This window comes from Lonchura striata, chromosome 3 (genome assembly GCF_050655825.1).
Source record: "Lonchura striata isolate lonStrDom1 chromosome 3, ASM5065582v1, whole genome shotgun sequence".
Taxonomy (NCBI): domain Eukaryota; kingdom Metazoa; phylum Chordata; class Aves; order Passeriformes; family Estrildidae; genus Lonchura; species Lonchura striata.
The window spans coordinates 37,547,513-37,619,601 of NC_140705.1; the positions used below are offsets into that span (position 1 = coordinate 37,547,513).

The window sequence follows — 72,089 nt, forward strand, 5'->3', positions numbered from 1 at the left end:
TTTATCTTCCATTTGTCTTTTGTTGTTATTTGCAAATTTACTTCCATCAAAAGTTACAAATTGTTCATTTCTTCTTCTTTTTTGTTTCTCCCTTTTTCTTTCACTGGTGGCATACATACAGCTGTTCAATCCCTCTGAGTCATTTTGAAACCTGTGAGAGACTGCTGCAAGCAATATCTTCCCTGATCATAACAATTTGATGTAAAGTCATTTCCTGTGCAGATCTAAAGAGAAAAGTAAATTGGAATTTTATTTCAGCTGGGAAGAAAGCAGCAGTGCCAAATACCTGAAGTCATTGAAGACCTGATTTCAAAGATGATCTTAGGATTTAGGACCCAGGACACCTGTCTCAGTTAGGATGCTACTGGTAATTGTCTACCAGATGTGGTTGCATCCTTTTGAGCTGGTAGAAAGGTAGCAGAGCATTAGGAAAGGCTAAAATTGCAGAATTAGCTTTGAAATGGTAAAAACAATGCTAAAGACTATTTCTATTGGAAAGAAAGTTTATGCCCTCAGCTCAGAGATATTTTAATATAACAATGATAATTTTTAATCAATTTTGGAAGTAGGCTTATGCTCTTCATTAATTCATGTACTATTTTCTATTTAATCCCATGGTATAAAGTTTAGCAATTTTTTTAAAAAGTTCCATAAAAGTAACCCTTTTTCAGCAAATAGGTAATTCAAATATATTAATCTGTTTCTGTTACGCTGTATTTTGATAGTACATACAGCACCCACCTACCCCCTAAATTATTGTTTCTTCCATGTTGGGCAATATATTGAGTACATTCAAATGTAATAAACAGAAAAATCTTGTTCTACATGGCACACTGTAAAAAATGAAAACATAAATGTACAACAACCAGAACACTAAACAGTAAAACTGAAGTACTGTGTTAGAAGTATGTTGTACTGAATTATGTTGTTGGAATGAAGACATTCAGATATTCAGAATGAATTTCAACTGCATTGTGACATTTGGCATGTTTTTTAAATCCTCTTAAACACTGGGAAATACAGATAAAAATGTGCTAAGAGTTTCTGGTACAGATAGAAAGCCTCAGCTCCAGCCCTAACATCAAAACTCAGGAAACCTGCCCAAATTTGAATTGTCTGCTTATTGGGAAATAATTTAGGCAGCAATTTGGGAAAAAATGAAGTAAAAGATGTCAGCTAGAGATCACAACCATGCATGAATCAAATGCATCAAACCACTAAAAATAAAAGAAGAAAAAAACCCTAAAACCCTGGCCTTCCATCTTGGTGGAGGTATAGCAGTTATATCTGTAAAGAGTATTGAAAAACTTGACTTTTTTACTTAATAAAAGGAAGTCACACCAGGAAACAAAATGTGTAGCCACTTATGCTGATAGGTAGGGCAGAAAATTTGACCAAAGCGAAAAGAAAAAAAAAAAAGTAAGAAATTGAGTAGCTTAGCAAAAGAGAAGGTTGAGGAACTTTTGTAATAATCCTCAAATACCTCCCAGGAAGATGCAGAAAAGGAGTATGCTGCTCACCACGACTAATGTGAATAAGTTGAGGAAGGGGTTTGAATCAAAGGATCATTTATGTTGGAAAAGACCTTTAAGATCTTTGAGTTCAACTGTTAAGTTGCCATGTCCACCACTAAATCATGTCCCTAAGTGCCATACCTACAGTCTTCTAAATACTTCCAGGGGATGGTGACTCAACCATTTCCCTGAGCATTCTGTTCTAAATCCTGACCACCATTCCTATGAAGAAATTTTTTCTTCTTTTGAGTTGGAACATAGAAAAGACGGATTCAATATTAAGGGGAAAATAATGCATGCTATATCTATCTTTCCATTAATGAAATTTGTTAGGAACATGGTTAAGCAAACAGCTTCCAGGAAAGATGTAACTGTATTTAATTCTGATTTGGGTAGGATCAGATGACTTCCAGAGTATATTTATGTATACTTCTTTAAATTTTCTTGAAAAACAATATTCTCTCAACAATGAGGCATATAAAAAGCTTATATCCAACAATAACAGTTTTGGACTGCATAACTGTATATAGGTAGTCACTGAATAACTTTTGATTATCTAGTAACACTTCAAAAACCTGATTGCCATATTTTGCTGCCTACAGACCTGCAAAATATGGCAGTGTTGAAAAACTCCTATAACTTGAGGTTTTCCCTGTTTCGAAATATGCTTTTGTACAATCCTTAGTCTAATACTAATTAGATTTTAGGAACCCTTTCATTTATAGTACCAAGACACCTAAGTTTAACTTCCAAAATTATTTATCATTCCGCATAAATAGATAAACTACCTTAAAAAATCAAATATTAACCACTTTGTGAATAAATGTCCTTCACAGAAAGACTAATAAATGTGGTTCCACATGCTCAACATCACTACAAACACAACTTGTTCATTTATGTCTGTTGTGCCTTTTATGTGTTCAAATCTCAGGCATTAATATGAATTCTAGGGCTTATGTATTTTTAACTGCTCTGAAGATGGAGGGAAGAAAGGCAAAATGGGAAAAAAGACAATTCAATTTTTCATCAGTGTTTTTCAATATAAGATATATCAAAAGGGTTTTGTAGCAGGAGGAAGTTTTATTACTATGAATGGTTTTTCACTCTTTTCACTTCTTTCACTGTTTGTAAATCACATACAAACATTGCTATTTTAACAAATTTTTTTCATTGGTTGAAAGTGTTGAATAAATGTTATGTATACTCAAGCCCAAAAGCAGATAATGAGCTGCTATGGATACAGCTCCAAACAATCAATACATGCAATTTTGAATAGCACCTGTTTGATAGGCTGTTAAAAGCATGTGACATCAATCTATCCCCTATATGAATAATTCCCTCTTTTACTTTACAGTTTCCAGTTTTCACTATTACCACTTTCAATCTGTTGAAGTTACTGCAAAATCTGCTGCTTTGGCAGCCATTCCAGTCAGCAAGATTGTTCAATGTTCAGTGCTCCCAGGAAAAAAATAAAAGGGGTTATGTGCAGAAATCAAGAACTGTATCTAAAATAGGAAATAACTGTGAATATATGTATGAGTATATAACAGTGAGTAACTCTGGGAGAGTCATTTGGGTTTAGGCACCAAACTGGCATTCTTGAGTTGCTTCTCCACATGTGACAACATTGAATGTCCTAAAACAAGTCATCTCTTCTCTCTACTACTTTCTCTCTCAGTGATCCTGACTGCCCTTGTAAAGTGTTTTTTATATTTATACTAAATCAAGACTACATGCTATTTTAAGTATTATGACTATATAAATAAAAGTGGCTGACCTGGTCACTTATCTGCACATCTCCATATTAGAGCTACTAGAATGTTTTATCAACAGAAGACCTGTAGACAGTGTTCTGTATTTTGTGTGAAGATCCTACAATCCTAAATATCTGATTAAGCAGTCAGAGTAAATGAAAAAATCTCAATCAAGTGAATTTTTAAAGGACAGGCCAATTAAACCACAGTTTTTTTCTAACAGAATACCATATATTCAAATGAAAGAAAGAACAAACCAGGACATTTTGGTTCTTACAAAATATAGAGAAGATGTGGGTTTTTTTGGAAATTAAAGCAACAAAGAAGGAGAAGAAAGATCTGTGGTTAGCATTATTCACATGTTAAAGAAGTACAAATTAAACATCTAACAGATCAAACTTGCATAGTTTTTTTAAAGTAGATCTTTAAAGTAGTATTCAGACTATTTCCCTCTTTCAGAATTTGCAGGTATGTAAGTCAGGTTGAAAATATTTAGAGACCTTTGAACTATTCTATTCTACCTCATGTCTTTGAAGATTTCAAAAAAGCCATTTTAAGGAAAAGAAAAACACAATAATGCTATCAACAGACACACAAAGGAAGCACAAGAAGTAAAAGTCTATATTAAAGAAAAGTTGATGGACAGACATAGTAGAAGTTGGGACATAAAGATACGTGAATATTTCTACTTTTTCCAAATGCTTTAAAATACTTTTAAATAGCAGTGCTCAAGTCTTTGAGAATCATTCTTGTTATTATCATCTATTTGTATTAATTACAGGAGATGCATGCTGAGCTGACTAGGTTTGAGTACTTTCTGGTTCAGTCTAAAATTCCAATTGTTTAATTCCAAGTAATGCTCAATATAATTTCTTTACCTAGTATTCTCCTCTTGTCCTGTGTGTGGCATACTGCAAAATCCTATTAGTCTGTATTTAGGCAATCTGCAAAATATCTCCTCTCTCCTCTCCTCTCCTCTCCTCTCCTCTCCTCTCCTCTCCTCTCCTCTCCTCTCCTCTCCTCTCCTCTCCTCTCCTCTCCTCTCCTCTCCTCTCCTCTCCTCTCCTCTCCTCTCCTCTCCTCTCCTCTCCTCTCCTCTCCTCTCCTCTCCTCTCCTCTCCTCTCCTCTCCTCTCCTCTCCTCTCCTCTCCTCTCCTCTCCTCTCCTCTCCTCTCCTCTCCTCTCCTCTCCTCTCCTCTCCTCTCCTCTCCTCTCCTCTCCTCTCCTCTCCTCTCCTCTCCTCTCCTCTCCTCTCCTCTCCTCTCCTCTCCTCTCCTCTCCTCTCCTCTCCTCTCCTCTCCTCTCCTCTCCTCTCCTCTCCTCTCCTCTCCTCTCCTCTCCTCTCCTCTCCTCTCCTCTCCTCTCCTCTCCTCTCCTCTCCTCTCCTCTCCTCTCCTCTCCTCTCCTCTCCTCTCCTCTCCTCTCCTCTCCTCTCCTCTCCTCTCCTCTCCTCTCCTCTCCTCTCCTCTCCTCTCCTCTCCTCTCCTCTCCTCTCCTCTCCTCTCCTCTCCTCTCCTCTCCTCTCCTCTCCTCTCCTCTCCTCTCCTCTCCTCTCCTCTCCTCTCCTCTCCTCTCCTCTCCTCTCCTCTCCTCTCCTCTCCTCTCCTCTCCTCTCCTCTCCTCTCCTCTCCTCTCCTCTCCTCTCCTCTCCTCTCCTCTCCTCTCCTCTCCTCTCCTCTCCTCTCCTCTCCTCTCCTCTCCTCTCCTCTCCTCTCCTCTCCTCTCCTCTCCTCTCCTCTCCTCTCCTCTCCTCTCCTCTCCTCTCCTCTCCTCTCCTCTCCTCTCCTCTCCTCTCCTCTTTTCCTATTCATTCACATTCATGCAATAAGGCTCTCCCTGCAGAATTCCCTACAAGGAATCTATGTTTCATTTTGTTTTATCACCTACAAATACACTAACTACTCTCTTAATAGGTATTTATAGAGGAGGGGGAAAGAAATCTTTCCTGGAGTGACTTCATAATGAATACTGATAATAAAAAAGATTTCAATTAACTATTAGTAGAAAATAAAATTAAAAAAACCCTCAAAGATATAGTGTGCATTGCATGTTCCTTAGAAAGCATAGTATGAAATAGTTCTGATAAGAGATACTCCAAATTCAGTGGTGGTTACAGATCCAGCCGGGGCACAAAATGACAACACAAAGTATTTTTTGCTGTGAATTTTCTCTGGGCTTATGTGATCTGATAGAATTTAAAAGATTTTTTTCATATGACATCTCTCTTTACTATACAACAGGTTTTCCTCTGAAAGCTATAAAACACTAAATTAAGCTGAGCATAATGAACCATTTTCCAATTAGTTGCAGCTTGTCACACTTATCTATTGGACTATATGATCAACAGAGTCAACACCTGAAGCAAACTTCAAATTTTAAGCATTTTATATTTTAGTAGTTCTGTTATTTTCTCTTCTTCTTGTCTCTATGGAAGTTTTGGACTGTGCATGACTAGTACACACATCTGCTGCAGAACTTTGCTTGGTGTCTCAGGAAGAATATTACATGACACTGACACATTAAGTCAGAGACAGTCACTTTAAATTATTTGCTTCAGCTGTACAAGCAGAACGTAGGCGAGAAATATTTTCAGCATCATTAAAAGTATGAAAATTTATTAGAAAAATATGAATACCAAATTTTTCACCAGAATACTGAACATCTGTGGTTGAATTTTTTAAATTTATAAGTCCACTAAGATAACCCACATAGCTTTTCTTAATGCTTTTCTCCATTGTGTCTTGATAAAGGTTGTCATTTTTGGCAGCCTTAATGCATTTTATTTGTAGGTGTTAGTAATTAATTAGACTTTAATCAGAACAATGTTCTGTTTCATAAAACTCTTCAACTGTAGGTATTCTGGAGTAAGAGGTATAGGATAAGAATTAGTGAAGGATTGTATATTTGCACTGATTTTTTGCACATCTTTTGCTTTTAAAAACACTTGAAAACAGAAATAAATGCTTATTCAGAAAAGAAGGGAGCAGAATGGGACAAGGAACAGAGGTGAGAAAAGTTTAGATTGAATGCTTAATACATTTAAATTTAAAAAAATAATTATAAAACCAGCATGATAGTTCATACCAAGAAGGAAAAAAAAAAAAAAAAGAGCCCTTCATTTCAAAGCTATCTTGTCAGAAGATAGAGAGGAGTACAAGATTTGTTATTTTTCTCAATAATAATAATGATTTCCAGTAGAACTGTGGTCTGTGGTTCCTGTTAATACTAATATTGAGACTGCTTAATTTTCTTACTTGCACTTTTCTACAATTCAGTCTGTAGCCTGCATTTGACTCTGTTGGTCAGAAAATTTGTGCTCATGCTTCTGATCCCTCATCTACATCCCTCTCTCCTCCACTGACCCCCATCTTCCTCTAGTGTCTCTTTTTTCTTTCCTCAAACATTTTTCACCTTGATGTCGTACTTTCCACTGCTGTTTTCCTCTTGAAACTACAGTTATATTTTAAGCCTCTGCTCTCAGAAAAACAAACTCACTCAACAACCACAGATTTTCCTTGCATTTGTTTTATTTTCTGATTGTTACCCTTTTCAAAATTACAGAATGTTTTTTTTTCCGTTTTACCACTACAGCTTATTCAAAAAAGTACAGTGGTTGAGCTTTTTCATTTATTTTTTAAACCAACTGTAGAGCAATATGAGAAATTCATTATTTTAATACTGCTCAATTTACTTTTCTCCCAGAAAAAAAAAAAAAGTGGTTTAAAATATTCTTACACTTAAATAAAAATATTTTAAAATATGAGCTTTTAATTTAAGTAATTTAAGTTGAGTTTAAATTACTTCTCTACCTGAAAAATCTTTTATTGATGGGAAATGGATACATTAGAGGAATACTTAAGCTCTAAATGCCATTATAAAAGCTTCATAATTCTGGATTAGAATCTTGCTCAGTGACATTAAGCAACCAACTGATTTAAATGTGTGAAGAAGACTGTACATCATAGAGTTGGTATGTAAGAAAAAAAACAGACCAAAAGCAAACCCATCTCATCAGAAACTTCTGTACAGCATAAGGATTTCCAGGACTTTCATTTTAATTTAATGAACTTCAGCAACAATTAAGTTTTGCAGGGAAAATGCTCTCTTTGCTTGCTTCAGTCTTCTGTCAGCTATACACTTGATTGTAACCATCAGCAGAAAGTGTGCTTGGGAGTGGCAGTGGCCCTCTTTTAAAGAAATATGAAACAGGTTGGAAAAACACTAATAAAACTTGGGAGCAAAATAGTCTATGATGTCAACACAGCCTTCAAATCCATGAACTGTATTTATTAAAAAAATAAATATACACTTATGTCACGCTCTTGTCATTAACATTTAATGTGCAAAGAGTGGGTGAACATTCTATATTTAATTAAAACACAAAATTATTACTTCCATCTGCACATGCAGACCTGAGAAGTGGCTTAAGGTACACAAAAAATTTACATCTGGTATTCAAATATAGGTGTGGGGGGACATTTTAACCATATCAGGTGTCACACCATTCCTCCAGAGTAGAACAAATATGATACGTTATTTATTAATATTTGAAAATATTTCCAATATTTGAAGTTTCTTGGGCACTTGTATAGTTTAAATCATGTAAGTGAATCACAGCTTCCCAGGGTTAGGAGATCTCTTAAGTTATTTTCATTTCTTATTTTTATTTTATTTTTTGGTTCCTCTGGAAACCCACACAGAATGTTCTTTTTCTCAGTGTGGCTTTTTCAGTAATTCGTTTGTTCTACATTTAGTGCCAAGGAGCACAGACCACGTTAAATCCGTACAGCAGCTTGCAATCTCCTGAACCATATGCTATTTTACAGCAGGTCACCTGTGGAAATGCTTTTTTCAATCAAATCCTCCTCTTGGCTTGTCACTCTGCTGGTTCACACTGGGGCTAATCCTGGTGCTGTCACTCTGCAGCCACCAAAGCCACCATCTGCTCTTTGCCCTACTCAGGCCTTTGATCAAACAGTAAATCAATGCTTCAGGATAGGGAAGGATTTCCTGGGTGCTGGCCATACGGCAACATATTTGGTCATTGCATGGAGCCCTGGGTAGCACTGTGATCTCTGGTAAGTAACCTACCTTCCCATTATCTTCACTTGGACTTACAAAGATTTCTCAGTGCAGAAATCAAACATTCTCATCTGCCTCAGAAGTGGCAAAGCTACTTGTGCATGGCTTTGAAATAAGATTATCAAGTGGATATCATGTGCTTCAGAGCAGCAAAGGCTAACTTCCTGCGGGGACAAGGGAAAGACCATACTGGCATTCCACAGTCCTACCTGAAATCTGTTTGCTGACAAGGAGCTCTGGTGGCCCAGAAAGATTTTGTTTTCTTGGCTACATGTGATCAGACCTGAACCAGAATGATAAGGCTGGGTAGCTGCAAGAGGAAATCCAAAATGCCAAAGGGGATCATGATTTTTCTGACAGAGGAAGGAATCTGTAATAACACTACAATAGTACAGGCCAGTAAACTTTAGCAGATCTTGTTTTTTTTGCTGGGGAGGCCACTGCTGAGCAAAGATGGGATGCAATGTATCACTTGTCTCTCTGTGTGCATGGGGTTGAAGTGCTGAACGGTAAAATTCTTGCTAAACCCTGCAAAACTGCATCTGACATTCCTTGAGATAGGACAGAGGCTAACTCAGTCGCTGAGTAAGCATAACTGGTGGGCCTTAAAATATCTGTAGACTATAAGAGAATTGCTGAACTAACAAGCTGCTGAGCCAGCATAATGAATAGAACATAGCAAAAATAATGCAGTAGCTTTGTGGTTAAGACAGCTGTAAACGAAAGAAAAGAGAAGCTGTCTATCAGCTCATTTCAAAGAACTGGCTCCTCAGTCTCTTGTATTTGGACTAAAATGGATTCAGCAAAACAGCAGAAGGATAGTCTGGACAGCTGAGAATGTGTGTGGCCTGTGGGTCACAGCATTATAAGAAGATAAAAGAGATTCAGAAATTCATCAGTGTGAGTTCATCAGAAGAGAATCAACATTGCAGATGCCATGGGCTGAGAAAGGTGAGCATTTTATTTAAATTAACTTGAAATACTGGTCAGGATATGCTTGTGACTCCCAAGTGGCAGCAGCAAGCATCTTGCAGACCTTTAAGATATGAGAACTTAGAAATCTGGGCAGAAATGTGCCTCATAGCAAGAATGTTATGCTGCTAATGTCTTTGCTAGGGAGTTTATCATAAACATCCACTGCTTTTTATATAGTTTTATTAGTTATCTTTTGGGATAGATGCAAAGATAGATAGATAGATGATAGATGATAGATAGATAGATAGATAGATAGATAGATAGATAGATAGATAGATAGATGATAGACACATCCATCCATCCATACATACATCCATACATCCATACATACATCCATCCATCCATTGCCATATAATGTATTATCACTCATCATTCTGTTGCTGTACTTGCCTGTAGTCATTGTCTGGGTTTTGTTGCTGTATTGCTTACTTGTAGGTATATTTGCTGTGCTTTCATTTAGTAGAACTTTTATATGCTACCAGTCAGTGTAAGGTGTTAAAATTATCACCTTCTGAATGTTGTTGATCCCTGTGGTTGTACTTCTACCTACTAAATAATTTGTATTAGTTTTCAAATATTTACAGTTATATCTTCAGAAAATTAGAAAAAGAGCTGGATACTGATAGGTAATCATTAATATTGCTAACCTGTTAGCCTGGTTTCTTACAGATTTAATCCAGGAGAACTGGCAAAACTACTAAATTACCATAATAGCTAGCATGTCTGGGAATGCTTTAAAGGGTAACATGTTGGAAGCTGTTCCAAGATGGCTAGTTGGATGTCACCAATATATTTTGGAGAGAGGAGAATTTGTTTGGAAAGACACACACTGCACTATGTCTGCTGGCTTTGGGAATGAAGCACAGAAGCCATTTTATCTCATATAACACTTACCCACAGCCTGATGTTTTTCCTACTCTTGTCCATAAAATTTTGAATAGAGTTCTACAGCTTGTAGTGGGGCTTCCCCTTTTTTATCTGAACAGTTTTGCAAAATGAAACTTTCTGAAAAGTTCAAATGAATAAAGCAGTGCTTACAGCATTTGAATTTATGCATAAATGTTTGTTAAAATTCTACAAAACTTAGCAGAGCATGATAGCTTTTTACAAGGTTGTGGATGATCTTATAAAATAAATGAACTTTAAATCCCATTCAGAATGTACCAATAGCCATAAACAGAATATTTTGTCTTTTTTGTTTTATAATTAACTTATACAACAATTTAATATGAGATTTTATATTGTCCTTTACAGAGAACACATCTTCACACTCTTTAGAACATTTTTTCATTTATTTCTCATTCTTCATTTTAATAAAAACCAGAAAAACGTATGTAAAATATAGCACATTGAGATCTCCTTTCAAGCACAAACAGATCGTTTACTCTTGAATTAGTGGAAAAATGCCCTATGTCAGCATATTTGATTTCAAGTTTATATGAATTTGAGTCATTAAGCTGAAGTCTAGACTCAAAATGACTCTTTTTTCCTGTCATCTGGTTTTAATTGGACCATAAATTTATGTCTTCACAGAATGACTCTGATATTTTACTAGTATTTTAGCAAAAAAATATATGTAGAGAGAAAAATACATTAATTTCTTCTTTCACTTCTTATATCCTTTTCTCAAAGACTTAAAGAACTGTTTAACATGTTAATGACTATTCCTTTCCTCTTCTGTTTCCCAGACTAATTTCCAAAATGAGGGGAGGAAGTTCCCCTTATCTCTTTACAAACTTATTTGTTGCCTTGTGGGATAAGTCACCAAAATGGGAAACATGAAAAAATATTCAGCAAGGTAATGCCTCCAGAGCTTCTGTGGATGCTCACTTCAACCAACAAAGGCTTGGAAACATATTGGGAGGTCAAATATGTTAGTCTTTTAAAATCTGTGCCTACATTCAAATAGACCATAGTGAAAATGCAGAGAGCTGCAGCATTCCCCCTCTCAAGCAGCAGTGTTCCAGGTCAGCAGCCACGCTGACAGCAGCTGTTCCTGCTGTGCCTGAGCCCTCCTCGCTTTCCTTAAGGAGGGCAGGGTTCCTGTCTGTGCTTAGTCAGTGCTCAGATATCTGTATTCAGCCAGGCAGCTATTCCTCTGTTCCTCACCCCCGTCACAACAACACTCAACATACAGCCAAGACACTCTGATTTTATGGTGCCTGTTATGGCAGAATATGCTAAACAGGGAAAAATACAGTGCTGCTACTGAAAGCATTCATAATTCCTACCAGAGAAATAAGCATATATCATGATCTATCTAAATAACAGTAAAAAAAAAAAATTTAGCTCTAGCTAAATTATAAACAATAATAATAAAGAATAAGTGTAAGATATCTTTTTTTTTTGTCACCTCTTTTTGTTTTGTTTTTTTTTTTTCTCTCTCCGAAATGAAGATCAGGACACATTTTCAACATGAAACCTGCAATCATAAGCACTTGGTACTTCATTGCTACTTAACGAAAAGTAAGATTCCAAGTAATAATAACAACAAAAAAGAAACTCCTAGAGTTGAGGGTTCAAAATAAAGCAATTACTAAAAACAGACATCAAGGAAAGAATACTGTCAAATGTTGCTGTTTGTTTTGTCAAAATTAAGGTGAATTTTCTACAGTACTCACACAAACTAAACTCTATACTCCAGGACAGTACATATTGTCATTCTTAATTTTTCACCAAAAATTAATTGCCCAAATAAATAGGGAAACAAATACTGTTAAAATGTGGTTGCAGAATTTATTCTATATCTGTTATTTTATTCCTTTCTATTTATTTAAAAATTTATTCTGAAATTACCCCTGCTTTCAATTGTCTTTTTAAGGCTCAGGGAAAACCTGTGTCACTGCCAACTTCTGCTGCACCTGATGTTTTAGTTTTTGCAGCTCTCTCCAAAAACCTTGAGACATGAGCTTGTTCATGAGGCAAGCTTTTGCTACTAACCTAATGCAAAATAGCCAGTGGTGCTATTTAGTCGGCATAAGATTGCTTCTTTAACCACTGCACATGTTTAAAATTTGTGATGATGTTAACTGGAGTTTGATGTATATATTAACAGGAGGCTGGAGGCCTCACTGGATTCCTTTCTGCTATATTCAAAATCACCATAGGTGTTATTTATACCACTTCTGTTCTTAGTGCATTTGCCAAGAAAGAAAAGTCAGTCCAACACAGTTGTCATCTAAAAATAAACACCAATGAGATCTTCTTCCTGTGGGCTGTAAGGTCATTCTGTAACTCAGCATGGTTCATTGATCTATTCTACCCCCTGTGCCTTTCCAGATTTATTGGAAATCTGTTCAAAGAAGAATATATCTTACTGCTTGCTACTCTAGGAACTGCTGCTAAATGCTGAGTAAAAGATTCTTTTCTATTCTCTTTATTCCTTGCCCTTAGAGACAGAACCGAGGAAAATCATCCCAAGTCTCTCAGACATCAGCTGAAAACAGATGAGCTGGGAATACAGGTTGAATACCCTTTGCAGTTCTTCCTTTGGACAAGTTCACTAAGTTCAGGAAACACCTTGGGAACAATTCATGTCAGTGTGTGTCTGTATTGCTTCTGTCATTAGCATGAAGAGCCTCAAAGTAATCTAAGTTAATGATCTGATTACTAATAAAGAGCAGCACTGGGTACAGGTCAGATGTGTGCTTTGTATTTCCCTTCCTTTCAATATTTCACAGTATTAAACAGTACTGTGAAGAGAAATATCTCGCTACTAGCAAGAGATATATCTATATACCTACATACTTCCCATCAACCTAATCACATAATGCATTTCATGCAGTTCAAGCATTCATGTAAAACATATGTAACTCATTAGAAATAAATGGAGTTTCATCCACATTCACTCAGGTTATGTCCCCTCTTCACTGCAAATCCTGAAGCAAATGGGAAAATGTGAACACATGTGCTGGAGGTTTTACTAGGAGCTCAGCAGCTGGTATATAATCACTGAGGTTTGATTAATTTGTTGTTCTTTATTCTTTTTCTTACTTTAAAATAAAGGTTCTTAGCAAGATTAATGTATATGCACTCAAGCCAGCAGTATGAGAGTAATGTGAATTAATAAAATAGTTTATGAACAGTAGGATCCTGGGGTCTGTGGAGCTCTACTGAAACAAATGGCTCACCTTTGGGGTACCCCTAGAAAATGGTGTGCAAAAAGAGAGAGAGGCTTAGTGCATCAAGAAAAAGAAAGATGAAGCCCTTGAATTCCTTTGATTCCTGCTACAGAGGCACATCTGACAAAACAAATTTGTGTCAGGCTTTTTGCAAAGTGTTATCTTCTGCTTTCCCCTACTGCTGGGCCAGGCAGCTGCATGCCCCTTCCCCATCTGTGCCTCATTCGTCTCTTCCCTCTCTTCTATAATTTTCTTTATATTGAACAGTTGCCAGTTTTTGGCCTGATATTTTTGCTTTCAAGCATATAACGGTGGAATAGAAAGGTAATGTTTTGAGTCCTAATAATTTAATAATCTTACTCACCCAGTAAATTTGACAGGATACTCTCTTTAAACCATTATCTGATGTGTATATTATTAACAGTATTTTTTTTTCTCTACCTCATCTTTCTTCTTCATCCCAAAGGTGAAGTGGTACTGAAGAAGCAAAAGAGTTTAGAAAATGAATATTTCTCTTTGACTAGATATTCAAACAGCTCCATATCTATCAATCCCTCTCATTCTGCACACAACTCTGCCTTCATTAGTCCTTTAGCTTCCACCCAGCAGATTCCTTTGTTCTCTTCCCTCAAAAGAACATGCAGTGCATATTGTGAACCTTAACTAAATGAACACAGTGGCATTTGCAAAGTGGTTTTAAGGCTGGGGTGAAAGGTGGTGTTTCAGCCCAACAGAATGGCATGCAAGAAACTCAGCAGTCATACCTGAACACTGCTACTTGGCAGATGTTCTCTGTGAACTTAAAAAAAATTAAGGTCTTTTGCCTGCTATCACTGCTGCATAAGCAAATGACCAGTAGTAACAGCTGCATTATCAATAACAAAAGCTTACAAAAGAGAGAGAGGGATTCACCAGAGAGCCCGGCCTGATCCCAGCTGTGACACCTGACCACTCCCTCTGAAACTGGCACTAGCCAAGCCCTCCCTCTGGCTCAGAACTGGAACCACCCCACTGCTCCCTCTGCTATGCTTACTCCAAGGGAAGGTACCTGGTGCCTTTTAATAGTCCTACAAGTCCAATGGGGAATGGAGACTGACAGTGGAATACCATGGCCTGAAGGAAGCCACACCATCACTGAGTGCTGCTGTGCCAGACACGCAGGAACTTTAGTATGGAGTCCAAGGCAGCAAAGTGTCAATGTTAATGCGTTTTTCTCCATTCCTTTAGCAGCAGAATGCAGGCCACAGTTCATGTTCACCTAGAGGGGCATCCAGTACACCTGGAACCAACTGCCCCAGTGGTGGAATTACAGCCCTAGTATTTGCCAGACACTGATCTGAACTGCACTGGGAAATGGAGAGGCTCCATAACACATAACATAAAACAATATATTGGTGATGTCTTCATGTGGGACAACAGAGCAGAGGAATTTTTTTAGAAACGGGAAAAGATATCACAAATCCTCCTGTCGGCCAGTTTTGCCATACAGCAAAGTAAGGTCAAAGGAAATTTAATTTATAGGAGTAAAATGGCAAGATGGACGTCATCAGATTCCAATGGATGTGGTCAAAAAAATAGCAGCTATTTCCTCACCAATTAGCAAGAAGAAAACACAGGGTTTTTGTCTCTATCAAATGACATGGAAGAAGAATGATTTCAAGTGGGATCCTGGACAATAAGTTTTTGAAAAAATTAAAGAGATTGCTCATTCAATAGCCCTTGGGCTAGTAAAGAAAGGATAATACATGCAAAATGTATTCTACACTACATCCAGTGGATAATGGTCCTTCCTGGAGTCTCTAGCAAAAAGTTCATGGGGAGACTCGAGAACAACCCCTGGGCTCATCTGAATAGAGATTTCAAGGATGGTACAGCTGACTTACAGTACTCAAACTCCACCCAACCCTCAGCTGAATAATGTGGTTTAGGAATTGTACTCCCCAGTTCAGTGCCCCCACTAAGACTCTCCAAACCACACAGCACTCTCTTTTGCTTCCCCACTTTCCCCTTTGCTGCTGTGGTGTGATGGACAGGGAGGCAGAAAGGGCAAAGATCAAGGGTTGAGATAAAAATAATTTATTTGAAACAGCAAAGAATAAGAAAACAAACAGTAACAATACAAATGACAGAGGTTACAAGAAAATAAATTATTCACACCAAAAAAATCCCAATAACAGACAGTACCAGACAATTTCCTCCACCATGTTTACTCAACTGGAAGAGAGGTCCTTTTACCCACCCCTGGAAAAGATGTGAAGAGATAGAGAACAATCTCTCTGTCCTAGGGATGCCCCATCCCACCTACTGCATAAAATTAACCTTGTCCTGGCCAGACCCGGGACACTGGGAGCTACAGCCACTTCTGAAGTTATTCATCAATTCACAAATGCAAGAAGAAAATAAACCAATATTATTGTTTTTCCCAAAGGTGCATTATCACCTTATTTTATTTATTTTTAAATAAAAATTAAACCCACATTTCTCAGGATTATATTCTTTCATTTAAAAATCATGTGTGAAAAGAAAAAGGCCACCTGCAGAAGACGCTGAGAGTCTGTAACAGTTTTGCAGTTAATGCTTTTATCCAGACATGACTGAACTTCATGCCCTCCCCAAGCTCTTCCCATCTGCTCAGCGAAACATAGGCTAAGAAAACATGTCACCGCTGTAAATTGATCTTGAACTTTCCTGCCTCACATTTATGTCTTCTAAAAAATCCTTAAAGCTGTAACTAGAGCAGTGATACACTCAGGTAAGAAACAACATTGAGTTAAGCAGCCAAAATCTGGACATTTTCTCTTTATTGTGAAACTGGCGTCATTTCACTGAAGATAAAGGTGTAGGTTCTGATTTATTTGTCCAAGACCATTTCTAATTTATGACCTTAGTAGATTGGCTCAGGTTCTCTTTCAGTTTAAATAAATAAGTAACATATAATATCCTCCAAACCAATGCAATTGGGGAAGGTCTAAGTGCTACATCACTTCTGAGTACAGAAAATACAAGTTTATTGTGCATGAGGGATATTTTCTTTTATCAAGATTGCTGAAAATATAAAGGGAACTATATACCCACACAAAAATTACCTCCAGAAGCACATTTAAATAAGACTTACAGAAGACAGTTAGAGGGGAAGAGCAAGAACAGAAAGTGTCTGCTCTGATTTACTCTAAATCCCTCCCTGGGTGATTTTGATGACTCAAGACCTGAGAAGCTTAGAAAAATATATATGACAGAGTCAGATGCTGTTAACTCTATGGATACAAACAATACATATTCTATCCTTCACTACTAAAGAAAATTATGGTATCTTGATCTCTGAAAGAGTAACAACAGCATCATAGGAATATTTTACTTCATAAGCACGTGCATTTATGAATCAAAGGGAGAAAAGAAAATGCCCCAAGTCTCTTTTTTTAATAGACTTTGTATTTATGAATAACAATATTTACAAACATGCCTCAGTCCATATGGTACTGGAAATATTTAATTATCAGGAAAATGACTGAAATATTTTAACACAGCAAAAGTTTCCACAGTACAATTTGTTATTCTACAAAAAGCAGTAAGTCTTTAGCTGCTGTAATTGCCTTGGTGTACTTGAATATCTCCATACAGATTTAAAAATAAAAAAAAGACACAGTCCTATTTCTCTATTCTGTTCTCATTTCATACTTAAACCTGTCAATTTCTAGACACAAATATACATCTTAAAGTCCATTTATGTGATAAATATAAAAATTGGACAAAATTCTGCCAATGCTTAACTGTGATTGAATCCACCTGATCCAAATCCCTTTGATAAATTTGACAAATCATTCTCATAAGCATTCTGTTTTGAAGCTATTTGGACTTGGTTCATTTTCTTTGCTTGTTCTGAGTAAGGTGAAGCTTTTAGTAAAACCAAAAAGTCTTTTTCCACAGATGAAGACAGTCTATTTTAAATACCACAAAGACAAAAATTTAAATTAAATGTTTAGATTAAAAAATAATTTAAAATCTGTGGTAGTGTTCTTCACCTAATATCTGTTATTCAGAAGACCTTTGTTTTGCTGTCTTATCTTGCCTTGGTACTGGCTGTCTAGTGATGATTTTGGAAATGTTACTTTGGGCTATCTGATCAGTAGTAAATTAAACTGCCCAGGATAATTTTCTGCCAAGGAAGCCAACTAGAATAAAACATATCTTACTATTTAATTATTTTAACTGCCAAAAAATGCAAGACCTCTTGACTAATGGATCAAAGCCTATGCTGTCTCCTGAACTGTGAGTGAGATAGGTTTGAAATCAGTCTGTCCTTTGTTATAGAAGATTGAGTTTTGCTATTATGTTGGAGCCCCATTTAGTTCATCTGTTTAGGTGTAGCTTTTACCTCTTTCTTCTACAGTTTCCCCATCTGCAAGGAGAGGAACATGATGCCTGCTTCTCCTAACCCACACTTTGAAATGTCTAAAGGAAAGCATTAGCTATGTCCCTTAATAAAGAAAATGAACTGTTAGAAGATACAGTACAGACTTCTCCACTTGTAATCACTGTAAATCTCCCAGTCTGACATCCACAGAAACCCCTTTGTGTCATTGCTTACTCTAAAATGAAAATATGCTGAGGGAACTGTAGCATTGACTTTCTATAATGTCTTTTAAATGTGTACTAAAGATTTTTTTCAGAGATAAAATCCCAAGAAATATAAGGTCAGAGTGCTGGAAGTTTTCTCATAGTTTTAAATATTATTTGTATTATTAAAATTGAAGTTACCTAATATATTGAATATAGAATCTTCAATTCAGCAATATTTTCTCACCACTGGCTTGTAAGGTGACCTGTTTAAGTTAAGAAAGCTTAACAGGAATTATAGAAGGCAATCATTTAGCAATCAGTGTCATGGTGATGCAGGCCTATATATTTAGTTTAAAGCTTCAATGTGCAATCTCTACTGTCTATAAAAGACAGCTACTAGCACTGTGTCTGGTTTGCCTTCTAAGAAGTGGCATTTCAGTGCATATTTGTGTTCTAGTGAACTGGAAAACAGATTTTTCTTAGAGAAATGGAAAATTTTCCTATGCAAAATAATGTCTGAGGTATTTTTCATAAATTTTAGGAGTCAAAGTTGAGAAGTAATGAGTGCCTTGGCTTGAGCGAATAATATGATATTATGTGGAAGCTGAGAATTGCTTTGATTCTCTGGTAATTTCATGATGTTCAAATAATTTCCTTTAACAAAGAAAGTATAACTTTTATTTTTAATTATTTCTATCATTCCTTTCACCCAGAATCTTTGGCCTGTAATTATAAAACAAACCAAGCAAAAAATCCCAGTGTCTGTTTATTTTCTCTGAGTGTTTATAGTGTAAGGTCCTGATCTTACATGTGTGAATAATTTTAAGTAGATGAGCAGAATTAAAATGTTTGCAGAAGTATTTATAGGAAATAAGGCTTAAATCCAGTTGGTGCTCACTGCTTGTGCTCTTTCCTGATACAGGACTTGCCTTTGTTGCTTCAGATTTCTTAGTTCTTGAGAAACCGTTTTCAAGTTAGAGCATGTCTTTAGTGTTGGTGGATAGAAAGTGAAAGTTTTGAACTTAGAAAAGACAAGAGACCTGACATGTCAAGGACATTTTATACCTTTATTGGTAGAGAAGGCAGGTAAAAGTCAGGCAAAACAGCTTTCCCTTCAATATCTACACAGACACCACAAAGAACAGGACTAAATGGGTAGGTACCAAGGAACAAAATTCCACGGAAATAAATTTTATAAAGTATTTAAGATAAAGATTTTGGTTTCCTAATCTTCTAGAAATACTATGAAAACAGACATCTTAGGGAGTCTTGATCTGAGATGTATATGGTAGAAGAGGAAAGTCATTGTCAACCACAGTGGACTTTCACTTAAGTCAACAGCTCCCTGCACTTTTCCTTTCCTGGCACCCCAGTCTGCAGAAGACAGGGGAAAAGAAATAGCCCTGAGATAGGGCACACTAGGGGTGATATCCCTAAGAGCAGCTCTGTGAGATACCTTGTCTACTTCCTTAGGAAGGGCAGAAGGGCAGAGGGAAGACCATGGAGCACAGTGTGGGAGAAGGGAGAAAGCGGTAACAAATTGCCTGCCTGCAAGGATGATAGATGCCCATTGAGCCTTTTGTCCGTCTTTTAATTTCCTAGGTACAAGATGCATGTGGTGATGTGCTAATCTTTAATATCTCTGGACCTTTCTTCCCATGCAAGCAGCTGGCACTCAGATATCTGCACTGCAAACTTAGTGCATGAGATGATTCTCTCACCTTGCCCCCCAAACTGGATCAGCTCTCTCTGATGGATGAAGCCCAGTGTGTGCACATTCAAGGATGCCTGCAAAATTTCCCTCCCCCAGAAAGCCAGGGCTACTCTGAGGAGCTTGGGTCATGGGCACTTATTCAGATATTCCCACAGAAGGAAGTAAACATATGAGTAATAACAAATGGCCATGTTAAGAGCATGGTTCTGGCCAGCATGTGTGTGAGAAATACGGTACCAAAAGTTAAGTTGCCTTGAACTGTGCCAGGAAACAAGAATTCAGAGTGAAAAGTCATATTTTCAAATTCAGACACTGCCAGGTTATTTCTGACACTACCATCTTCAGTCAGCTTCTTCAAAGACATCCAGAGGCCACATGTGGCTCAAAAGAAGCCTCCTCCCCCAAAAAAAGGCTGACAATCTCACCCATTTTTCCTGATATTTAAATTTCCATCTTGCTTAAATTGGAAACAGACTTGAACACCAAGTGTAGTGTGGGCAGGGCTAGCTGGAGTCTGAAGAGCAGCATCAGCATCCTGCAACAAGCTGCGTGATTCTGCACTGGGTCTGGTTTGGATGGAGCTAACTTTTATCATAGCAGCCTGTATGATGCTGTGTTTTTAGGTTTGTAACTAGCACAGTGGTGATAATACATCAGTGTTTTGGCTGCTGCTGAGCAATGTATGCACAGCATCAAGGCCTTCTCTTTAACTCATTCTGCCCTCTGCAGAGGGTAGGCTGGGTCTGGGCAAGAATCTGGGTGGAAGCACAGCTGCTACAGCTGACCTTAACTGGCCAAAATAGTAATTTATACCATGTAGTGTCATGCTTATCAATAAAACAATGCTTGCAGACCTGTCTGAACATTGGTCTGCTTATGGGAGTGGTGAGTGATTGCCTCTGCAGCTCTTGCATGGCTTTTTTTCCCCTCTTTCCTTAATTTATTAAAATTTCCCATAATCCCACAAGTTTCTTTCTTTTGCTCTTATTTTCTCCCTGGTGACAGGGAGACGGATTGAGCAAGTGGCTGTGTTGGTGCTTAGATACTGGCCAGGATCAAACAACCACAAGTCCCATGATATTTGGTTACAGTTACAGCTTTTCTGGCCTCGTCTGTCATAGTTTTTTTTCTGCTTTCACTGTGCCATACCTCCAGTCTTGTATGGCATGCCAAAGCTCTGACTCAGAGATGGGGAAAAAAGAAAGAAAAATTAATCCTCCAGGATCACTGGGAGAATGCAGCATAGTCTCAAGAATATTTTGTCAGATAAACATCTGTTTGGATTTTCTCCATCTTGTTGTTTATATGTCCTTACACACTGACTGGGAGTATCATTTCTGGGCACTGAAGGTCAGTGGGGGATCTGTAGTCTTATGTGATATCTGCTGGTAAGGCAAAAGAGGACTGCTTTACACTACTGCAGCACATAACTTCCATTTCAATGAAATAATTTGGATCAGTGTCCTTTCTCAGACACTGCATGCAATTTTTACTCTCTGGTTCATTCCACTTGTTTGTACTCCACCATCACTGAGTGCTGCTCAGCACAACACCTGCTAGGCTACTAAAAGCCTGGAGTCAGCAGCTGTCAGTTTACGCTGTCAAGTTTTCCTTTTAGTCCTTCCAACTGGTGCTGTGGAAGCAAATACTGCAGTCTCACTCCCCTTGCTTGCCAGGCAGCTGCAGCCCTTCCTAGATTCCAGAGGATGAATCCATTACTAATATTTATCAGTCCTCAGCTATCTGATCTTCCTGTTACTGATACTAATAGAATATGGCTCAGAGATGGTAGTCCCCACAGCACCATCACACTGTTGGTTTAGCTTCAAGGAAATGTGATGCTGCATCACACTAACACAGCTGGACACTGCTTAAGCCCTGTGACACTCATCAGAGAGTGCAAGATTGAGGATTGAGCTTTCCCTTTTTTTTTTTTTTTTTTTTAATGTGTTAACCTCCAATAAACTGTTTCCACAGAAATTCCTTTCCTCTATCTGGAAAACAATATAATCCCACAAAAAATATTCATATAACTATCACAGCATTTTTTAGCTTAGGTTTTACTGTACATTACTGGAGCTACTGACTGGCAGCAGTCTAATGGCACAGAACTGAATCAGAAAATAAACAGCTTTCACTGCAGCTTTTCACCTGATTTTGAAGAGTAGAATTGCCAATGGATGGTCATGGGTGGGTCCAAAGAGGTGGAAATGAGAGAGATAATTACATACAACTTACTCCCACTCCAGACCTGCAGATTTCTGTGGCATATGTGGCTATGGTTCTGAGCTGAAATCAGAAATACTTTTGATGCTGAGGAAAAGAACATAGTTAAATGTATATTGAAACGCAGTTAAGTACCATTATTTAAGTACCATTTATTTAAGTACCATTATTTAAGTACCATTATTTAAAAGTTACTAATTATTGTAGTAAAAGGAAAAGTGGACAGAGTGGTGGTTTATTTCCCTTATTTCTTTTTAGTCCTTAACAATTTACTTTCTCCATTTGAAGAAATTCTTTGTCACTCCAAATGTTAAATCAATGTCACAGGTGCATGGTTCTCTGTTTTCCCTGTAAGAGTGAATATTGCTTTACAAGCAGATGCTATATTTTAGTAGAAAGGTATTTTGCACTGAATTTTAATATAATAGAAATGGACATATTGTTGCGTGCTTTCAACTGTAATAAAACAGATTCATTACAGTATGAGAAGGATTTTGAGTTTGAAAATATGTTTTTTTCAGAATATTTAATAGAAAAAAACATATAATTTCTCTTTATAAATTTATAGAAAAGGGATGCAATTACCATGAGAATGCACATCCATTAACAGGATGAGAAAATGAAAGATTGTGATGAATATGTGATTTTCACATCTCAGAGATAAATTCTATCAACCAGAAATGAAAGCCATTTTCCACTTTAAAAAATGAATACAAGGTTACGTGAACTGTATGGTAGGCCATTGCATTCAAGGAGTTCTCTGCCTAGCAATACCTCATTAAGTAATTGGAGTAATTAATGCTCTTCTTGCTTGCAACTAAATCTGATACAAACACAAGATACTAAGATGTAGATGAAGTAAATTAACTAGGATAGATACTGAGTAAAGGGACTGGGGGTTTTTAGCACAAAAAACAGAGATGGAACTCAAGGAAGGCTGATTTCTGTTCCTGAGGTGTCTGCAGAGGGTGCGTGTATTCTTAGTCAGACCATAAGGAAGCATTTCTAAGTGAAGATGTGCACTTATTTAGCTGTCTCTGTGACTCTTATCTAAAGATGATGTGGCAATGTGTAACTCAGGCTAGTCAAACTTAAACAACCAAATGTTTTCAAAGGCAGTCCTCAGTGCGGTTACAGAGGGAAGGTGGAAATCCCATGCTTACTAGATTACTTCTAAATTACTTTATTGATGCCTACCTTTTATTTCTTGAGTTACTTTAATTTTGTGTATGGATCTATTATCCAGAGTAAAGTTAGTGAGATATACTATGGCCTCTTCAATCATGATATAAAATGGAAACCATGGAAATCCTTGATAACATATTTTATGGATGCCAAATATTTGCATGGATTCAGAGAGTAATGAAATACATTCACAGAAGACAAATCCATCAGAAGCTATCAAGGAGAAAGATTAGACCCTGAGTTTAGAATTCCCTGCACCCTGCTACAGTCTGGGCCTGCATTACTAAGAATTAGTGCATGAATTTATTCTTCCTCTGCTCAACATTGTTATGAAATGGGTAGATGGATGTGGATGCAGTCTAATATGACCATTTTGATGATTTTAAGAACTGAATGACTTCCCATCATGCCAAAATAACTATGTATATTTTTGAATAGCAGTGAGAAAAGTATCAGATTAAGAATATAGTAACTAAACCAATGGTTTTCTCAGACTTGTTTCTGTTTTCACATAAATCAGGAGGCTGTGGCTTGCTGCTTCCTATTGGTATACCTTTCAAAGAAACTGTGATAACCTAATGGTCATATCAGTCTCATCATATAGCATATAATGCAAGAAATGGATGAACTCTCCCATAAAAAGTGCACCTATTATAGAATACTTCCTTTACTATTCTGAAATAAGATATGGAAATTATTGTTCTGATTGCTTACTCTTTCTAGAAATAACTGTAACATATTCTGCCAAATTGTAATTATCATGGGTGTGGTATAAAACCTACAATAAATAGACACAGAAATAGATTTCCCATTTTAGAAAGTCCTAGTTATATAGCTAGGCCTGGAGACCTAGTTGCAATTCAAATGGCAAATAGATTAAGGGTTTTTAAAATGTTATACTAAAAATCATCTCTCTGTGCAATTTTTCCTTTTCTCAAGATAGTTTTTCCCTTTTGATTTCAAACCCCAAACTTTTATGACTTACTTAATATTTACACAAATATTCCACACTTACAACCAGCATAGCAAAGACTGAAGAAGTGGCTGTCCAAAGCTTTATTCAATACTGAAAGTTATTTCAATGAAAATAGAGTACAAAATTCATTCCCACACTTCACAACTAGGTCTTTCAGAGATTGCAGCTTTTGAACAAAAGTATTATAAAACACAGAAGGAACCCCTTGAGTTTTGATACTTGAGGAAATTGTCTCTCATATAAGAGAAATTCTCATCTGAGCCAAAGGATTGAAATCGTCCCTCACATTTCTCTGTAAGTTTATAACTGTTTATAACATTCAATTTAAGTAACACATAAAGCCAAATGCATATGAGATTCACTGCATGTTGCTGAACCTCATTGTCTGGCAGAGATGAGGCTGCCACAGGGCCGTGGTCCCAGGTGCAGCCAGCAGCCAGACCAAGCCAAGTATGTGTCCTTGATAAGCATACACTCACATGGGTACTCTTCCACAATACATATGTACATACATGGCTGGCCACACAAATTAGCAAACACAGAAGCACTCACACAACTTTAGGTAGCACAGACAGCTGTTTCAACCTCCAACAGCTCAGGATGAAGGTTTGTTAGTGGGCAATTTATCCACATAGCATAGATCCCTCCTTTAGATAATCAGCCTACACATTACCCAGGCCCTGGATTCTCTGGTTTCATAAACACAAGATGCTGGTGAGTCTGACACCTACAATTTGCAGTCTCCCCAATTGCTGGCTAGTCACCTGTAACCTCTCAGAGCACACAGGTCTCTACAGCTGCCCCAAGAATCTGTTGCATTCAGCAGCCAGTCGAGGTGGATGTTAGCTAGCAAACACATTCCAGCAGGTCCCACTGCAGCTTCTCGAGTTGCTGGAGCAGGAGATACATGGTCCCTCTGACCTGCACTCCCTGGTTCTGTCTGCCGACATTCAGGTCTCCATGTACATATGCATGTTGAAAATAAAGAGCCTTAGAAAAAATAGTAAAATATAGAACTTAATGTGGGTACAGGACAGATCAGACAAGGTGATCAGACATAGTGTATGGTCAATGAAACATATTGACCACCAGATTGATGAGAGGTACCTGGCCCTTTTTATCTCTTTATCCCTGTTTTCCTGTTCTTGCTACCCATAACCCTCCCTTTCCTTTCCTTTGATTTGTCCTCATAGTGAACTCTCTTTTGAGGTCATATCCTCATATCTGTAATAGTCTTGTACAATCCAAGTGCTCGCCTCTGCCTCCCACACTGAATCCCCTACTTCTGTGGGCAGTATCCACTGTCAGTCTGTAAGGAGGCCTGGAGACCATCTCCTGTCAACTGATGGATCTCAGGCACAGATGAAGGGGCTGACACCCTCCTGAGATGCCTTGAGAGGGTCCAACCTGGAGGAACTCACTCTGCTGCTTTCTTTTGTGCCGCTGGGCTTCTAAGTGTGTGGAGATGAGTTATCTTCTTAAAACTTACCACTGTACAAATCCATCTGAAGTAGGTTTTGTTTGTTAATTTTGTAGATGTACTGCAACAATACAGCATCACAGGACTAGTTGGGTGGGGACAAAGGTACATTTGCAAGCCCTGTGGGAAGATATTTCAGTCATCTGTTGCTTTTTGGGGATCTGTATTTGGAAAGGAACCAGAAGTAATTTTTTTCTGTTTCCTTATCCATGACATCTTCCTTGCACCTAAACTTTGTAAATCCTGTTCCTGAATTAAGTGGGGACATTGGTTATATGGCATGAAGTCAGACCCTTTGAGTGCCTCAAAAAAGAGATCCTTTCTTCTGCCCAAATAAGTTGCTTGATCTTCTTTTTGTAGGTCTAACTCTTAGCTGAAATTGAAGGAAGAATGGAGGATACAGTCACTTAAAGCACATCACTATTGAGACTCTGCCTCTTCTCACATAACAGCAGTTTCAGGAAATGGAAACAATTTATAGCATCTTAAGGCAGCTATCTAAACCAGACCAGACTAATTACAGACTGAAATGGCCACTATCTCTCCAATGATAAAGGCAATCTGGGGTGACAAACTCAGATATAAACACTGTAGGCATCATTTAATCTGATAAGTCTCACCTTATACTCAATAGTTGGATATGTAGTACAAGAGAACTGGATGCTGCTACACAAATAATTGAAGTCACATGCCTTTCAGCATGTGTAATATATATATATATATATATATATATATATATTAAATACAACATGAGAACTGATGATCTAGAAGATAAACCACATCTCTTTCAATATTTCCTTTAAGAAATTAAAGGACCACTAAAATGAGCAGGTGTTTAATTCAAACATGTTTGCATTACTTTTAGAGCAGCAAGATCTTAACCTAGAAAACTCCAATCCAGAATTTTCAAGGGGAAAAGTTTGAGTTTTTTGAAATTTGTAATGTTTTTCTTCTAGTATTTAGAGGATTCATTAATTAAAATTGATGAAGATAAGATCAGAACAAAACAAAATAAAACATTGGCATGTTACAGGTTAAAAAAATACCAATATTTTTTCAGGAACAGTGTTCTTAACCACCACGCTACTAATTCATGTCTTACTTCTGTCACATAACAAGTCAGGCCTGACCTGAAAAAAGGAAAATTTGGAGGAGCTAAGCAATGTATAACTTAAGCAAGGGTTAAAATTTTGGAGCTGTGCTCATAAATTCATGTTCAGCATTACTTCAGGCACCTCCTTTATTTGATATGGTCATTTAACTGCAGCTTACTTAAAAGCAATGTTTTTTTGGTGCTATGTTATGAATAGATCATACACAACTCTTTCTTTTGTTTCTGTCCTTGGTATGCCTTACAAATTGTGCTCCATATTACAGTTCTTGTCACAGTTCCTGTAAGACTGATTTGGCAGCTGCCAAGATGCAGTCAGAGGTGAGCTCCATGATAGGGAAGTACTTAAGCACAGGTGACAGGCTGCACAGCAGCAGCAGCATGACATTTTCTCTGAGATACAGACAATGCAGGCAGTAGCACATTGCATTTGATACACACAGGGGACAGCTGTGGTAAGTGTGGCAATGTACAAGTAAGTGCTTTGAAAGATTACGACAGGCAAAATCTGACTTTTATTAAGAAATGGGGGTGAAAAAAGAATGTAATGGAAATTAAACAAATGGATTCTATAAGCTGAGATTAATTTCATTGTGCATTAAATGATACATGCATACTGTACTGAACGTCATTTAAAAAAACTTTCCACATAAGAAGTCCAGACTTTGAAGAGGTTTGAGTGTCCTTGCCTGATGTGCATTAAATATGACCTTGTTCTATAAGTGGTACCACTGATGTCACTGACATGAATAAAAGTGGCAGCGGTAAGTTCCTGTTTGACAGAAGCAAAACCAGGTTTCAGTCATCCATTTCAGTTTAAGTTTCCCTTCAGACATATTAATTTCTGCATTGTTCATTATACTCAGCAGGAAAATAAAAACCAGAATACTGAACAATGCTGAGATCCTTCTGGAAAGTTAGTCAAGAGCCCATATTACAAGCTCACATTGATTCATCAAATTTTATCTTAAAAGACATTGAAAAGAGAAAAATGAAAGGCAGAATGGTTCATTGAGACCCACCACTGGCAACTATCTTTCTACTTTTGTTGATTTTCTACAGATCAATCCTAATATTGTTGGCGAGTGGTTGCAAACCACAGAAAAGACAGCAGTGGAGGTATGTTGGTTTTTGCAGCACCAGTTTCTCCCACAGCTGGCAGAATTTTGGACAAAAACATTTCTGTCATTCCAGAATGCACATAGAGAGAAACAAAGAGATATATGTGCTACTAGGCATTTATTTTTCTTCACAGTAATCTGGATTCATGAAATGTATTCTAAGCACAACTGTTAGGCTTTTTCAGCTCTAAAGAAAAAAATATACAGAGGAAAAAAATATACTTTTGGCATATTTGCCTCTCATATCTGTGTTCTATAAGGTTTTGCATTTGATTATATAGTGGGCAAGATCCTTAATAAACACAAACCAATAAAGGTTAACTTAAAATACATACAATTATGCTGCTTTATAATTACAGCCATTAAAATTTGGAAATTTGAACCTTGTGACATAGCTAGAAAAACTTATTTTTTTATTCTTTAAAATTACCAGTAAGTAAAAAGAAATCTAACTGCAGGATAAGGAGATGATATTTATCTATGTAACTATCTTTTATCACATGTTTCTTCTTCAGAGATTGCATAGGTTTTTTGTTTTCAGCCCCAGAACTAGTAGGCAGTAAATGTCCATTCTTCTTTTTCCTTCCCAGTTACTCATTCCTTCAGGAGAAGGACAAGGACATCTCCAGAGTCTCCCTGCTCTAGTCTGGAGCATGGCAACCTCCATGCTCTGTTTTACAGGTACAGTGCAGCTCATCATGTAAAAATGTGATAGAGTAGCTGCAAAGGAAAGAACTGTGTACTTCACCAGCAAGAGATGAATTGTGATGCTGCGAGTCCCCAGGAAAGTCCAGCCTGTAGATTCACACTGCCATGAATAACAGGTACAGCATCAGGTCCAAAGTAATGAAAAAGGAAATAAGGAGAAACAGATTTCTGTAGGACATAGGCTTAGATAATTAGTCTGTCTTGTCTCTTTTAGCTCACAGAAGAGATTCCACTGAAGTAAAATTTATGGAGAATTTTTTGTTAACTGCTCTGGCCCAGGGAGTTGATCACAGCAAATATGCCTGAGGTATCTCCCTGAAAGAGGTTGGATTTTTAAACTGCTCCAGGCAACTACAAGTCTTATTCTCTGGAATTTTGCACTATTCCTAACACCAGATTATACTTTGGTAAGAAATAGGTCTTTGCTTTTATTGCATCACAGTTGCTTTTTTTCACTGCAATTTACTAGAATTAGGAAGAGAGAAAATGTTTGCTTGCAGGATCAATAGAAAGTGAAAATAGAAAGCAAGAAGGTGAGAAGAATGAAATTTAAAACTTTAGCAGGAGAAAATCCTTGAAACCAGCACAGCTATTACAGTGAAATCAGCTAAATATACATACACACATATATATATATATATATATATATATATGCGTGTGTGTGTGTGTGTGTGTGTGTGTAAAAAGCATTCTAATTAAGAAACAAATGCAGGCAGGAGGCAAAGTAATGAAACCATTAAAATCTGTAGGAAACTGTTAAGAAGAACCAAAAGAAAAATGGCAGAACCTGGGATACACTGAATTAGAAGAAATTTAAGTATCAATATACTAGGGGGGAAAGAAAATATTTCTTTTGAAGTGAAAATGTCAGAGTTTTTTCAACAATAATGCAAAAAGGACTATTTAATAAGTATTTCTTCTCAGTCTTGTAGTGTAATAACACAAAATGTTTTAAATTTCAACAGTAACTCAGCAAAATATTTAATAGAATCTTGTAAAATGAGATATTTAAAATAAATAGGATTAGTAACTTTAAAGCTATTAAAAGAGCTAAGCAAGAGCTTTTATGTGCCAATAATGTTGATTTTCAATAAGTCCCGGACATGAGAGAAGTTCCAGGGAACTGGAAGAATGTTAGTGTTTTTTCGATATTTTAAAAGAGAGTGACCACATATTTTAGGCTTGAAATACATATATTACATAAAAATATGAAAGTGATAATCTAGGACTTGAATGTTTGCATTAGTCCTCTTTAATTCTTTTTTAATGCCAATCAGCATGGAGTTAGAGAAAACACATTGTATAAGCTAGCTTTTTATGTTATTATTATTTTATGGCTGCTAATAATAATAATTTTCCAGTGTACTTTGGATTTAGAAGGCTCATCTTTTATTTTAAGAAAAAAAAAAGAACAAAAAAATTCAAACCCAAAACAAACTAAAACCTGACATATTACTTTAAACTGACTCTTGTTAACTCAAGGTTTAAGAGTTTTTACCAATGGTGCCCTACATGCAATCAGTTCCTACCCTGCATATATTTGAATATTTGTAGTACTGATTGACACTGAATAGAAATTTGGATAAATAAAATATTATGCACCATCAAGACCAAGCAAAAGAGTCCAGCTGTCTTTACTTCTGACCATAAATTATCATCAAGTAGTGTCCATGCTATTCACATTTCTCCAGTTTTAACTTCAGGTTCTTGAAAATGATACACATTAGTAAAGTTTTGATGTCAGTATTATGATATCTCCCAAAATCTCATTAATTGTTTTAGGCATAGAAGATAATTCCTATATAGCCCAAACTCACAGTACAGCTGGGTCCATGTTTCTACCACCTAGTAGATTAAAACTGCTAATACTGAATACAAATTATTAAGTTCATTTCAAAATGAGAAAAATAGATTTTATAGAGTGATAGAATTTAACAGATTTATTACCTGAGTCTTGCAATGTAAGGAGGTACATATATAAATTAGGACATTTATAATTAAACCATTGAATAATAGTTAATAATTTGCTGTTAATGATGAAAAATAGAAATTACAATAAATAATATTGTAATAATCTCGGAGAAGGAAAAATAAAGGCTCAGGTTATTTTTAAAGTGCCTTTTTTCCTACTATCATTACTTAAATTCTAGGAGTACTTAGAGGTTTTATCTAGGAATGAGACTTCATTACTTCTTGAATTTCAAAATCACTCAGGACAATAAAAAAATTACTTCATTTTAACGACTTAAAAATTTAGATGCTGGTCTGAGCTATTTTATCTAAGGTTCTTCCTCAATGAATTTGGACTAAGCACCCCTTGTGTTAAAGGTATCTCTGGTTGAGGAGAGGGCACATAAAGAAAGCCAGGTGACCTAGCACAGGGAAAAAAAAATATGACTGACAGGCAAGCATTTTAATTATGTTACATGTTCCAGAGGGGATGACAGCCTGACCTCATCACTAAGGTGAAGATTGAAGCTCCATCTCTGCCGCTGCTGTTGTGCTGTGTGTTGGATTTCAGTAATTGTTCCATTTCCTAACCATTCCTGATACTAAGTCAAAGGCAGATCTTACACTGGATATTATCATGAATATAATGGTGATTATCTTACAGCTTATAAACAAAATGCAGTGATTCCTTAGACAAAAGTGCACAAGCTCATTTTTCTACCGAGTTTAGGATCACAGGAAAGATTACACTGCTGATACATTTATTTATTTACTAATCATTTGTAGGACAGCATCCTATGACAACAACACTGGGCTCATATGAGCAACACATAAAATTAAATGACAACACATAAAATTAATATGGCAACAAATAAAAAATTAAAACTGTCATTTCTCTGTTCTGCAGCTTTTCACAATTCCCACATTCAGAGAAATTGGTTGCCTTCCAAAGCTAGTCCTTCCCAAATAATGAAATACTCTACAACCACATCCCTTTGCATTCCTGTTGAAAACTCTTGGCCCACTCTGTCAAACGCATTTGAAATGCTCTTTTAAAGACTGAAGCTTTGATGGCTTTGGTCTAAAACTCTTGACTCATTGAAAATTATTTTTTTTGAGGGGTGCAGAGAGTTTTGACCTACAAAAGGTCTCTTAGTTCAGATTTTTATCTTGAATGAAGTGCAGTAAGCTTGACAAGCTCCAAAATATGTATCACCTAAAATATAGGACACCTCTGATCATAGTATCTACACAGGACTTGAATTTAAGGTTTAGGCTCACTGGCAGATTGCTTGACATGAAAATAAGACTTTTTTTTTCCCATAGATTCTTAGAACTAAGTTCCTCATTATTTAAATAATTGCACTCGTTCCACTTGAGTGTAAGAGGCCAGTATTCTGTATTTCATTTGTTAGGATACTTGGATTAGCAGAAGAAGAGTGATAAAATGGGAAATTATGATTATTCTTTAATATATTGATAGAAAGGTTTTTTCCCATTTATTTTTCTGTCACACCATCTAACAGTTGAAACATAATTTTTGCCTCCATTTAGGTCACACACATATTTTTTAAAAGCTTGTTTGTACCCTCCTTCATTTCAATCTCTCATCTTTCATTTTTTGGCTAAGCATTGCACACATTTTTTTCAGGTGAAGTCTTGCAATGTTTTACATAACAACATCAATATTTCCATTTCTCTCTTAAATATGTTTCTCATAGTCATTACCGCCATATTGCTTTGAGTTTATAGACACTTCATGAACACAGGAGTGCATTCAGCTGTTATAAATTCCCATCTTATTGCAGATATTTATATTAGGCTTGTTCATCTTATTTCTGAATGTCTGTCATGATATCCTAATTTTCCTGAGGAGGTCTCCAACTCTGTGCATCACTAGCCATTATTATCACCATCTTTTCTGCAGCATAGCTATTATTTCATAAAATAAGTTACACATTTTTAAGACAAATACTTAAGACATTTCAAGAGTAGCCTCCTTTCAGCTTCCTATTCTGACTTTCAGCATATGCTCTCCTTTCTTTAGTGGTTAATATTCTGAACATTAATATTAACTCTTTAATATTCTGAACATTATGTCCATTTTGTCCAGGTGATGCCACATCTTTCTTTTATTTTCCCTTTTTTATTAATTGCAGTACTTATATATTAGATTTTTATATTCCTTGCCTAAAACTTTGCTTATCAGAAAAGTTTTCACTTTGTTTTATACAATTTACCTTTGATAGTGTCATGTGAAATTGCATTTTCCATTTGACTCCATATTCCTTCCTTCTTTTAAATTTAGTTCAGTTTTGCATGCTATTAAAAACCTGTCCTCACCATGCAACTCACTGTGCTATTAGAAAATTAACAAACTGATTTAAAACACAAAAAGCCTTGTACTAGACTTGCATTTATTTTAATATATATTTTTGGGATTAAAATTGATTTTTGGGGATGTGGGGTAGTTCATGTTTCACTTTTCCAATTGTGAAATTCTTTATACCATTCTTAGGCATTTTTCCTTTCTATGCCTGTCCAATATAATGTGTGAAAATTTATTGGAAAAGTATGTAGCTAAATATAGGCCTTTTCCTTTTTTCCTTTTTTTTTTTTTTTTTTTTTTTAAATCTCTCTTGTCATAGAAGAGTGGCCTCATTTCTTCTGTCCTCATCTGACAGGCTCCCATTCCCATTCATGTACTCTGTAAATCAAATTATTCTTTTATCCCCTGCTCTGTATTGGAATTGAACGTCTCTGTTTCAATTTGACAGGGAGTAGAAACATTTTTATGTCTGTTAGAATAGGGATAAGTTGCTTAGAAAGTCAGCACTTTCAGTTTCCTTCCATATAAGAGGCCCATCTTTGTTTCCCCTTTCCCCCGGTGTTTCTGTAAAGTGTTCATCTTTAGATTAGTGTTGTAGAGGACATGTTTCCAAAATGCTGATAAAAGATCCAGGTAACTGTGGTTTCTATCCTCGGTGAATATAAGTAGTTTACCTGATAAAAAAGTCACATGCAGAAAAGCAGGAGTTGAAAGCATTATCTGTATTAAATATATAACACATAAATAAACATTTGGAAAAAAAAATTACCTTAATTTTTTGGAACAGGGAATTAACTCCTGACCTGTGGCATTTGTATGCCAAGAAGGATTTCCCTGTTACTCTCAATCTGTGCACAGGGCATTTATTCACTTAACCTCAAGAGAAAATGACACAAGCAATAAAATACAGATTGAAACTCTTCAGAAGGCAGGTATTAACAGATATATTTTATATGACTCCATAACAGACTGGATATCCCATGCTAAAGAGTAGAAATCTATCTTCATTGAGGCAGGGAAGTGACATAGGGAAAGAAAGTTGCAAAGAGGAAATTCGTCACTATTTTAAAATAAGAGAAAATAAATTATATCTTGAGTATTTTTAGTACTTATTTGCTTTATAAAACTGAGTATTTTTTTAAGTTGTCAGACCTCCTCAGTTCTATAGAGTATTGTCTGCTTTGCAGATGAACCTTTTGGCATTTTCAATGTGCCCTACCCTCATCAAGCTCCTGCTGCTATTGCTTTTCTTATATTTCTTCAGTTACATTACAGGTCCACATTGCACATTGAAGTCATTTAAGTAAATTTAAATCTGCTAAGAACTGGTTCCTAATACAGTTAATATGATCCACTTGCTATGCTTTTAAAATATTTGCTGAATTATTTCATTTATGTTATGCCTATGTATGGCAGCTAGATGTATAATGGAACCTTTCACTAAAGTCTTGAAAAGGTCTGTAACATTTCTGCTCTGCTTAGAAGAATCAAAGGTTGAAAATTCATTTTTCATGTGCAAAAAACCCAAATACTACTAAGTTTGCTTTAATAAAAAAATTATCACTGGCTCCAACGTACATTCAAAAGATGAAACATGAGTTAAAAGAGAATTATCCAAACACCTGGCATCAACATTTAAGGAAAAATCTATATCCATCTATATCTATCTATATATCTATATCTCTATATCTATCTATATCTATATCTATATCTATATCTATATCTATATCTATATCTATATCTATATCTATATCTATATCTATCTATATCTATGTCATCTATATCTATATCTATATCTATATCTATCTATATCTATATATATCTCTATCTCTATCTCTATCTCTATCTCTATCTATATCTATATCTATATCTATATCTAATCTATATCTATATCTATATCTATCATCTATCATCTATATCTATATCTATCTATATCATCTATATGTATCTATGTCATCTATATCTACCATCTATCTTTAAATACGTATCAGACATAAATAATATTCTAGTGCCTGGATCCTCTAATTCAAAAATGAAATGCAGGCTTACAGTCCTTCATTCAGGTCAGAAAGTAACCAAAATCAATGACTGGTACTATGAAGAAAGCAGAAAAAATGTCTTGCCTGTAGAATTTCTGAGTTCAGACAGGATGGCTAAATTCAGCTCTGTGGGAGTAAAAAGAGCAGCTAACTTAACTTGGTGTTTGATTAAAAAAACAAAATTAATGAAAGAAGTTAGAGAAGTCTTTCAGTGTTTTTGATAACATTTGCTTATTTTACTGGCTCATTCAAAAGATCAGACAGCTGTTCAGCCAGGTAACAATGGATCTTCCCTTTGGAATAACTAGCAATACACCACCGGGACACAAATCCCAAATCCGTGCTTTCACTCAGCCAGCTGGGCATAGTAAAGGGAATGGTGAATATGGGAAGAAATAGTCCTTAGGTACAGCTGGAATGTACAGTCTGAGCAACCTGGTCTACTGAAAGGCCTGTCCATGGCAGAGGGATTGGAACTAGAGGGTGATTAAGACCCCTTCCAACCCAATTCATTCTGTGATATTATAATTCCATGTAAAATTCAGAAAAAATTTGTTGCATGATCTAAAGCTGTTCTTTGGCAGCATCCACAAATGACAGTGTTTTATAACCATGTCTTCTAGAAGTAACAGACAGGATTGGTATTTAATAAAAATTGTGTCCTCCTTGCACTTAAATAGGCATAAATGAGTCCCTCCTGCGTTATTGTTCATAGTAACATTTATATGAAAAATGGGAATATATGAAAATCCCTAGAAATGAAAACTGCATCTTTTCTTAGCTAGATTGAATTAGTGAAGCTGACTATACATGAAGGAAACAATACAGATTAAAGACCATTCTGTATCAGGGTGCCTTTATGTTTTTCTCTTGAAGCCTAGAATATTATGTTTGGTTTTCATCATTTTTTTTTCTTTTGTGTTTACTGGAAAATACACTTTGCATTCTGTTTGCTTAGAAAAGAATGTTTGAGCAATTTTCTCATACTTCTCTGTATGTTTCTGTCTCACAGACAGATCTCCCTTTTTAGTTCATTCATATCCAAAAGTTTCTTCAGTATATTAGTCAAAGACTGTACAACTTAGTGGGAAATGTTCTTTGTCACTGTGTCTTCAAAGGATCAGTTTAATAAAATACTGTATCCATTAAATTTCTTATACTTACCTTGTCAGCATATTTTACCAGTAATTGAAAGTAGTAAGGCAAATATGGGGACTCACACCTTCAGGCCTTCTAATATAGATTTCTCTTAACACGACTAACAGAGTTGACAGTATCCATACTTATTATGTGAATAAATATCAATTACAATGGCTGTACTCCTACCTAATTGTCAGAAATATATTTTATATATACACAAGAATATTTAAAAAATATAAATAAATTGAAGTATTTAATTTGGAACTTCTCCTGTGTACCAGCTGCTTTACATAGTATAACTTTTTATTCCAGGTTACATATTTACTCAGTCATCAGAGACTGAAATGTAGGTAAACAATGTAGAACGTGTTTTGAAAACTGAGTTATTTATGGTAGTGGAATAATTTACAAAGCCCTTGTAGCTCTAGCATAAGGTATGTACACCATCAGCTGTGATAACACAGAATTTACAAGAAAATATGCAAGTACATGCAATACACTTTGTTGAATGAGGGGTTAAACACCAGAAAATTTGTTCATTTGCAATTAAAAATTGGAAAAGAAACATATTATTTAGTATATAAAGAAAACAGGCTGTTAAAACAAAAGGATAAACTCTGGTTTTGAAATCATTGGGTCATTTTTGGATGAACAGGAACATGAGCCCTCTGATTCAGTATGGGCAAACTCTTCATTAACACTGAAGTCAATAAGATTACTCTCTGGCCCTTTGTTCTTATCTTCTGACAGTGTTTTCTTCTGAAATAGTACTGGACCTGATACACAGCCTCAGAGCCAGCTCTGAGTAGGCATGTTTGTCTTACCATAGGAAATACTTTCTGACATCAATACATATATTTAATCTCTTTCAGAATGTAGAAATATTTACAATATATTTAAATCTATAGATTTATATTAGATTAACATAATCAAGTCTGTTTTTTCTAGGGCATATAATTTGCTTAGGTATTAGTAGTTTTGAAATAACAAAAGCATTTCTGTATCATGAAGCCTACAAGAAAATAAATGCAAATCTTGATTGTCTATGCAAACACTAATCTCACATTCTGTTTTCACATTTGAATTGAGAAGTGTAGGTTTGCTTTTGAATTGAAATGCTCTTGATGTCAGCATGTGCTTATCAACTCAGGATAAAGAAGTTGCCTCTGCTCCCATGCTCATACAATTTGCAAAGAGGTTGTTGTCTTAAATGTTGGTTTTTTCCTAGAAAAGAGACAGCTCATTAGAACTCATTACCAGTCAGCAGCTGTCACAGAGTGTGGATTTCAAACTTGTGGCAATACATCTCTTCACAAAAGCTTTCTCCAAAAAACGGAGACACAATTTATATTGTCATTAACCTCAAATGACATTATATGGGTCTGCATTTATACCTTTGACTCTGCTTAAGAACATTTTAAAATTCAGTAGTTAAAACTTGTGTTATGGCATTTATTCCTTTCAACATGTAATTTCTGCCTCTGAAAAATTGTAAAAAAAAAAACTAAGATGAAAAGGAAAATATGTCATAACTGAATTCTGTCACAGAAACAGGAGGAAAATATTTAATTTCACTCTCCTGACAGTCTTTTTTGTAAGGAAAGAGGGATTCCAGGGAATTCATTGCTTCAATCAATGAAAGAAGTGAACTTAAGCTAGAGAAGGTTGACCAGAAAACTCCCATCTGTGTCATCAGACACTGAAAGGTTAGCGTGTTATATTGAGGAACAAAGATATCTAGGGAATATTAGCAATGCAACTTCAGAGTGAGTAACATTAATTTAACATTTTTGAACAAGGGTATTCCAAAGGGCTTATTTCTTAGGAGGATTTTACAGCCCTTACATTAAAATTAGAAAAAATAGAATTGTTATTTGCAGACCTAGAAACAATATGAAATTATCATATTATTTGAACATTTATTTCATCTCTTAAAAAATATGAAATGAAGGATTCCACACAGTGTTGCAAATCTAAGTGTTAAAATCTACAGAAACTACCCATGGTAGTTAGAGATGAGCAACCATCATTTTCCTGTTGACAGTGCACTTATTAAAATCTTTTTACAAGGATGCCTACAGCAGGCTATAGATTCAATAAGAAAATAAAGAGTTTGGAGTTTCTCATACAGTTTAAACAAGATATTTTCTGAAAAAAATGAGACAGAAATTGCCTGATTTATAACATCTTATAATGCTGATGACACTTTTCTGCATTTCTTTGATCCTTAACATCAGTCTTTTTTTTGGTGGGATTTTTGTTTGTTTGCAAAGCTGTTTTACAGTGCTGTTTTCTGTATCTGCTTGGTATAAAGCAGATAGGTGTGCCAGATTACTGTTTTCCAAAGGAGAAAGGTAATCTGGTCTTTTGTTGACTATTTTGACACTTAAACAAATGTTTTCTCATTTTACCATCTGTGACTTGCAGAATATTTAAAGTGTGTAACTAAAGAATTCTGTTAAATATTTTATAAAAAGCAGAAATCCCAATAACTATTATGTGTGACTGCCAAAACTTAGGATAAAAGAAAATAATATGAAACATTAAAGAAAGGTGTGTTATTAAACCAGTTTTTAAAGTCTGAATAAGCATATTTGGATATTTTAAGGAAAAAAGAGAGCCATCTATTTTGACAATTGCAACTTGCCCTTGGATTAAAAAAAAACAAAAACAAAACAAAACAAAACTCCCCCTGGAGTTTCTTTAATTTGCCTGAACAGCTTATTTGTTAACCTAATCAAAAACATGACTCAAATAAAATATGTATGAATGCAATCACAATAAATTCTTAAAACTCTTGATGCACTCCTGTCATATTAACCTAATCATAGCAACAGCAGGGATGATTTGTGCCTAAGTGAGGTTACATACAGGAATACCTGCTTTTCATCTCTTTTTCTCCATGATCCTGTACTTAGGACACATGACGGGTCCTATACCAACCATGCACTCCCAGTGGCTTTGGTCTCGAGCAGATTTCCAGAGCAGATTTCCAGTATGAATCGCCACCACCCGTGGAGATGTGCTGCCTTTCTGGCTGCACCTGTGGAAGCCAAGCACTGCAGGGTGAAATCTCAAATGCTGATATTTTGCTCAGGGGATCAGCATGGTGGAATGCTTCATACAAAGACTTATGTAACTTGAAATGGTTTGGTACATTTCCACCAGTCACTGTAGACTCCGTAGCCAAAGGAAAGAGCAGGACATCTCCAAAAGGTGAAAGCTCCCTTGCAGATGACTTCCAATACCCCAATACAGCTAGATAAGAAGACTCTGCTCCTGAACAGCAGCATACTTAAAGTGAAGATAAGGAGCATGGGAATATGCTACAATTGTCTTATTTCCTTCAAAGAAACTAATCACATTAGTTTATATGAAGATTTTGGTCCTGTGGAAAATGTTATGAATGCTCTAAGTACATTGGCCAGACAGAGGGCTTAGGCAGATAGACATCTAGCTTTTGAATCCTTGCCAAACTATACAGGAGAACTTGTAACCATCAATATTAAGTCTAAGCCATATGCTGAGATAGGCAGTGTATTGACCTCTGCCAATATGCATTTATGTCATTTCTAGGAACTCTAGAAAGTAAAAAAGTAAAAACTAAAAAAGTAAAAATAATGACATCTGCAGAGTATAAGTCCTTCCACAATGAAGTGGCCTTTAGATCACAACTTAGGCATGTTAAGTCCTTTTCTGATACCTCAATTTATGTCAAATGCCAAAGATCACAAAGGCAATCCACGTCAGAGAAAGGATTTGACCCAGCGCCTCGACTCCTGAGCTAATATTTAAAATGCTCTACAAATCAGTCTATCTTTTTGACAGTTCACTATGTGAGAAAGTAATTTACTTCTAGGCAAAACATATTCCAGATGGTTTGCATTTGTAACCATGCTTGAGGAAGAATTATGAGAGTACTTGTTTGGCTTCCATGTAAGAATTAACAATAAAATTCTTCCCATTTATGAGTGTCTGGGCCTAGAATTTATATACAGTTTTCACTTTCTAGGGTCAGATTCATACCTATTTTTACCCCAGCTGCCCTTGATGGAAATCATGTTGCTTAGGCATGGACACAAAAGACTTTTTTCCCTGTAACAAAGATATCTGAAATGTAATTTCTTTAAGACCAGAATTTTGTTATGGCTAATATACTAAGCAATTTCCTGCTGCATTTTCCAAAATGTGTGAATATTTTCAAATTTGTAGGAATAAGCTTAAAACATTGAATTGAAAATATGGGGGAACATAAACAAAGGGAAAACCAGATTTTTTTTAACATCTCCTTCAAAGCATATGGTGCATGCCTAACTAAAACAGTGCAACGGACCTCAGCAGAGGTTGGATAACACTGGGGATATGAACTCGCAAATCACTTCTTTCTTTTACCCTCTGTCATTAGTATTGTGGCTGTTACTGCTCCTTCCTTATCTCATTACTATTTTCAGTAAGTTCTTATCTCAGCCTGTAATCTTTACCTCTTTTTGCCTCCAATTTTCCTCTCCAGCATGCTGCAGGGAGAGGGAAGGGTAGGGAGAGGGAGAAATGAGCAAGCAGCACGTGGTTTGGAGTTTTTCCTGTGGGAACACTAAGCTGGGGAATGGCCTACCTAAAGCAAGACTGTATATGAATGAATTTAAGGTGATTTAAAATTTAATGTCAATATATTAATTATAATCTAAAGGTGTGATAATATTTTTCTGATAATTATGTCTTGTATTTAGTTTTTATTAAGTATTATTCAACAGTTTTACATTGTGTAAATAAAGAGTATCATTCTCAGCTTTATCACAATTTATGATTTCTTTATAGAGATTATGCAGTTTGTGAATCCTTTTTCAAAAAGCTAATCACAAATCTCTAACAGAACCTCTGATAGTGAAAACAGTAATCTTTACTTTGAAGTAGAGATGACTGAGAACGGTAATGAAATCTTGGGAGGCAGAAGAATAAGAATTCTACTTTATACAATAAGCAAATCTATTTGGCCATAGTGAAGGACAGAAAATTTTAGACTGATAAGAGAAAATAATGACTTTTCTAAAAAAATAACCAAAAATCCATTGCAATGAAATATTATTCCCTGAATACTCAAAAAATAAAAATGAAATATACAGTACTGTATCAGAAAGAAAAGCCAACCAAATTAGGAAGCAAAAATGAAATGCTATTTTTTTAATTTTAAAAATATTTCATAAAACATATTTATAAAACAGAAATTTAAATTGCCAGTAAAACTGATTCTGCTTTTGTCTAAAGCAGCTTTCTCTAAAAATCATTCATGCTACTCCTGTCCATACAATATGTAAATTGCTTCACAAAATAAATAAATATATAAATAATATCCCTTATTATACAGCCCTGGTTCTGATTGAAATCTCTGACTGCTTTGGGATGCTCCAGTAAGAGCATCTCTCTCCTATCACTTATGACTGAAACTGTTAAATAAAAGGTTATCATGTTAAAAAACTGTAAAAAAGAGGTTTTTCCACTGTCTCTCTGCAAAAGTAAACACTTCTCTTTAAATTCAGAGTAGTTGAAAGCTATATGACTAAACAAAGGAGTGTGTACAGCAGGTGATGCAGGAAATTAGCCCTGTATGAGAAAAAAAGTAGACAGCACTTAAAGAACATTAAATTAAAGTAAAGTAAAATAAATTCCTTAAAGTAACTTGTTTTGCAAACTATTAATCAAGATAAAGAAATTATGATTTATGCTAATAACATTAAATGCTTGATTTATTTTTCAGGCTATTTCAAAAGAAGGCACTAGACACCAGTTTAGCATGGTGTTCTTGATAGGAAATTTCACTGCCTTGAAAGAATTTTCAAAGTCCTGTTACAAGTAAGTATTTTCTTATTCTGTGTAATACATTTACAGTTAAAGGCTATAAACTACACTTGTGCATTCTGACTATTACTGAAGCTTTGGCAAAATGCCAACTTGACTATGGAATTAAGCTTATTTGACTAGAGAAAGTGGCAATATATCTGCAGCTTTCACACTGCTGTTCATGCCTTTCATATGGAGCTCCAGCTGCCTCAATGGGAAAATAAGGGCTGTAATTCATTGTAAAGGGAAAAAACATCAGACACACTTCTAATTATTGGGAAGTGTGTTTTGTTAACATTTGGATTCTCTTCTGCCACATCTCATCCTTTTTCTTTGTAGAAAGCTCATAAGTATGTGCTGATTTTTAAAATTTATTTAAATATCTGCCAACTAGCCCAGAGCCTATTGGAGCCTTGAAAATATCTGTGGCACATCCTTTAAGTGATAAGCTGAAATTTTTCATAATTTATGACTTGGGTGTATTTTTAATTAAAATATCCTGAATAAAATTTTGTTCATTTGTTTATTTTTTTAAGTGAAAATTTTCATACAATGGTCCTAGAAGCTGGCACATGGAAAAAAAATCATATGACATCAGCTGAAAAGATGAACATTATGATATTTTAAAGCAAATAGACACAACTGCATCATACCACTCTTTTCCCCCCAAAAAAGAACTAAAAAAATCTCCCAAGCCAACAAAAAAACACCACAACCTCTCAGAGAGAAAACGAGGAATGGCTTAAGCAAGATTCTTTTGAAAAATACTTTTTTTTGGGAATGATCTACAATTTATATAGTGCTTTTTATGAGTAGATCTCGACTTTTATTGGAAATATCTATTTTACAACAAAGGAATTAAGGCATAATTAAATGACCTTACTGTCTAGGGTCTAAAGTCCTGTTCAGCAGGACATCAGGACTAAATCCTTTTTGAAGACAAATCATTGACTAAGACCTGCAGAATCCAGGATTAGCCTGTTTGGTCTTCTTATTTGTGAGACAGAAAGTGTTAGTGGATAGAACCAAATATCAGTTTCAGCTTTTATAACAGTTGTTAAAGAATGACAAAAATTGTTTTAAATGTGTTTTTAAGTCTGGTTGGTTAACTGCCTTCTGTACTTCACAATAGTTCCTTCTGACAACTTGGACTGTTAGTTGTCAAATACTTGTCTTGACACACAAAAACCAGTATAAGTAAATTGAAGTAATTCTTGTACCTTTATGGCATACAATGTTCAGGTCCTAAGTCTTTACCTAGACTTAGACTTGGACTTATAAACCTGTCTTTCTTAAAGATTATTTGAGATTAAAAATATTCTGTAGTACGGGGTTTGTATTATTTTATGCTGAATTTAAACTTCTATGCATGAGGAATAAGATGGAGAAGCTATCTTCTAATCCACACTTCAAATGGTGTAGGCAGCAATATTTTTAAAGCACTTACAATGCTGGGTTATAAATTGGTGATTATTTCATGATGGTGATGACTTTATGATGGTGATGACTTTGTGATGGTGATGATATAGTCCAAGATAGTTGTTTATTAGTCGCATGTGCACCCAAGACTTTGTTGTGAAATTCTTTACAAGCATTGGGGCTTCTTTTTAGAGCAAACCAAATTCTTATTTTATTTCTGAAAGACAAGTAGAGAATTAAGGGTAGGATTGATTTTTGGACTCAGAAAATAGGAGGTTGTGTCTCTATTTGACTGGGTTCTTTATCACAGACCCATTTAGATTGTGTGGTCAGGATAGAGAAACATTAAACCTCTTTAGTTTAAAATCTTTTTTTTTGTTCTGCAACTACATACCCCTTCTCAAAATCTTCATTTTGTCATGTTCTTCTTGATATAGTTATTAGAAGTTCAGATTTAGCAAAAAATGAACAATCAATAAATTAATAGGAATAAAAAAGACATATATTATGTTGTTGCATAATGAGATCAGAGCCTTGAATAAGCATAGTAAAAAAGTAATGATTCCGTTTATGATTTCAACAGATAGTTTTATACATTATAGCTTGAGGACAAAGGAGTTCAAATAATAATGGAGGAAATTTGACAAGGTCATACAGAATGTAGGAACCTACAAACCCAGCTGTTACCAGTGAAATGCCTGACTATTCATTTTCCAGGCAAACTGATGGAATTAAGATGTAGATTAAAATCATTTTAGCTCAATTGCTTTCAGTGGAATTGCACTGATCGTCACCACAGGGAACTTCACATGACTGAAGACTGTGTATTCCCATTCTCCACTCTTGTTCCTCTTCAAGTCAGTGGATCTTTAACCTATGAAGTCCTTTGTTGCAGATAAACATGTGATATTAATCAATGGGATTTGCATCAGAGAGGTGTAGTACATGATTTGTTTATGCAAATAGCACAAGAAGTGAACACTCCAAGGGCAAACAGTAAGTGATGTTTGATTGGAGCTATTTAGATCTACATGAAATGCTGTTTAATAAAATAATGCCATGTGACTTTTAGCACTAGATTAATCAAAAATGTTAATATGTCATTTTAGCAAAAAGAAGGAACAAATAGCATTTCTATTTACTGTTTATGGAGATGAATAATATTTCTGTTGTTATAATTCAAAAAAATTGCAAATAACTGTCCATGATCTTTTGAAAACAGTCAGATACTTAATAAATGTGTTCAGAGAATCATTCCATAACAGTAAGCTACTATCACTAAAGGGTAGTGAAAATAAATGTATCTTCACATGAAGAATTAATTACTTCAGTGACTTCATACAGAAATGCTGATTTGAGCAAAGTGAAAATTTAATAATTCACTGACTAATAAATATAATTCTGAAGGAAAAGCCTGATTTTCTTGAAATGGGCCAGATAACTTTTCCTGTCTTTCTTAGCAGGGAGAGCATGGATGGTTTATCTCTTCAGTTTTCTTCTCATTTCCTCTGAGGTCCTGTCTTCTTCTAGACCCCTGAACAGACATTTCCTTTGTCATTTTTACATGTATCTTTGTATTCAGTCAGATGAAATTTAGACGGTCAGAATTATTTAAATCTTATTTAAGTGTTATCATCAATAACTTACAAAATGCACAAGTCTTTTTCTTGAGGCTTTGATTGTAATATTAATTTCTTTCTTGATTAATACATTAATTATCTAGTTCAGGATCTGAAACACTATCTTCTGTTTAGGTGACCAGTCACACAGAAGAGTAATTACAAGTAAAATTATCCTGGTATTTGTCATGGCATACAGTGATACATACAGTTATTTCATTCCAGAGCTCGGAAAATTGCCCATTCCCTGCTCCTCACTGATTCCATCTTGCACAGCTTTTGCACCCATTCAGCTAGCGAAGTTCATGCATTCCTATGCACCTCTACCTCAGACACAATGATCAATAAGGTTAGTAACTGTGCAAATATAGTAATTCTATACATTTGTTTTGTTTTCACACAAGTGGAATAGCTGCTTTACAAAAGGTTCATCCTCAGACTTGCCAAGTGTTTTGATTCCCAAGAAAAAAACAATATCCATTCCTCTGTCTTTAAGAACCTTACAATTAGTAGCATTCTTGTAGGACTCTTCTACTGTGGAATAGCAGCAATGGAGAAAATATTATCTTGTGCCTCTGCTCTTACAAATTACTTGACCAAAATAAACCCTGAAGAAATATCAGTGTTGAAAAAATCATTATTAACACAGAACTGTTTATTTCCTCAGTTTCAATGATTCAGTCTTACTGCTTTACATTACTTGATGATGCAAATCAGTTGCAGTTTAAATCAAGTCAGAAAGTCACAGCCATTTTGCCTCAAGGAACTCAACAACAGAGAGACCATTCTGTGAAAACTTATTCATTGTTCATAATGAAGAAATATAGCTATTTAGTAACAAAAGCTTTGCCATCTTGAAATAGATCTATATTTTGTCAAATTACTTGTCCTGTAGCCAACACCAGACTTTTTACAAGTGTGACTACTTAAAAATTGTCCTTGCACAGGTAGGAACTTTAATAGAATTGTTCCCAGATATCTATATTGGGTTCTACTGATGGAGAATTATCACCTCCATAGTACAAGCAGCATAGGATGTAAAGGGTGTTTGCACTGTATGTGCTCTGAATTGGAGCAGCTAAAGGAGGGACTGATGCCTTCTTTCCTGGAAGATGCTACCCCAAAGCAAAATTAAATGTAGTGCTATGTGCTGCCATCAGTTGCTGAAGAAACATCCTTCATATCCCCAAACTTATAGTGCAGGGGAACAAACACTCTCAGGTGGCTTAAATGTCTGATTTGTCTATCTTGGGATTTGCAGTGCATTGCAGCAAAACACCGAGACTGGTGTTATTATCCCAGTGAAAATATCACTCGGATTCAGTAAGATGCTGCTTAAAATACCATTCATTGGAGCTAACACTGTAGGGAAAAAGAGAACAATATAGATAATCTTATATGCCTTCAGATATAGGGAACAGTTGTATATCATTAGAAAGACCTCTAGTCAGGGAACAACACATAATGCAAATCCCATCTGTTTGATGGCATTTTGGTCTTTAGAGCTCTTATACGATATTCTTAGAAAAGAACAATCCTATTAATCATTTCTAGTGTCAAACAAAAGGATGTTCACATGAGAACAGGCTGCTTCACTCTGAGATAAATACAAGCACACACAGGTGGTGTTATTTGTGATGCAAATGGCAGCTGCCTACAGGCTCCTTCATTATCAGTACCAGCTTCATGTACCCTGCAGCCAAGCTCAGCTCAACACAGTGCTGCAGGAAAAATTAGAACACAACTTTGCACAGAAAAGGCCTGCACCTTTTCAGGCAAACTCTTAGGTGGATGTTTAATTCTTCGGTGGATGATGGTCTTCCTGATAGAATCACTACTGGGTTACCTAAAATGTTTCTGCCATTAGCTGCTGTGCTTGCCATTCAAGACATTAACGTTTCAAATGCTCAGATGGTTGATAATACTTTGTGCCTGCACCTCAGTCTCCTGAACCAGTTTTTCTGCCTACAGTTATAAAATTCCTACAGGCAGATAATAGTCCTGACTCATGACTAAAACTTGCCTCTTCTCTTACCTCCATTAGTCTTAAACTTGTCTCTTGCTTTGTCTCCATTAATCTTAACTAATAACTGCCCAGTACTCAGCAGCTCAAAACCTCATAAATGCTCCATATTTACTATGGTAGCCAGGTAAGTGTTTTCATTTGGACACAATTCTTTGACAGAAATCTAATTTTAATTAAGTATTGGGATAATATCTGCCCTTCTTATTGTATCAGACAGTATTTATTTCTTGTCATTGAGGTATGTTATTGGAATGAAAGTAGTTTTAAATCTAATTCCTCTAGACCATTTACAGTTGAACATATTGTTACTTTAAGTTCATTCTTTCTTGGTTCTTCCCTTCCCATCTTTAGAATAGTTTAATATTCTCTTTGTTCTAATAATAAACTTCTAGTTTATCTCTATGAAAGGAGGTACCAATACAGTATATTGTAATACATTTCATCTTGTATATCTGTACATGACACTGTAAGATTTCTTGCATAATTCCCTAGTCTTATTGCTTATGAAACCTTGCGTCTTTGCTCTTTAGAACCCACTTATAAAGTGAATGAATTTCCATTGAAGTCCCTGAATACACTAAATTTGAAAAAACTTCAGCCTAAGGTTCATATAGGATCTCAAAGTTGACAGGAAGGGATAGTTTTAGGTCTTAGTTTTTCTCCAGAACAGGGTGGGATTCTTTAAATAGAAGCAATTTATATTTATGTTGCATTGGGCTAAAGTTTTTTCTCCACTCTGAGAAATAATAGAATGTATCAGATGTTATCCTCATGAGGACTGCAACTCAAATCACAAACATCCCAATTTTATTAGCAACAATTTGCCTAACCACAACAAATCCTGACTAATCTGGGTTTACCTTTCTAACTAATGAACCTCTTCATGTATTTGCCAAACTGTGGCAGAAACCTATAAAAAATGCTTTTAATTATGTATGCAAGCAACAAGAATTATCCTTTTTTTATCCTATTTTTTTATCCTAAAGAAATTATCCTATTTCTTTTCCATTGTAAGAAAGCATTCCCTTTTTTTAAGAGCATTTTAAATAATCATATTGATATAGGGCCTAAGACACCCTTTAAACTTAGCAGCCAACCCATCTGAAAGAATTTTCTTTCTTCAAGGTAATAACCACTGTCACCTTTATGATGGGATTTGTGAGGACATAGATGTCTTCTCTTTCTAAATAAATGAAAGTAGAGCCTTATGGCCAACTAAAGCATTCTCCTGAAAGGATTACTCGAGGTATGTGATGCTTTAAAAATTATTTTAAAACATCCGATATTTCTATTGAGTTAGCAGTTTACTGTTTCTACTAATGGGATTGTTATGCTGTCTATTTTTCCTAGGTTTTCACAAAAGGCTTTTCCCAACATTTACATTTTTTAAATGTTACTCTTTTAATTGTAATCTATAAATTTTTAAGGTTTATTTATTTTCTTTGGCTTTAACAACTGAAGCTGATTAATTTTAATTTTTCCTATAAATCCTTTATCTATGTTTTTGATTTTGGTTTTGTTCAGATAGTATTCTTCCTTGATTTTAAGTATTGGAGCAATAATAGTACAACCTCTTACTTTTCAAATGATTGTTAGCTGAAACAACTTAAGCAACCTAACTTATTCTGGGCTGATTTTAAAACTCTCTTTGAAATCTTTCTTTCCTAAAATTTTTAAAATATCTAATCAAACAAAATAAGCTATTTTAAAATAATGCTTTTTATAAGCAGGCCTTATATTATCTCACTTCTGTTAATTCCTATTTAGATTTGGCAGAAAATAGCTACCTTCTTCACTTACTCTTTGCTATTATGATTTTTAAATGGTGTTTTTTTTTCTTATATGAATGCATAGACTTACAGAAAGTACATATTTTGCTATTAAAATTGCTAACTTTTCCATAATTTTTAACCAATTGATTCTAATCATTATTGTTATTATCTTTCTTCCAGGTATTTTTTTTTGAGATGAGTAGTTGAACTGAAAAATCAATTATTCATAGAGCCTGAGTCCAGATATATTAGATGTACTTCATTTCCCTTGTCTCAAAAATCACTTATCAAAAAAAGATATCAAATTAATCAGGCATGAACTACCTTTGTTAAATGTGTGTTGCATTTCATTCCATTTTCCAAGTTCTTCCATTTATTTGATTATATTTTCCTTCAAAAGTCGGTCTAGAGCTCTCAATACCATTGATTAATATGACATTGAGTTTACACTTATTTAGATTGCAATTTTCTTTCCTTTTAAAAGCAGACACTGTATTTTCCCATCTGTTATATGTTAACACTTTCACTGGCTTCCTTATGATGAGTTGGCAATTTCATATATTACACATTCCAGCGTAATATGATAGAGAATACTAGTTCCTTTGCCTGAGATATTTATAGGGTTTTTACCAGCTACGTTTTTTAATCATTATTTTTTTAACACAAGCTTTCTTTCTAATGTTTCAATTACCTTCTTCATCCCCACTAACCACATTGTTTTTCTCTGATCCTTAATATCTTCTCCATGGCTAAAAACAAGTAGAATATTAATTTATTTTTTATGCTGTCCATAAAGAAATTTTAATCTCTTTCTTACTCCACCACCATATTAGAAGTCACTAAACAGAATTTACTGTTCTATAAGAAAGACCTTATGTAAACTAATTAATAATTATAGCCAAAAAAATAGGAGTAGGCTAATAAAATATTTTGTTAAAATAAATATAGGAGATATAATCAGTATAAAAAATAATCCAAAACATATGGCCAAAGGAAAAATGGGCATTAATTCATTTTTCAGAAAATTATGATAAATTTAATAGCATTCAAAGTGACATTCTGAAGCAATTTATTGTTAGAAATGTGAAAGCGAGGATAAAACTAGAGTTAAGTATCTGATCAAATGTAGGCTAATACTAATATCGATGTATGAGCAAATCACCCTACACCACTTCTGCTGAAGAAGATACACATCCTAACATGCAATGTAAGTCATCTCAAAGTAGGTCAACTAAGTCTAGGTGTTCTGAAAGTATTTATTTCCTTTCATCAGCTATAATGGAAGCACCTCCCTACCTTAAGTAGATTGAAGTCTGCTCCAGGTGACTGTATTTGGGTATTTATTTGCAAATATCCTGTGCATTTTTAACTTATTCATGACACACAGTATTTACTGAGAATTCCACTACAAGCTATTCTGTTCATATTGTTATAATATTGTTATTTTATATTATTCTAAATGGGTAAGAGGGAAGGTGACTGGCATGTATCAAAACTGGACTGTTTTGATTTCTCCCTGTTTGCTGAGGCAAAATAAATGCCAGTTGTCCTGCATCTTGGTTTTATTTTTTTCATTCTATGTCTAGGCTCATGATGTGCATTTAATATTTCCGTGGGTGGACATATGTGGACAATTATACTAAAGCTGTAACATTGCAGAAAATTATTTTATTAAAAAATACTTTCAGAACTGTGGATCAAATATAAATAAGTGAAGCAGGAGAAAAAGAGGAACAAATTCAGGGGTATCACTAACTTATTAAACTTCAGCAAAAATTTTGTTTTGTTCATTCCCCATAGTCTTTGCTTATTACATGCAGAAAAGAAGCTGAAGTCTATGAGTTTCTTGGTACTTGATACTGTGAACAAGCAAGTCACAGAAAAAAATCCAAACAGTTTTAACTTCCATTTTTTTTTCTGATTCTGTGAATAATTGCCTCTGCTGCTCTCTCTTACTGTTAGTTTCCCAGATAAACTGTATTTATTTTATATGTCTCCTTTTACATGTGTAGCCAAGTTTTGGTTGGATACATACATTGTTGTCCAGAATGAGGGCTTATTACTGGATGTGCATTGCCCACACTGAGGTGCGATATTTCTGCTTTTTATTCTAGTTTGAGCAAACTAGGGACCTTGGTGGAAACCCATAAAAGGCTGGCTCTCCATTGATCAAAACTTAACACTATTTATATATTTTAATAAATAAATGCATCAGCATTCACTGGTTACAGATTACATAATTTTTTAAAAGTTAACACTCAAACCCCTATTTACTAGTTATACCAGTTGCTTCTCATGCTAATTAGCTTGCATGTGCAGTTCTTCCCTCCATTTGATTCTGGAATCTGTTTGGAGTAGGTGATGAGTAAGTTAGTGGTGGCAATCACTGTTGAAATTGTCTTTCCCCCAATTACTGCTTGGTTCTGCTGACTTTACACCTAGAAACTATAATCCAAACAACCCACTCATCTTTGGATTGTCTTCCCTTTTCCCTAAAATAAAACATCACCTACCCATACAATGTTCACAATGCAATTGGTTAATCATTACCATATAGCTATAGTTACTGATTAACAATTAAAAAAAAAAAAACCTGCAAACTCTGATTCAAATCTTTGAGGGCTCAAATTTTGAATGACTCAATATCAACATGGTAGCTTCTGTTGTGCTGTATTAACAAAGTTTATTAAAAGTATATGTTCAGGTAGATAAGAGATGCCCATGCACCGTCTGTTTTCAAACAGAGGAGGGATTAAAACTGCTATTAAAAATACTTAATTTCAGCAGCTATTTTGGATCTTTCATCAAATTATGTCACCATCTAGAAATATAGAATTTATTGAAAGATTTGCCCATGTGTCTGTGATTTAATTTTACAAGAATTTCCAATAAAATTGAAGGCAAAATTTACATCAACACTTTCTGTTTCTTGGTACCCATTATTAAAAAAAATGCTTATTGACTCCATTTTGGTGGTGCACAGGAGTTCTGTACTACAAGAGAATCGCCATTCAACATGTTGAAAGCAATAGATAAAAAGGATTTAGGTATTTCCCACACAACACCCAGTGTTGCTTTGACACTAATTTTCAAGATCTTTTTATTCACTAATATTTTTGTCAGGGATTAAAAGCTGAAATTAAATAATTGTAAACTGTTTTAGTTAGCACATGTTCTTAAGACTTGTTTATTCTTGCAATTTAATTTTGGTTTTTGCTTTAATAAAATAAAATTTGCCTTTATTTTTTTAAACTTTTATACTTCAGTTTATTAGAGTGAAACAACCAATCTCCTTTGAAGATATTTTCTACACATTATGCTAAATTTGGTAGAAAAATATAAGTGTGTTGTTTCTAACATAACTTACAGCTTGTTTTTTTTGTAAGGCTTGCACATGTGCTTTAACACCTTACTATGAAGTTTATGACATGTAATTCATAGAATGATGGATTTTCAAAAAAAAAGTGCTATCAAATTAATGATCTAAAGAAAAAAAAACATTTATTTTTATCATAACATTGAAGACAACTACTGAATAATTAAGGACTTTACTATCTAGAAGGTAGTGGAAAATTTTATGTTTTTGAAAAAAAAATGGAACATTAGCCTAAAATTATCTAATTGTACAAACATTTTTATCCATCTGTTAAACTTGTGCCCTAGAGTAGTAAATCAGTTTCTTAGTCTGGATTTAGCAATTGCCCGTGTTAAAATATGTATTATGAACATCAGGTTTAAAATTGTATCATTTTGACTAAAAATCACTTTTAAAAGTTGACTCTTTCATGCTCTTTTTTACTGCTGAGACAACCACTTGAAAAGATCAGGTTTTTTATTATTACTTGAATAGTCAAGAAGTTTTATAAAACAGCAATGGCTAACAATGGAAGTTACAATTTTCTGTAAGAAAGAAAAGACAAAACACCACAACACTGGCCAAAACTCCAGGAACACTGTCCTGAGTATGAAGATAGGTAGGCATCTTTCTTTTCACCGGAGCTCTTTTTCACAGGAGCTGCCAAGAAAACTTCCAAAATCTGGATCTCACTGCCCAGGGAGGCTCTCTGTTCATGCTGGTCCTATACTACAGTTATAGAATAGATAAAAGCTTCAGAGGCTAGATAATTCCTAACCTGCAAGTGCCTTGATAGGGCTCTAGTTATTACCTGAAGAAATGCAAAGCAAATTCATTCCCCATGTTCATTCTTCATCTACTACAAATGATAGAGTACAATAATGGTACGGACTTGTGCAACTCATGTTGTTTATTGTCATGGTGATAAATCAATGGAGATAATTTGAAAATGTATGTGGACATGCATTCATTTCACTAAAATTTTGGCCTGCAAATGTACGGTTCTGAAGTCAACTTTTGAAAATAGGATGGGACAAAAATTAATAGAAAATCTACATTTAGCAGTGTCCCTTCTCTGCTTAATTTTACCTTAAGAAAAAATAAATTGCTGCTTTTTCTAGTAGAAATTACTTACAAAGTTAAAGGGTTATGCTCTTGCTGCCACAGACAGGAAAACTGGTTAGAGGACCAGAAGGAAAGAGGAAGCCCTGCAGGAATTTAGGGTAACTAGTGGAAGACTACTTTGGTGCATGTTGTGAAAAAGGGAGTCCATTAGTCTCAGGGAGGTCCAGAGAGGTGAAATAGGCAGAGAAGGCTTTCTTCTACATGGACTCAGTCTGACATATTAACATCAGAAAGAGTCACTGCGAGTAATCAGCAGTGATTTGTTGTGATAGAGCATAAGCTTAAATGAAACAAAAAGTAAGAGAATAGATAGAGAAGATGGGAAGAATAAAAGAGACATACAAGGGCAAAGGAAAAGAAAGTGTGTCCAGAAATCATAAAAATTTGAGGAAAATATTTTGGAACATTTTCTTTGGGCTTTGTTTCAAAACAAAAGTACATATTATATCCATTCTCAAATGTGAAACTACAAAGAACATAGGGAAAGCAAGATAGCAAATACATAAAATTGGAGATAAGGAACTAAAGGAGTGAAGTCTAAGTATGAGTATTTCGTATAACTGGATGAATCCAAAGTAGTACAGTAAGAAATTGAAAACTGGCTCAAATTAGATAAACTCTGAATAACATATTTACTGACACTAGAAAGATGATTGCTACAGTGGGAGAAATTTTGCTTCAATATTACATATTTTAATAGTGAATACAAGGCTTTGAATGCTATGCAATAAAAGCCAGAAGGAAACCAAAAATAAAAAAAATTCTAGTGGATTTTGAAGTATTACAAGAAATTCTGCAGCAGTTGTGACTGCTGCACTAAGTGAACTGTATAGTTTATAATCTGTTATGAACCATTCTCCAGCAGAAGAGAAGAGAAATGAATTGTGGCAAACAGGGGAAGAGATCACAAATAACTGTTAGAAGGCCAACCATGAGGCCAAATGCCTTTGTGAAGAGGTCAATGTTTGATATGTCTCTTGCTGCTGGGCAAAGTGTTGTACTGTGTAAAAGTACTTTGATCTGGTAGGATTTAGCTTATTTGCTCCTATCCTTCAGCTCTCAACAAGCATTAAAGCGTATAATTAAGAAAGAACTTGCTCGCTTCAATCCAGGATAAAGGAAGAATCACTTTGAAAACAAAATCCAATTATGTTGGGAGGGACCTGAAGGTTTGACTTGCTGAAAGCTGTCAAACATATTTATTTTGAAGCAAGAATATATTCTCAGGAGTTAATTCACTTCATAGAGATCAACACTTGCCATGTAAAGCCCTGATACAACTTCATGGATTTGTCAGTGCTTTCCCTTACTTTTGGTCATCACATGGCTGTTGCAAAAACTTATGTTAAACTCACCAAATGCTAGACTTGGGTCTAGGTCTTGTTGAAATCATTTAGAAGTGTTCCAAACCATACTTTTGTCTTAAACTCAGGTTCAAATGTTCTAGGCATTAGGTATGCTTATGTCCTGTACAGGCTAGAGAAGAGCTGAATTCAAGAAGTGATTTTAAAGTCTGAAGTGCTTGAAAGAACCATCCCAGCATTATAAAGGACTAGGCTTTAAGTAGCATGGCTATGTATGCATGTTTTCCAGGCTAGATGCTAAAAGGACCATGAAAGTCCCTGCGGAACATACCTTTAAGATGCTAATTTAATTCTGCAAAGATCTGCTTTCTTGCTGTGAATATCTGAGCTTCTGAACTGCTTAGGTCTCCACTGCCAGACTTTGTCATGTGCCTAAATACTTGCTAACAGGTATATGCACAACAGCCTCTGATGCTGCTGAGCAGGTGAGGCAGATCTGTACAGCCTTGCCTCTTTCTAGCACAGTTCTATTGCAATAGGTAACACTCTAGCAAGTTCATAAAAAATGTTAAAATCACACGGAAGAATCCTAAAATAATACATTAAGACAATTAAGCAGAAGAAGCCAAACATGTGAGGGATGAATACAGCAACCAGAAAGAGGAAGGAGATGCAGGCAGGTTCTATAACCATGAACTGCCTCTTATGTTCATATCATCACTGCTATTTTATTTTCTAAGAGTTATTACAAAACTGCGTAGAAGGCAAAATGTCTTTTCCAACACACATTGTAAAATACATTATATGAATTGCAGACAATAAGGTCTTTCTTACTATTATTTTTATTTGGATTGCCTGCATTACCACAGTCTACTTCTAGATAGATATTAGCCTAAATTCAGCAATGAGTTCTAGTTCACACACATTTACAAAATTTACAGGAGCTCAATTAGATGTGACTCAGCAAATTATAGATAACAAAAATAGAATCTTCATTGCCATTAATTGAGGCCATTTAAAAAATAATGGGAATTTAAATGGAAAATAACAATTAGTTTCAAAAGATGTCATAATCAAAGTTAAAGCAAAATTTGTACATTTTAATAAGTTCAAATAATAAAAATAATTATAAATGGATAGTATATCACAGCCCCGGCTTAGTAAAATTTTTTTCAGATTTGCAGCATATTTGATTGCCTCATAGCCACAATCTTTCAAGCAGCAATATATAGACATATGTGTCCAGTCCAGAAAATGAGGACTCTGTGCATGTATTCAGAGCTTGGAAGACTCCAGGCTTTTGTCTAAATCCTCTAATTTAATAATTTTTTAAATTCATCTGATATTTCTAAAGACATGCCTCTAGACTGAGTACTAAAACAAATTCTGACAGGGAGCATAGAGTAATTAAATACTCATCCATTTTTTTATTACATTCCATTCATATGACAAGATTACCTTAAATAGACATGATTGAATGAGGATTTTTGGTAAAGATCTGGGTATTAATCTCCTTTCTGTACTACTGTTTATAAACAGATTTAATGAAATTAAGATTCATGTAAATTTTACTCAATAATTTTATTATTTTATTTTAAGACCTAACTGTTATGTTTGAAAATAATAACATTTATTTGTATTTTTAGTATCACTGTGCATGTTAAATTTTTGAAAGTTAGGTATCTTACATAAACAAGTTTTCATCTGGATAAACATCTAGCTTTAATTAAATGCCTGGTTTTATAATTCTAAAGGTGAGATCAATGCCATCCTGAAGGTACACATAGAACAGAAAACAGGAACATGATCCATAACCCCACAGCTATCACGCTTACACAGGAACTACAGATCTTAGGCTGTGTTCCCAGAGTCAATCTTCAGATAATCTAAAGCTTAGTTTTCTAAAATCTCATTTTACAGCTGTGCATGCCTAATCAAAGGGGGCTGTAACTGGCTTCTTCTCCATACATAAATAAACAGCTAGAGAAGAGTTGAATGGAACTACAGAATCTGCACCAGGGCACAGTCTCTTTTCAAGCTTTAGAAAGCAGACAATACACCACTACTCTGGCAGGATGTTTCTTAAAGCAGAAATGCAAAATTGTCTCCTGAGATAATGGGCAATGAAGATAGCTTGATGAAGTGAACAAGTTTACAACCAACTTTGTTGGTTTTGATTTTTTCTTGCAAACACTAGTCATTAATGGTCGATTAATGGTTTAATTGTGTCTCATGATACATATAAGTGCTGTGAAGTTCTTTATAGAGATTTATTAAATTAGTCTGTTGTCAGCTGGGGACTCTGGCCAAAATACATTAATAAAGGAAATGAGTAAGCTATCCGTAGATCAAAGAACAATTAGCGATTTCAGTTACATGGAAAGATTTTGTGGTAACAGTCCTCTCTTAAAGACATTTAAGCATCAGCAAACAAGGATTGTTTATGTCCTCAGAATGAGAACAGCTTGAAACCCATAAATAGTTTTATAGGAGCTAGTTCAGGGTTTTGTTCTAGTGCTGTAATTTGAAGTGATTCCATTTTATTTTTTTACTCTCATTCTTCATTTAATGCTGTTTGAGCCAGACTGTCATCTTTATTCAGAATGAACAGTATTTTACACTTCAAGTCATTCCAGTGATATCACTAATGCAATTCATTGCATGTACTGAAATAAAGCTTTTCTTGGATGGAACATGACCCTTAGACAAACGACCCTTGATGTACTGAACATGTACTTGATAATTTGATAAAGTTTATATTTCTGTTACATAAAATATTTCTCTCTACAAAGCATATGAGAGGACCAGATTTTTGCATTTTTATCCTTGTTTGTGTAATATAACTGGGCTTGAAACAGCAATAGAGCCCTGGATCTTCCCAAAACACTGCACACAGTGGAAGTCTTCATAAGCTTTTATAGACAATTCTCATAATCTGAACAGTTGCTCTGCAGAACAAACTAAAGAGACACTCTTTAGACTGCTGTTATATCACCTGTTATATCAAAAGAAAAGTAACAATTTTTAAAGACATTTACAGTTAAAAATATCAGATTCTATGAAGGAGCATACTGCCATTACAAATTGCCAGTAGTAGTTATAATACAAAGTTTTGTATTTTATATATTTTATTCTATATCTTTTTACTAATTTTATTGATATAGGTAACCAAGTCGTAGTCATTTAAAGTCATTGCAGCCTATGCACTGTCCATAGTCCTGTTGGCAAAGTTAATCAGGCTTTCTTTTAATCATGTCAAAGATATGAAAAAGAAAGTTTACTGAGTACCATGATGCCAACCTTTGCTTGGAACTGATTTTAAAAATGACATAGGAAATTGGAATTCCATATTCTTGTGTTCTTAAACAACATTTTGGTATTCAATATTGTTATTATTTTTTAAACATATACTACAATAGCAGGGAATTTTTTTAAATTTTGACATAATTTGCACAAAAACTGATTTTAGAAGGAGGGAATAATCTAAAATTAAGGGTAAAAGTCTTGTTTATGAACCTACTTTATTAAATATAATTCTTCATTAACATATTTCTGCTTTTCCAAGTAACCTATGATAGATTTTCTATTTCTTTCTAAGACTCAAAAACTGACATCAGGGAAGTGTATCTTCTCTCTAGTGATCAAAATACTTAAACCTATTCTACACTGGTATGTTGAGAGATCCATGAAATTCACTGTCGAGGTTTGACACGGAAAGATAATTTTTCCCGGAAGGAAGAGGTCAATTTGGATATTGACCAATTGAAAGTGGACACGCCTCTGAGAACACAGAGGGGTTTAAAGCAGAATTCCCAGGAGAACTCACTCTCTTTGGTTCCGCTCAGCGCGCAGTGCAGCCTCTCCCCTGCCCGGCCGTGGCTGGGTGGGGAGGGGAAGGCCCATGGCCTGACTAAGGTGGGCCCAAGGGTGGAGGGACTGGAACCGGGCTGGCCCCTGCAGATGGAAGGGTAGAGAAGTCTGGGATGTCTCCATTCTCCCCCCACAGAGTTTCTCTCTTGAGAGAGAGAGAGAGAGAGAGAGAGAGAAAGAGACAGTGGAAGTTCTGTCAGCAATTCCACCACGAGGAAGGAGGAGCAGGGGGAGCTCCAAGGTGCCCAGTGCGTGGGAGTTGCTGGATGTCCGGGCATTGAGCCATCCTGGGAGTTCGGACTTTTAACCCTTCCTTGAGAAATGAAAGCTTTGTGAATTTTCCTTTCCCCTCCTTAGTTTGAAAGAGAGGAAGAGGGACACCTTGGATCCTGGGATGTTAGAAGGAGGAATTCTAAATGGGAGGGGGACAAGGAGTGGCTTTTGGCTGGACTTTTCCGTGTTAGCCACAACCTGAACCAATCTTTTCCTCCAAGAGAGACTGTATTTTGGGAGGATGCCAGTGAGCCAAGAGACCTGCTTCAGCTGGGAAAAAGACAAAAGTGGAGTGAACAGAGAAAAGGTTAGGGGGTTTGTGGTGACGCCCCCTTGCCCTGGAGAGGAAAGAGAAGAGAAGAAGATCTCTGTTCTTGAGCCCTCGGCCCCAGGGGAAAATGGGGGGGACTGGGGTCCCAAACAATGAAAAACTGAACTGTTGTTTTTTCCCCTCTTGGCAGGGCATCCTTGAAAGGAAAAATCCTAAAAGCAGTCTGTCCATCCATGCATTGGTGGTGAGAGCACTGTGCATGGAAAGGAGAAGGGTCACCATGGCAAACTTTTCTCCGGGCGGTGCCATGTGTGACATGGAAACACAGGATGTGGAGCTGTGTTTCTTGGGGGTCTGTGGCACAGGAGAGACTCTGTCCCCTCGACGGACTGAGTGTCGATTGTCTGGAGGGTGGAAACCTGATTGGGGTCCAGATTGTGTCTCACTGTGGTTTGTTGGAGTTGGGTGGTGGGGGGAGGAATGCTTTGCAAGGTTTTCATTTGATCTTTGTGTGTTTTTTTTTTTTCCTTTTTTTCCTTTCTTTTTCCTTTTGTAGTAGTAACTTAATAAAGTTTTTTTTTCCCCCTGTTATTAAGCTTGGGCCTGCTTTGCTCTAGATTCTAGATTCCACTTTTTTTTCCACTCTTTGTTCTAGATTCCACTTCACAGCATTCAAGGGAGGGATCACATTTTCATGGGGGCACTGGCATTGTGCCAGTGTCAAACCATGACATTCACTTTCTTTTCTTTCATTTGATGATGACTCTGGAAACAGAAAGAAAAAGGCAGTGAGAGGAGAAGAGAGAGAGGTATTTAAAATATACCAATATAACTGCATCTACAGTTTAAAGCATCTAGAAGACAGATTCACTCTCTATTAATAAGACTATAAAATATCCAGTTAGTTATTTTAAGTTGGTTTTCTGCATGGAGGGAACTGAGAAGTTGAACTTTTATTCAATTCCTTATTAATTAACTTAACTTAGAAGCAACAAACTGGGTGCATGGACAACTTGCAGAAAGAAAATTCCACTACTAGAGTCTCTGCAGCAAAGCTATGCAGTGAAGATCTAAACTGTAGCATAATTCAGCACATGCTTATTCAAAATCAGAAACTCTGAGGAAGGTATACTCAAAAATACTATCCCTACAACCATATTGCCTGATTTACCTCCTGATTTATAAGTTAAATATTTTCAGTCTTAAGGAAAATTTTGATACATGTACAATCTGTATTTATGATGTATAAGACAATTAAGTACACCAGACCTATTCAATCTGCAAAAGGATTCTGGTCTTTAAAATCAAAATTGCCTGAGATAATGGAAATAAAGAACAATCATTCATTGTCTGATGAAATGAATATCTAGTATCAACTTTCTAGTATCAACTTTCTGGTAAAAACAAAAATAATTAATTGAATTCATCTGGAGTTATTTGCATATTCCCACAGAAATTGAAGAGAAATATTAAAAAACAAAATTACCTTTACCACATGTTAATAAGTATAATGAAAAATCATTACCTTTTCTTGTATTATGCTTTAAGGTGAGAAAAAGGTGTTCTTAAGTTATCCCATCCTTAGTAGAAGGAACATGTCCTGTAAATGTAATAGTTCCCTTGTTACATGATTTAATTTCATATTTTGGTTAAGAAATTGTGATTTTGTTGCATTTCAAAATACTTTAGCTGAGAAGTATATGATCCACTTAAATAACAGGGAATACCTGCTCCTGATTTAGTGAATATTGTTTAGTGTGGGGGAATGAAGAGTCTTCTTAATGATTACATTAGGAGCAAAAGATGTGTGCAGTCCAGCAAACATGGCAATAATTAGAAAATGAAAGCTGGCACTGAAACTGATTCATTTCACTCTGGCTCACCCAGCTGTGACAACATCACTAGTAAAAGAAGGGAAATTCCACTCCCACCAGTTGATTCTTTACTCCTTCATCTGCTATTTGCTCTCTTGGGACTCTTTTGACAATTACATTTTGATTTGGGGAACAGAAAACATGTCCTCCAATGTTTCTCCTGCAACTGCTGTTTATTCTTCTAACTGCAAGCCTGTAGATGACAGGTGAAATACAGAGTTCCTGGTTCATAAAAATTTCAAAATAAAAAACTGGAAAGAAACATCAAAATAGCTCTCATTCATCCAAAAGAGAGAAAAATGTGCAGCTCAGCTGAGTCAATACAATTCTATTTCATAGATTCAAAACTCTTCACAGGTATTTTGAGTGTTTCAAATTATACAGACTGAGTTAACATTCAACATGAAAAATCATTCTGAAGACAAAAAACATTTATATAGATATTGACATCAGCTATATTAATAATATGTTTTTATTGAATAATTTATTTACGCCAATGAAATCCTCAAAAGTACCTCTTTTAGAAAACAATGATGAACTACACTTAAAAATGAATTAATTCTTGAAGAAAGATTTGCAAATGTTTTTGCAATACTACCTTCAATTTTCTATTGAATTTTAATCATAATGGACTACATTCAGTATTCCTGTACTTTCTAATATGTTTTTCTCTCCCACTCCCGAGTATAGCTTCCGGAAGTCAGAAAATAAGGGAAGAGAGAAAAATTACAGGAGAAACTATGAAAAATGATTTTACAGTGAAACGGAAGAGATGCAAACAACAGATATTTTTCTCTCCATATGTCCTTTTGTACAGCCTCTATCAGTCATTAATACTTTTGAAGGAGTTCAATTAACTGTTCTGAGACCTTCAGCTAAAGAAACAGAAACAGAGGGAGCTTCAAAACTTTAATTACAAAAATTACAGCAGTTAGTTAATCTCACCAATCTATATGTGATCTGTATGTAACAAAGTTATATTTGATTAAAGAAAAAATTATGGAAGTGGAACAAAGTGTAACTCCCGGAAGAAAGCAAAAGTGGATCTTTTTTAAGGACTACCTTGAATGTAGAATTAACTTTTGTTCAATATAAGCATTCTGGAGGTATTCATAACTACAAAGTTTCTATGACACCTTACCCTTTCTGTGATTTTCCATCTCAAATGGAAAAACTCTATTTTTAGTTCCAGCAATATAGCCAGTAGGGAGGTGACCTGGCAATGTGAGAATTTAGGTATCTCAAGCTAGGAGAATGAAAGAGTTAGGTACTAGAAACCTAGATGAGGAGTGTTGAGAAGCAATTTTGATAAATTCAGAGAGGTATGCCAAAACTAATACATATTAATAACAAGTAGATACAGAAGTATAGTGCATCTATGGACTATGCATTCACATCTCCTCATCAATCACCATTTTTATGGAGGCAGCTATTAATGGCCCTAAAACTGAGCTATATCTTTGACTATTTTGTACTAATAAAACATTACCTAGGCTTGACTTGAAGGCTGTGAAGTCAAATAATGGTTTATAACAGACCTCCCCAAACAAGATGGTATCAGAAGCCTTGAAACTGCAAGCATGCTTTAGATACCAGATGCTCCAGAGCTATAAACTCTACTCGGAAACAGTCAATTAGTATTTACTAATGGAATACAGCCTTGGGAACAGAACAGAACTACCTTTTGCAAATAACAGAGAGAGCAATGAAAACTCTCTAGTATGTGTAAAATTTAGATGTAACATGCTGAGAAAAGCATGGAAAAAATTGTGAGTAAAGGAAGCTGGCTGCTAAAAAATGTACTTTATAACCTTAACAACACCTTAACAAGGTGAAAAAAACCCCATCAGGAAAATTTATTTCAAAATAGGTTGGGATGCTTATGACTTGACAAACAGCCCACTAAAATCATGATTGATAGCCTCAGAAAAAATGGTAGATAATACAATGCTTGTGTGTAACAGCTTTAACTATTACTTAATTTGGGATAGTCTGTAACTGAATATTTTGGACTATAAGTGCTAGTATAATTCTAAACTGATATATGTTCACTCTTTAATTAGCCTACTAAGACTTCAGTTAGACTTTCATTAACTTCCTGTTTTTAAATACAATGTGTGCTTCCCCAGCCCACAAACATTCATGAGGTTTTTCATAAAGTTCCTCACTGTTGTGTATGGTTACAATTCAAATGTAAGAATAATCTAGGTGGGGAGAAAGTCATAGCATATTGTTAAGTATTTGATCTTATTTTTTTCTTTGCATGGTCTCAAAAATACTAAATACAAGTCTGGTATTTATAGCTCATGTCAAGAACCTGTTTCATGCTTTAAGATTTGGAATTTATTTAAGATATTGTTACAGAGGCAAATGTTTTCACTCAGTAATGTTCACGGCTTTTCAAGTGTGCATCTTTTACTTCAGCTGCAGATTTTGGTTTACTGTTCTCATCCTTTACATGAATAATTTGTCAGACCTTACATTAAAACTCTGCAAGAAATAATTGAAAACATGATACATAGAAAAAAGCTGGGTGAAATTTCACATGATCATTATAAAGACTTGCAGTATTGATAGCTGTCTTTGAGAAGCTATTGTATTTAGACACCAAGTTAAAGTATTAGGACTCATCTGATTATCATTATATAATTTTTTTTTAGTTGGTGAGTTGGTACAAAAAAAGTTAAGCTTTTTTGAGGAGAAAAGTCCATTTTCTTTGAAAAACTAGACTTTATCACAACACAACTGTGTGCTCACTGCCTATGATTTAAGCCTCAGTGCTTTATAACTGTTCTCTAAATAGAAAATGCTATTTTAAAAGTTTTGGGAAAACTAGGTTTGAGAATATTTTTGGATAGAAAACAGATATTTTATTGCTCTTCTAAATTATTTGAACAAATATTGTTCAAAATAATATAATAAATATAATATAATATAATATAATATAATATAATATAATATAATATAATTAATATAATATAATTAATATAATATAATATAAAAAAATAAAATATAAAAGAGTAAGATGCAGGTTTTAAAGCTACTTATGGATGCTGACAGCAGCAATTCTTGAAAATGAAATGTTCATTATATTTTATCTTTAACTGGACTTAATATTGAAGAAATAAATGGCCTTTAAACAAAGAGGTCTGAAGAGATTTCTGCCCCCCCCAGCTTTTTTTGATGGCTCTGTCAAGACTTTTCATATAGCCTTCACCAAAAATTACTAAGAACTCATTTGTGAGTTAAAGAAAATAAGCCTTGCTTTTCCTTTCTGAATAATGAAATAGATATTGAAAGCAGTTTCTTTCTAATACTTATTTTTCCCTCCCTAGAAAATACCAAACTTTGTTGGTTGAACAAAATAAATCAATGGAACTTAAAAAATTCTCTTTTAGTTATTAAAGTTTCTATCATGGGAATTAAATAAGGATTTGATACTTTCTTAAATTACAGCTTTTAATTAGAACCGCCATGAGTTTTAGATGCTATTGGAAATTTTAACTACAGATCTTCATTGCAAGAGGCAATAATCAGAATGTTCAAAGACTTATTCATAAACTAATAAGATTATGCTATGTAACTTCCTCACATTTTCTTTGTTTTCTCAAACAGTGAGTATTCAGATGCATAACATAGCTAAATGTCATAGTACTGCATTTGATTGTAATGGCATCTAAAAAAATCCATGTATTTGAAAATAAATTATGCCTGCATTGTGCAAACTTTCTGGAGAACTTAACTCAGATCTGCACAGTGTGATGTTTGAGTAGCACATTAAAAACCATAGATGATGAAACGATAGTATTCTATGACAGATTTTCTGCCTCAGCCAACACTTAACATTTACAGATGATGGAAAATAAAATATGCAAAGGAGAAGTTAAAATTTATCTCTAATATTTTACATTTGTCTCCCATATTTCACGCTGCTCAAGACACAATTACTATCAGCAGCCTTGCTAGATTTCATGCATAATAAATAAGCTTTCAATATATAATTGATGTAAACAATGAAACTGAAAAAAAGGCACCTTCCCACAGCCAAAAAGTTGTTACAAAATGCTATAATTATATAACATCTTGAATTCTGTATCTGAAAATCGCATGACTATTTAGTTTCTTTTGTTATAAATCCAACCTTTTCTCAGAAATTTCCATCTACAGCTCAGAACATCCTTAGTCTTATTTAGATCTTAACATACCAGTTGTTTGTTTGGGGTTTGACTGTCTGCCAGCAGAGCACTAAATATAGATTTTTTTGTTTTGTTTATTAACTGATAAGCAAGATTGTTTACTATGTTAATCAGTGCATCCTTACTCCTGCCTTGAAGGCTATTTATACTGAGGCTGAATATTTCAGCTAATTGGAAGAAGAATTCATGTTGGATCCATAAATCTTGCATATAAGGTTAATTTTACTGTTTTACTTACTCCTGCTGTAACCATATATCAATGGTTTAACTATCCCTTCTGAATTTGTTTAGTCTTTGCAAAGATTCCTGGGAGCTACAGAGGTGTTCTGCAATATATCTTATAAGACTCCACAAAATATAAGTAGCTGAATGAAAATTTTATGGTGATGTCAATCATTTAATGCCCACTGTCCCCTGCAGAAGGCAGCCATGGAGTGCAGTACCCAGGCAATACTGTTTTGAACACTTTGCAGCTAAAGAGAACACAGGGAAACCCAGAACACTGAATGTAGAAGAAAAATATTATTATTATTATTAAAGTGCTACTAAGTTCCCTTAAAAGAAAATAAGAGGGCTGGCAGTTTGAAGATAGTTGTTTAGTTTTTTCATGATCAAACAATTTACTTTAAACACATACTGACAGATGTTGATTTTCTATCTCCATTTTTGTTGAGCTAGACTAAGAAAATGAGCCTTCCATAGCCAAAAAAAGCAGTGAAAAAAGCTTTCTGAAAACACTTAAAAAACAAACAAACATTGGCAACTGCATGTTTGGAAATATGGCATTAATGATTCAGCACATGTAGCAAGAGATTAAAAATGAATATTGATTCTGCTAAGCACCTACCAACACATGCAAGAATAGGCTGTTTCCCTTGGAATTCTTTGATGTTATCTCACATTATGTATTATACTTAGCAAAACAAAAGGTAGTATTATGTTTTCAAAGGTTACAAGTACACAGAAATGTGGAAAAAGCACACACCATGGAAAAAAACACTTGCTAGTTTATAGGGTCCTGTAGATATTATATAATAGCAAGAATCTAAGAAGAGGCATAGATAAATACGTGCACAACATGAAACAAAGCAAAATCTGTAAAGGAAAAAAATCCAGTAATTTAGTTCTTACTGAAGTGTGATGCCTGAGCTCAGTAGAGCATGGAGAACAGGAGACTAAGTAAAAAATTTAAAATTCTGATTTCTGTTAAAATGACAGATTTTGTAAATTATAGCTTCAAGACACTTAAAGATAAGTTCAGGATTTGACTTTGACTAATATTTTTAATGAAAATTATCCTGAACTGTCTTAAGAAAAGACCCAAACAAAGGACAAGATTTCTAACATGAAAGAAGTTTTTAAATTTTTTTTAAAAAAAGTTAATTTAAAAGGAGATTTTGCTATACCAAAAGAACAAAGTTATAATTAATAAATTTAATCTACTTTTAAATAGATCCATACTGAGGATTGCACTATGCAAATGCAAAGAAAATTAATAAACTATATTAAGCCTATAAAATGTCAATCATTGGAACAGAAAAAAATCTTTTAGACTAGAAAAGAGCATATAAAAATTAATTGTGAGGGTGAAGGCCTAAAAGTCAGAAAACACTGGCAATATTCAGGTAGGTCTAAGGGTTAGTCAGTGATTTTGTCTCCTTATGTCTAGAGAAATCATCCTGTGGGTAGCCAGCAGCAGAGCAATAATGCTGTCCTCAGAGTACACTTTGAATTTTTGTTGATACTGTTTTTCTCCAGGTCTTCCTTTTAATTTCTTAGCTGTGTTTTGACATGGTACTGAATTGCAGAGTTTGCCTTGTGCTTCTCCTTTCCCTTCTCCCGTTTGTCCTTTGGCTCCCCTGTTGTTCTCTTGGCCATGATTTCAGTCCCCTGGTCTCTCTTATCCACTTTCTGAGCCTCCTCATAGTGTTCTACATTGTTGGCTGTCTCTATTTTTCTTTTTACATTTTTTTAATCTCTCCCATCTATAATGTAGCACAGTTCACACATGGATTTGATTAATGCACTCTTCCCTTGCTTTTGCATAAGTAGGACTAAGCTAAAGAATTCCATGAACTGTTTTTAGAAGCAGCTTAAAAAGTTTTATCTTCTCCAGAACTCCCGCATTTTTGTTGGGTTTGGTTTAAATATGTTGGTTCAGATTCACAGTGAAAGCGGATGGAAAAGATGGAGCAATCCCCTTAAACCTGCTCACATGGAGCCTGTGTCATAGTTAAATCACCTGAAGGATTTGCTGTAAGAAAATAGGATACAGTGAGTTATTTCTCTCCTTCTACACAATCTCTTTTGCTAATGCCATGGATGGAATCTACTTTAGACTGTGGTCTGGCCACTAGCAGGCTTCTGCCATATGAAGACTATGGTGTCCTGACATGAGTAGCTGCTCTGCCAAGGCAGGAGATGTGCTTCCCTCCTCACTGTGCTACCTAGTTTTTGGTTGTCAGAAACTTATGTTGCCTCAGCCAAGGAGGAGCATTTGTTTTTAACATGATTTTACAACTATATCTGCCTCCAGGACTATTCTTGCTTTTATGATTGAATTTCCTAGTGCAGATTAGGTGAAATCAGCATTAACCATCTAGGTAATTTTTTTTCTTTCCAAGGAGGAAAGAGTCAAGAGATCTATAGGGAAGTTGTCTAAGTGTGTGCTCTTTCTCAAAGCAGCAATATTATGTTACCTACCTGTAGTAAATTAATTTATTTTTCAGGATTTCAGTCAGTTAGAAAAGTGGGATTAGACCATGACATCTCCTCAGGACTGAATTTTCAGGCCTTTGTGAGAAGTCATGTGGAAGAAGAGACCATAGGCAATAACTTAACGAATTCATCCTACCCAATTTGAGGCACCTAACTGAAATACGTGGGAGTGTAGTCAGCCTTGTAAAGTCAAGAGAGAGCTACTTGAAGAACCGACCTAGATACTCTCAGAGGAAAGTTCAGACCTTAGATTGAAAAGCTTTCTGGAGGTCCATATCTCTCCCTTTGATCAAGGAAACTAGAAATGCTACAAATCTACCCTAAGGGTGTTCACCATTGTAAGGTTAAGTGGAACGAATAGGGTTCAAAAAGCATATTCTAAAATAATCTGGGGTATGTGAAGTAGGGAACAAGTGACTAATAGGAGGTTACAAAGAACCAAGTGCTTAACTCCTAACATGAATCTTTCTGTCAGGACCTTGGAGGCACCCACAGCCTTGCCTATCCGTGCCCACCTCTCAAGGGGTCCCTCTTCTGTTCTTGCACAGGAAATCATTTCACACTCCTGGGCCATAAACACCTGCCCCAGCAATTCCTTTTGACCCATCTCCATCTCCCCACAGTTTCCTTGCATGTCTGGGGATTCACCCTCAAACCTATGTCTTGGGCCAGCCTCATCTATCCCAAACCCAGGAATGTGCCTTGTACCCAGGACTGGGGTTCCTCCTGGATTTCCTGCTCCTGGCTAGGGTTGTAGGATGTGCCCTATCTTCTAGACCCCACCCTGATGGACCTGAGGCACTCGTGCCACTTCCCCGGGGCTTTATTGCTCCCACTGAGTCCTGGTAGTTTTTCTTTTCCACATTGTTTTACACTTTTCTTTGATCCGTTTCTTCTTTAGGATCATCTCTGCTTTCAGAGAATATTTTTCTCTTATACCTCTTAAAGCAGGATCTTTGGGATCATTTAGGTGCCTAATGAAGCCGTCTTGGACTAATGGCATTTTTCACACTGCTTAGGCACTTCAATTCTATTGAAAAATCAGCCCAAGAACATTCTTTCCTCAATTTTATCTGTTGTCATTTGTATCCCTACTACCCCAACACTGGGCAGAAGGCTGGATTGCAAATTTGAGGCAAGATTCCAGATATCACTGGGAAGCTTGAGAAGGAGATGGGAAACAGACTGGAGCAATGTATAACTAAGTGGAAAGAGGATAACAAATCAAGGTAATATATAATGGTCTAATCCATTGCTCTGCAGAGCTCCCATTACTCAGGGGAGCTGGGCAAGCAGCCACCATCACAGCGCTGGATGTGCAATCAACTGGCCCACATGCAGTGGGTTTGCTTGTTGCATGCTCATGAGCCATTCAGTCAGAAACTTGATAAATCCCCATTAAAATAGGAAGAACAACAGTTCACCTTTGAAAACAGTATGCCTACCTCTAGAAACATTAAAAGAAGGAGTCTTGATTCAGTGTTGGGTGAAGAAGAAAAGGAGTGAATGCCTAACACATGAGAAAATGCTTGCACATGTTGAGAAATACACATATGTAAGTATGGGATGGGGATCTAGGCTTTTTAGGTACAAGAAGAGATCATTAGAAAGCCTTCAAGATTTGCCATTTGTTTCTAGTATTGAAATAATTTAAAGTTCAAGCATGTGGATTAAATCTTCCCAAATAAGTTGTATGGGACACAACTCAAAATTTTGTCCAAGGTCTTTTGAAATCTGGCTGCTGCCCAGATTTTTAAGGTGTTTTACAGACAGTGATGTATATTGTCAGGCTCTTTACATGGCTGTCTGGAGGTGATTGCTGTGCTGAGAATAGATAAGGTAATTGGCACTATGCTGAGGTAAGATTAGTAAAGGCAGACTTATAATTCCCTGGGCAATGTTCTGAGGGCAATAATTCTGAAAGAATTTTAAAAAATTAAAATTCAATGTCAAATAAACACAAACTTTATCATTTGGGGTTGGGAGTTGGGAGGGAAAGTCAAGTAAGAGCCTTCAAGGGAGCAAACATGTCACAGAGGCATTGCAAATGTGGTGACAGGTGCTCCACAAGCAGAACTAAAAGGCATCATTTTCTAACCACCAAGTGACTCCTTCTTCAGAGAAGAGAGTGACACAGTTTCTTTATAAGCAAGATTTCCTCTGATAGTTTTTCTTCACAAGGCTCTCAGAACATTTTATCATTTCCTCATTTCAGTTTGACAACAGTTCCAAATCAGTTGCTGAATAACCAGAATTAGCCAGTATTTTTACTGAGATATGAATATAGGCAGTCTTTAAGAAATTAAATTTTTTTTATTTTCTGTGAAGATCAGCCATCCTTGTGATGTCAGTCATCCTACTCTTGACTGGGCTGAGCCCTGAGGCTTGTTTCCTGGAATGAGCTTCTGTACAATCTAGAGACTTAATGCAGGCAGTTAGTTTCCAATTAAGAACAATAGGGGATGACTGGAGCACTTCAGACCATGGGAAAACTTACATAATGCTATTGCTTGTAAATTAGAGATAGCTCTTTAAAATCAGGTTGAGATGGTACCTATATTCATTAATAATGAATGCTTTCCAGGAAAGCCTTTATGTATGAAAGCATGTCACTGGCTTAGGCCCAAAATTAGAATAGGTGTGTGCCTCTACTAAAAAAACTGATAGTCACAAACTTGCTTTGGGAATCCTGTTTTGGTATCAAGGCATTGCTGACATAATTTTCACAGGATTTATAAGGTATACAGGTTATCCATTTACAACACAACTAATTGCCTAAAGTTGTCAGGTAAATTGAATTGACAGGCAATCAATTAGTTAAAAATGGAATTTAAATCTGTTAAGTAAATAGGAATTATGGTCTTCCTATGGAATAAAATATATGTGACAAATTCTACCAAAAGATTTTATTTGATCTGCAGATCTTAGTTGTCAGGGAGAGAACAAATTCAGTTGTTTGGTTTGCTTTTTTTTTTCTTTCAGACATTCTAACTTATATGTATATATTTGACTTTAATAGAATAATTATACATATGTGATTTTACAGTCTCCTTATTTTTCTGTAATTTTGCCAATGTATTGTAATGATGAATTATTCTTAACCTAGGAAATCCTTTCATAGTGACACTAAAAAATCTGAGGAAACTGGGGATGTACTAAATAAAAGGAGGCATAGCTGATGGAGTAAGTACTTGTATAGAGACATTTGTCACCTTGGAACCCTTTTGTCATGTTGGGGTTTTTGGACTGGTTTTGAGAGTGATAAATTTGCAGATGAGAACATTGTCTTTATTTAAAAGCATTTTGGTTTAAGTAATTGGTACCTGTAATTGTCAATCAAAAAGTAATCCCGTTTATCCTCATGTTGACTCTCTGCTCCATCTGTGGAAAGTAGACAGTAAATAGAATCACAGACAGTTTGGGATTGGAAGGAACTCTAAAGATCACCTGGTTCCAATCCCCCTGTCATGGGCAGGGGAACCTTCCAGTAAACCAGCTTTGTCAAAATCCCACCCAGCCTAGCCTTGAACACTTCCAGCACTCTGTGCCCTTGGAAGGTATCCTTGTACAGATTTCTCGTAGGCCCCTTTAGACACGGGAGGCTGTCAGAATATCTCCCTGGTGCCTTCTCTTCTCCAGGCTGCACAATCCCAACTCTCTCAGCCTGTCTACTCTCAGAGTGCTCCAGCCCTCTGATCACCCTCATAAACCTACTCTGGACTCGTTCCAACAGGTCCATGTCATTATGCTGAGAACTCCAGAGGTGGATCCAATACTTTAGGTGGGGTCTCATGAGAACAGAGTAGAGGGGGAGGATCACCTCCCTCAACACACTGGTCACATCCTAAAGGTGATTTAGGAAGTTATAGATCATTACCAAAATTTGTTTGACAAGACAGTGCACAAAGGGTTGAGGCAGGCCACATGTTCAGAGCAAGACTCAGTCTATAAATTAGTCATCTCATCTCTTGGGATCTGTACCCTGAATTTTTTTAGTAGAATCACAAGAAATTTGAACTCATTCTTCTTAAATCACAGGTACTTAATTATTTTTAAACTGAGGTTATTTCTGCTGATGACCAACAATGGTTATAAAAAATATTTTTTTTTTCAACACTACATTTTATGAGACTGTTCCCATAGATATAATAGCTTACTAGGTCAAGACTACCATGAAATTTAAAAATTACAATGCTTTTCCTCTGTTGGGGATAGAAATTACCGAACAGTTTAATTCTATCAAAAGTGAAGAACTTTTTACTCAAACTCAGGAAGATTTCTGGAAAAAAGTTATGAAAGCCCTTAAAAGATAAGTTGTGTTAAGTTTTAGAAATTAGCTGAATAGGAATTTTCATGATAACAGATTTAGATCTGAGCTCCTAAATTAAATTGAAACCTCGCATTAGAAGGTCAAACACTTTTTTGCTTCTCTTCCCTTCATTCCAATATT

General features: G+C 35.4%; 1 long non-coding RNA gene across 2 annotated transcripts; it reads left to right on the forward strand.

Moving 5' to 3' along the window:
* Window positions 1-5,658: 5,658 nt before the first annotated feature.
* Window positions 5,659-59,442, forward strand: LOC146767864 (uncharacterized). Of its 2 annotated transcripts, none has more exons than XR_014953674.1 (3): window positions 5,659-28,640; window positions 41,735-41,829; window positions 48,007-59,442. It is a non-coding gene; the product is annotated as an uncharacterized LOC146767864 (long non-coding RNA). The 2 variants fall into 2 exon arrangements; XR_014953675.1 differs by lacking the exon at window positions 48,007-59,442 and adding an exon at window positions 45,081-47,858.
* Window positions 59,443-72,089: the final 12,647 nt, after the last annotated feature.